At 43.1% G+C, this 72,089-nt stretch overlaps 3 protein-coding genes across 4 annotated transcripts; 2 read left to right on the forward strand and 1 right to left on the reverse strand.

Moving 5' to 3' along the window:
• The first annotated feature begins 23,992 nt into the window (after window positions 1–23,992).
• LOC122655038 lies at window positions 23,993–24,745 on the forward strand. The gene has a single exon (XM_043849290.1). The coding sequence runs from the start codon at window positions 23,993–23,995 to the stop codon at window positions 24,743–24,745; it is 753 nt and encodes a 250-aa protein (XP_043705225.1).
• Window positions 24,746–35,951: 11,206 nt separating this feature from the next.
• On the forward strand, window positions 35,952–53,052 carry LOC122656748 (linoleate 13S-lipoxygenase 3-1, chloroplastic-like). 2 transcript variants are annotated; one of them, XM_043851385.1, is made up of 7 exons: window positions 35,952–36,412; window positions 36,780–37,060; window positions 37,619–37,856; window positions 37,962–38,294; window positions 38,404–39,190; window positions 39,284–40,043; window positions 53,031–53,052. In XM_043851385.1, exons 1-6 carry the CDS (start codon window positions 36,025–36,027, stop codon window positions 40,038–40,040), a joined length of 2,784 nt encoding a protein of 927 aa, XP_043707320.1. In that variant the 5' UTR covers window positions 35,952–36,024; the 3' UTR covers window positions 40,041–40,043; window positions 53,031–53,052. The 2 variants fall into 2 exon arrangements, with proteins under 2 accessions (XP_043707320.1, XP_043707319.1); XM_043851384.1 differs by lacking the exon at window positions 53,031–53,052 and having other exon boundaries at window positions 39,284–40,160.
• Window positions 53,053–54,486: 1,434 nt separating this feature from the next.
• Window positions 54,487–59,053, reverse strand: LOC122655039 (serine/threonine-protein kinase RIPK-like). The gene is made up of 5 exons (XM_043849291.1): window positions 58,661–59,053; window positions 58,417–58,555; window positions 56,304–56,440; window positions 56,043–56,166; window positions 54,487–55,304 (listed from the first exon to the last, which is right to left on the reverse strand). The coding sequence occupies exons 1-5, from the start codon at window positions 59,045–59,047 to the stop codon at window positions 54,487–54,489; spliced, it is 1,605 nt and encodes a 534-aa protein (XP_043705226.1). The 5' UTR covers window positions 59,048–59,053.
• Between the last annotated feature and the right edge of the window lie 13,036 nt (window positions 59,054–72,089).

Consider the following 72,089-nt stretch of genomic DNA (forward strand, 5'->3'; position numbering starts at 1 on the left):
ATTATATATTATTTTATTAAGGCTCTCATTGGTATAATTCAAATTTATGTTTATTTGAAGTTAACCCTTCTATTTAATAAACTGTATGAATCGTAGACAGTTCCAACATCTGTGATTGGTACTAATCTTGGATCGAACAGAAATACAAAGGGAAAAAGAACCCTGAAAGGAAGTGTGGCCCCTACTCGGACACAAAGAGGAATCCTCTCCCAAATATAAATTTAGAAAGATTTAACAACATGTATTATGTGAATTGAGGTGTGGAGGCTCCAATCTTTTCCTTTAGCGGGTAGGAAATACAATTTAATAGATCACGTCAAATACTCGCAAACCATGTAAATCTCCATCGCAAAAGATCAATGCAATAAGGGGAGGGGTCCTCATGTATCTGAGGAAATGGATTTTCCTATTCACAATCAATGTAGGATTAGCAAAGGTGGGTTAAAACTACGAGTTCAGATCTGCTACCCACATGGGGACGGGTGGGGACAGATCTGAATCCTCCATGGGGGTGTGGGATCCGCCTCTAGGGTGTGGGAGCCATGCCCCATGGAGGGGTCAGATCTGTCCCCACACATCCCCATGTGGGCAGCTGATCCCGATTCCAAAACCACAGTACACGTAGACGGAAATAGAAAGAGGATGACTGAGCCACAAGAAGGCAAGACGTAACCTGTTCTGATCTTCATCAAAAGACCGATTTGATAGGGGGGGGGGGGCGCGGGTGGTTTCACACATGTATATGAGGAAAGAAATTTTACCACTCACAATCTATGCGTTGAAGTTAAAAAGGAAAATTTTAAATGTCTTTAGCAGAAAATGAACGCCCGAACCTCGTGCAGACCAAGATTTCAGCCATGGCTTAAAATCTATCATCTAATTAATTCTAGGGGGAGAAGTTTCCCCTAGAGAATAGTATGTCAATGGAATGTGGATTGAGTTCTTGACCAAAAGCTTTAATTTCTATTTCAAAATTTTTTTTATGGATGTTGGTATTAAATGAACTTAAAATAAAAAGAAAGTTATAAATATCTCCTCTTGTGTTTTATTTGTTTTATCTCTTTCGTTGAACTCAAGATTTTCTTAATGTTGCTGGCCGGGTGAGGCGAGGTGCTAATATGTACCGATGTCAGATGTCGTTTTTTTTTTACGTTGGAATTTGTTTATTGAACGTCGGGTAGAGCACATTCAAGTCAAGGTTTGTTGGGAACTTTACTTATATATCTTGAACTCTATCCAACATGTAGCAAGGTTTTATCGACATCGGTCATGTATCATCAGATACAATGACATTGACAATTGTACTTTGTATGTTGGGTATGATTCATTGGACGTTAGTAACAACTAGTTTTCTTTCTTCTATCTTTGAGAAACACATCTTTTGGACCCTAATACTGGACGTGTTTTGAAGTGATATCTTTCTTCTATAAATATTAAGGACGTCCTTACACTTTAGAAGTAAGTTTCTGAGTGTCATACTCTCCTCTCTCACTCTCTCCTCTTGTGTATGCACATCCAATCAACACATTGTTCTTCTTCTTTGAGCGTTCTTTGTTTAACTAATTCTCCTTTGAAAGTCCTCTCTGAATCTGAGTATAATTTTGTAGAACTCGATGAGGCATGGTAGAAGAGTACATTATTACTTACAGAAGCAAAGAATTATTTTATCTTGGAGAACAATTCGCATGTTCGGATTGTACCATTGAGGATGTCTATGGTCTTTAAGATAACATCAGGTGGCGTGACTTAGCTCACATAAACCATTGCCAAGAGTATTTATTATTTATAACAGTCGGTTATTGAAAGTCTCCTACCACGGAATAGATAGAACTTCTATTTTGGCTAGTGGTCACTGATAAGTTTTGGTTCTTTTTGCATGTCATCATTATTTTACAACAATTCCAAAAGACAATCAGACTTCCATACATTATCCAGAAATTTGGAAAGAATAAAAGATGGAAACATGGAAAACCATATAGCACTCTTCTTGATTGGGGGCATAACCACATTTTGAGAATAGGGTAAAGGTTGGGCATGCTCCTCGCTTTCCGCAAGCTAATGCCATGCACCAATGGGGATCGTAGGACGGGTTGGATAGGGGCATCATTTTACAGGGGTGAGGAGAGAGAAAAACACATGATTGGACAGCCCGATGACATGCCCAACTTTTATATATCCTTAAGAATAATCCCAGAGTTTGGGATCTTGGGTGTCTTTATGTATCAATTGGGCTCTCCATTTAATACTTCGAGTTTTGAATTGAAATATAATGTGGTATCATATCACAAAACACATCATTAATGATACATCCACAAATTGAGACAACATTACAAAAACAATTCTGAAAGAGAATCAAAATCTTACCTCAATACAAAAACAACACTAAAAGAGAATCGACATCTTTGAATATGTGGATATGCACAATCATGTAAACATAATTATTATTTGGGAGAGGGTTCCTTGAAAGTTAATGTGGTAATGTGACCCCTATGCTTGCGGGGCCAATGAAAGCACACACACAGAAGCATCAACACAGATGAGATTTCCTCCTTTCATGAGGGGGTACGACAGTCATTTTGCCCCCTCCTTTGTATCTAGGTGCAGGGGTCATGCTTCTTTTTCCCTTATTATTATTAGGGGAAATGTTCTTTGTCTTAGAGCATCGCTCCTGCGTGTGTGTGTGTGTGTGTGCATAGGGGGGCCAATGGGAAAATGCGTGGAGACATCAAATGGGACTTCATTTGTATATTTCATGGGGGACAAAGCGATCATTTCAACTCCCATGTGTCTGGGACTGGACATACACTCCTGGATATAGATCATTTTCCGTAATTATTATTTTCCATGCACTGTAAGATCATAGTTATAAAATATGGTATTGGCATAGATCGACATAATATTTTCTAGTAACGATAAATTTGTTCAAAAACCGAATATTTGATTAAAGTGAAGGGAGATGCCACAGATCCATCAGATACATCTTGATATTGACAAATATGTATCGGTATATCAGCCGAAACCAATGCCGATTTCAATACCGATATTTAAAAACCATGAGCGTAGATTGGAAGATGTGTTTAACTAGCTGTGTGGTGACTGGGGAAAGTTGAAAATTATTACCATGTCGTCTCGCCATCGTCTGTTCTGGTCACCCCTAAATTGGAGGGATATTCCAATGTTTTTTTGATGAAAGTGTAATCACACAAACCACACATCAATCCCAAAAGGTTAATCGACTTTTAGGACCGTGAAATGGCGGATATACACAACACACACCATACTCACACACCCGATATGAGACTAAACCCACACACCTTGAGCTGAAACGGCAAGTGGTACGTGTAACTCAAACTGGTGTTTTGTTTTACAACACAGATCGTCTACCCCATAGCGGCCTGTGCAGCACAGACTGGGCCGTGCGCGCAATGACCGCCTTACCTCCACTCGGGTAAGGCGTTTGAGCAGGGGTAAGGCGGTCTTTGCACGTGCGGCTCAATCTATGCCGCTCAGGCCACTATGGGCAACGTGCCATAGAGGATCTGGATACTTTGTTTTATGATAATATCAGACTTTTGACTGTGAGAGATCCTTCTGCATCGATATCCTCTATGGCCAGGCCATTGAGGGTCTTTTTGCATAGGGATCCCCTACGACCGGCCAGCCAGCCAAACAGTCTCACATAGGCAGGGTGCTCGGGAAGTGGGTGGAGCGGTCATATCGCCCCTCCTTATGTGAGGCCACATGCTGGCCGCTCGGCTGCCCGACCGTAGAAGATCCAAATCCGATCCCTTTCCTATGTCAGTAGTTTCCAGTCAATCCTCATTGAGAACGAGTCCGGATCATGTGCTTATACCAGTGGCTGTATGGCACCTGTCTAAGGAAAGACTCAGTTAAATTCCGTCAACTTCTCATCCATATCAATTTTTGTTCTTCCATTTACTAATTCTTTGTTTCTAAGCCACCAAAAAAGAAATTCTCTCTTTCTTATGCAAGCATTAATAATTTTCAAGGCGAGTCAAAAACAACTTTTCTCTTTCATTAATTAGTTCACAGATTACCAAAAAAATCTCCAAGACTTTCCTTTATCCACCCTTTCTGTCTCTCTCAACGCTGGATGAGGTGAGAACATTCTTCTTCTGTTTAGTTCATTTTTTCCTCTCACGGTGAGAATACATTACTTTAGATCGCCTTGGAATCTTGGTCGATTGCTACATTAGTTTAGATAGTCTTGGAATCTAGCTAGGTGGATTAATTGCAGACTATCTAGCTAGGTGGATTGCTACAGTTCTTGGTCAATCGCCATATTCCATCAACCCAAAAGAATAAGAGTAAATTACTCCCCCTCCCCCTCCCCTCGATGATTGACAAGCTCTTCATTGCATATTGAATAATTATTCTCCTTTCCTCTAAAATCAAAAAATTTTATTAATCATATCCATTCCGTGAGAAAAACACTGTTAAGTGATGACATCATCCTTAATAAATTCATCAAAATCCCAAAATACCTTTATGTATATAATATTCCAATATTACCCCTGAGCCAGGGGACAACAGTCACATCACCAACTTCGGCCCATTTTTTGATTCTTCTTCCATTTTCTTCGCTCAATTATCTTCAAAAAAATAAGTAAATAAATAAATAAATGAAGAAGAAGAACGAACCAAAGAGAGATAGAAACAAAGGGGTTTGACGGCAGAGCTGCGGAAGCTCCGTGTTCTTCTTGACGACAGTGGGTTCAAGGTCGTAGATATCGAAATTCAATAGATTGGCCACCAGTGCCAGGAGGACCGTATAGCAAGTAACCCCTCCTCCAAGCCTTGCCGATCTTCGCGTAGTAGTCCTTGCTTTTATTGAAGTTGATGAGGGCTTTAATGGTTTACTTCTCTAGTGACCTGTTATTCATAAAAAAAAAAATGCAACAGGGGCGGCAGAATCTCAGATTTAAGGGTTTTGGGTACTTGAATCAGCCATGAAAGAAGGGGTATAGGGTAACATGGCCAAGAAGAACATGATTGTGGCTACTATCGACCCCAATCCAGCCCATGTCTCCGATTCAACCCTTAGATCCTAGCCCCCAACCAGTCTTCTATTGTGAGATTGTTATGGAAAACTTCAGATCTGGTTCTAAACCTACCGCCAAATCTAATTTCAGGAATTTATCTCTCAAATAATGGTCTGGTGCTAGAATCCATAGGATTTGGAATTACCTAGTTAATCCATAGAGATGGTCTTATAGGTTTATTGTATTAAAGAAGAAGAAAAAGAAGCATAGGGGAAGAAGAGGGTTTAGTTGGCGACAGCCATGGAGTTTGAGTTTGGAGGTTTGAGCTGGGTTTGAAGAAGAAGAGTTGGAGATGAGGTATTATTGTCTTTTTCATTGTATTTCTAACTAGGGATGTAAATGGATAATCGAAATCCGAATCCGCATCCATATCCGTTTAGGGACATTCGTATTCATTTAGAGATATCTGAAAAATAATCTGAATACTCCGATTAAAATCCAAATACTTAATAATAAAAAATTAAGTAAATAATGATTCTATCAAGATTGAGAATATGATGAAAAAAGAATTATGATCTAAGAGATATGGATTGATAGTGAATTGTATCTGGTAGGGGGAGGAAGGTCCGGGTTAAACTAGGTAGAGATGTAAACGGATGATCAAAAATCCGAATCCGATCTGCATCCGAATCCGTTTAAAGGTATCCATATTCGGCCAGGGAATATCCGACTCCGATCACACCCGATCCGTATCCGATCCCTTTACATCCCTATTTCTAACACCATCAGGCAATATGAATACGGTTGATATAATCTTTTGATTTCAGGGGAGGGGAGAGCTATTACTCAATATGCAGGGGAAGTGCTTGTCATTCGGGCATAATTGAGGGGAGGGGGGAGTAATTCACTCAAAAATAAATATAGAACACCGGAAATTATGATGTGTTTATAGTGGTAATGTGGCCAAGCGACTGGATCAAGTAACCTGATTATTGAAGAAGCATCCCACTTATCCCCTTTCTCTCTTTAATACTGTTGCAGGTTAATATCAGTTAAAGTTGAAGAGCCAATTCAATTGTATGATTTGTTTACATGTTACTAGCAAAAAATGCCAAAAGAATACATGAAAGGGATGATGAAGTAGAGGATTCCAGGTATTTTTGGTCACACAAACGGACAAATTCTCTAGCATGGTTACCTTGAATGAGCATCTCCCCAACCCCAACACTAATAATGTACATTTATTCTGATTCAATGACCTAGGTACAGTTGGTGTAGTCAGCCATATAGTCGTAGATTCGTAAGGCCATATGCGATTAGTGACCAAACATAGGCCGATTTAATCCTGTATCAGTTGTAACTAATACTGATACGTATTGCTAGTATTGATTGAAAATTCTTTAATGAATTAACATTTTCTTGGCTTATTCGACCAATACCAGATTGATACAAATAGATAAGTATTGATCTTGTATCGATTTTGGAACTGACCGAAACCAATTGCGATACTGTAACCTATCTCACTATGAGAGAAATCAAAAGAAAAATATGGGGTGAGCACAAATGGCGTTGAGAGGAGAGAGAGAGAGAGAGAGAGAGAGGGGGGGGGACGGGGGAAGAAGGAAGGTCGTGTGGACTCAATCTTGAGAGTGATGAAAGCCTTTCTAAGCTCTTCAAAATTCCTTATAAACCTCGATCTCAAACTTGAGAACCAAGTCATTGCGGCTCTTTTCAATGACATTGGGAAGTCCGGGATGACACAATGTCCAACCCGTCATAGGGCATCATCACTGCATTGAAATAGTTTATATGATCGCTCAGGTCGGTCTTTCACTCTTTCCATCATACATGTCAAAACTAGGTAGCTTGAACCCAACAGGGAGAGGTGCTCCCATGATCTAAATCTCTCTCTTCAACTCGGCAGGGGAGATCATTAGCCTTTTTTCGTTGGGGGCTTAAGTCCGTCCTCTCCCCGTCTTCAGCTACAAATAGTGAGGGGACTATGGTCGCACCGACCCGATCCTCTGTGAGATTGTCTTGAGGTAGGTTTGGCAGGCACTGGTATACGGATTCTCCTCGACCCACTAGAAGCATGAGTCAGTGGTCCCTCTGGACTAGGGAGCAGAATTGGTTGTGCGGGGTGCTGCAGTTTCGGGGATATAGTGTGTTCCCTTGCATTGAACGGGCTGGCATGACTCTCCGACCTTCGAGCTGTCCGTCCATTCCTTTTTGAAGAGGAAGACACCACCGGATTGGGTTGTGGTTGATTTGCTGCTCCAACCTGTCTCAAATAGGCTCTAAACAAGGCGTTGGTCTCCAGAACCGGAAACTGGAAATTGTGGACTTGTGCATTCGTCGCTGGAGCGTTTGGATCGAAAACCAGTGCGCTCGCAACTGGGACAATGGGCTTTGCGACTTCTCCGACACCTTGAGTACTGTGCACTGGTAGTGGGGGTGGTGGAGGAATCTATTCATCAGGTTGTCCTACGTTTGGAAACTGACGTTCAGGCATCGGAACCAATGGTGGGAGAAGTGCTCTTATTGATAGACGGGTGTTTGGCCCATCGTTTTGGCCTGCCCCTCGATAGGGGTGTCAATACCCAATCCGAACCGATGAAACCAGCCCAAACCAGCCCGAACGAGCCCGGACCACACCGGACTGAACTCTTAATGGTTCAGGTTCGGTTTGTGGATCCAGAGAGGCAAACAGTTTGGTTTGGTTTGGGCTAGTCCGACGGTGCACCGGTAGCCCGAACTCAAACCAAACCGACCTAACCCGATAAATGAGTAAATCAGTAAATGCCTAATGCCCCATTGCCCCCTAATTGTGTTGTGATAGTTTCTCACTTTATCTCATTTCCTTTGTTAGTGATTACCCAACCAATTGTATCCATAGGCCATTGGATATAGGATACAAAGATACATTGTATTTGAAATATTTTATGTACTTAAAAGAGAAAGAGAAGAAAAATTAGCACTAACCGGACCTTACTAGTTATATAAAACCAGTACCAAACCGAATCCAAACCGATATCAACCCGTTATCATAAACCGAAATCGACACGAAACCAAACCGCACCGAAACCGAAACCGAAACCGAAACCGAACATTTCTTAATGGTTTGGTTTTGGTATCTATAAAAGTCACACTGAAACCGAAAAGCCCGAACCGAAACCGGCCCGAACCGGCCAGTTGACACCCTACCCCTCGACGAGAAATCCCTTCAGTTCGATTAGTTCCTCGCCGAGAAACCTCATAGCGCTCTGTCACCATTATTTTCATAACAAAGTGAATTGATGTGCCTCAAAACTCTGCTAGTGGTCAGCATAGAGTTGTTGCATCATCCCCAAACTTCGGGTTTGTTCAGCAAGATTGGAATTGTCTTTATAACGATCCTTCCAATAATCCATAATTTTCTTTAAATAAAGAAAATCATCATTAGGGTCAGGGTCTTCAGTAATAGTGCTTATACATAAGAACGTTGCCCTCGGAGGAATATCATTGTCTAGTTGTGTGTCAACCAACTCCGATAGCATTTTTTCGATATAATCTAATTTTTTTGTGATTTTTTCATTGTTTAAAATGTTTAAATCTATAAGAAAATTTAACGTACTGCTAAGGGTTGTATTAGAAGTAGCATGAATACTATGCATATACGGATGTTCTTTCTCGGCATAACAAGGGGTTGGATATGGATTCATAATTACTTTAAAAATCAGATAAATTACAAGATGATTTCCTAGGGGCTAAACCCGTTCTATAGTATAGGTTGACAATGGTCCAAATACCACTTTTGGCACTCTAGCCTTGAGGTTAACAGGACATCAAACCACTATAGAATATATGGCCATGGTAACCATAAATGAAAATAACTGAACTGATAGAAGATCCAGAGACTCCATTGACAAAAACGGGTTTGTCCATTTTTGTCCAGAAATGTTCAGGTATAGCATTGTGTTTGCATATACAACCTGTAGCTCCAGTATCCATAAGGACATCAAGGGTATAGGATCTAAATCCAGGAAAAACTAAGTGTCCTTTAACATAAGTATAATTACTTTCAGTTATTTTCATTTATGGTTTCCACGGCCATATATTCTGTTGTGGTTTGATGTCCTGTTAACCTCAAGGCTAGAGTACCAAAAGTGGTATTTGGACCATTGTCAACCTATACTATAGAATGGGTTTAGGCCCCAGGAAATCATCTTGAGATAAAACTTTTTGATGCCTTTTCTCACAGACGATGCCAATCTATTGTGATAAATTCTGACCTGGTGCTCTCCTACAGCCTAGTTGACCTGCACAAAAGAACAAATTCAAACAACAGAGGGCCAGTCTGAACCGGCTAGAATTCTCTGATGCCTAAATCAAATCTCTAGCAACAGATAATTCTCTAAGCTTAGAATTGAATGAAAATATGCCCTTTACCTAGGCTAGGCATTGCTATTTATAGGGTTGAGATGATAGATCAGTGTAGAGTCCTTACGATAGCAGACCATTGTGGAGTGTCCTTTATTCGGATAGGTAGTGCCTCTCGGGTTAGGCAAATGTTAACTAAGAGGTCACAAAGGAAGCATGTTTCCATTCGAGAATGTTCTTAACAGGGCAGGTTACTCATCGGGTTAGTTTACCTCTATAGTTTAGTTGTTTATTGGTCAAGTCAAAAGCTTAGCTGAGTTGGTTGCTGAGTAGCCGTGACGTGGAAGTTATGCGACAAGTGGCGTCTAGGTTAGATTAATATTTGAGTAAGATCGACAGGTCGGGTCGACTGCTACCGTACCCCGTGCTGAGCAATCCATGAGATGATTTCAGAGGTGTACCTGATCCATGTTTGAAGTTCGATCTCTGCGGTCAATTCGTATTTTGATTCATATTTTCTTAGGCGTATTTAGCGGTCCGACATAATGGTTCGGTTTGGTCACCTGGGACCTGATTGGTATCTTCCCCTTATCTTGCCACGTGCCACCATCTCATTGGTTAGTAGTAATTTGGTTCATCACCACCTGAAGGTCCTCCACGCCTAACAATCTCCACAAACCAATACGGGTCTCTTTTTTCAAACCTCCACAACCACTTCTCTAATGGATCATTTAAGAGGACAGACCCTTCCGATTCCCAACCTTTATTCCCAGCTTTTCAGGTTTGTAAATCATTTGTGAAATTTTTTTTTTTGCATCTCCTATTGAGGGCCCATAGGCTTAAGGGTGTTAATTTAGAACCAAAACTGAAACCATCTGTTTAAAATCGAAACGAAGTAAATCGGTTAGGTTTTGATTTCCTAAGCTAGAATCTTTTTTAGGAAGTGAATCTTTTAGCGGTCCATGCATAAATGGTTAATCGAGAGGTCAAATTACCTCCATGTGGTTTTGCATCTCCTATTAAGAAACAAATTGATGAGGCATAAAACACCCCACCTATCGAGGCTGCCACATTGATGACCTGACCTCAGTCCAAGAATCGAATTGGGCCGAGCAGGAAATCGGGCAGACCCCGTCTCCGATAAGTCACCTGATAGAGCCAGACTCGTGCAAGCTATCCGGTGTCTGAGGCCGAGCTCTGAGCCGAGCTCATACAGGCCAGCCATAAACTCTTGGCCGAGCTTACTGCCGAGACCAACCTCTCGGGCTGACCTCCCAGGCCGAGGTGACGGCCAAGGCCGACCTACCATGCCTCCCTCCTAAGCCAACCTCCATGGCCGAGCCCTCCTCCACTGAAGCCGCCATGGAGCCCCACCGGGGATCTCCGGGCCACGTCAGCGCATCCCGAGAATCACGGGATAAGGATCGAGCCACGATCCCATCGTAACACGGAATCACACCTTACATGGACTCTTACCTTAATAAGAGCCCGACCCCAGGAATAGCTCTCTACTTCTCTCTACGTAAGAGAACCTTCCGAAAGAAGGACTCCTACCATACTAGGACTCTCCCAACCGCCTCATCTCATCCTCACTCTATAAATACCCAGGTATGGAGCACCATTCCTGATCTTGCTTTCACTACGCAGTTACGCTGTTGCATTGGAGACCTAACTTGAGCGTCGGAGAGTCCTTGGCTGGAGCAACACCGGCTCTCTTGTGCTCATCGCTTGGTTTTTGCAGGCTCATTCGTGGGCGAATCGAGCATCGAAGGTTTTCACCCGCAACAGATTTGGCACCGTCTGTGGGAACGACATCAGCAAGCCATCGTTGTTTCTACCAACTTCAAGAGCAACAATAATGGTGCACACGAGATCAGGGCAGCATGGCTCGACTTCCCGCACGGACAAGCCACAACCCGTTGGGTAGACGAGGAGATCACCACCCCTCGAAGCCTCTCGGCAGGGGATAAATAGAAGACCCCCTCGGGCAGGGGGTGCGCAGCCCATCACGGGCACCGTGATCAGTCCCATTCCCCCACCGGAGGGTGGGAATGAGGGAGGTGTGCTAGCCGCAGCCGCGGCTGATCGGGTACAGGCCGAGCCCAACTTGGGTGGGCTGGGCCTACCAGTGTCGCTGCCCTTGTCGGAGAGTTTGGACCCCGAAGCCCCGGTAAATAATCGACAAGTTATGGACTTGCAGTTGCAGATGTTCCACACCAACGAGATGATGCGCACCTTCATGAACCAGATGGCCCGAGGCGGGTTGATGGGCCAACCACTGGTCGCGCCCCCTCCAGCCCCGGTCTGCGCAGAGAGAAACTTACAGTAAAATGGTGGTCGGCGTAGGGCCGAGCCTAGCCGAGCCGCGTCCTCACACCCTTCTCGTCAGAATACTCCACCTTCACGCCCTAGTAGAGGCACTCGACGGGATGAGCAAGAGCATCGTCGAAGCCCGGGAACAGGGCAGGAAATTGAACCAGCCGGCTCGGTAGTGAGGAGGTCGGTATTTTCTGGACGGCTCGGAGAGGACGGACAGCCGAGGAGAGTCTGAGAACAAGGGAAAGAGACGAATAAAAGGCACGCTGTGAGACAAGGAGAAGGATCTCGTTGTACCCCCCGGCGTCAAAGCTCGCCTCCCCGAGAAGAACAACAGGGGAGCCCCAGTGGGTCCAACTTCCAGGAGGAAAGAAGAACAAGGAAGGATGGTGCGGACCGAGCTGACCAGAATGGCCGACCACAGCAGGACGACCAAGCCTACCGACCTCGGGCTGAAGAGCCAGTTGGCCAAGCACTTGAAACCGAGCTGGAGAGGCGGCTACGAGACTTGGAGGAGCAAGTGGAGGGATTGAAGAAACAAGCGACCCCGGACGCCTATTCGTTGGTCGGGCATCACCCATATCCTCCTGAGATCATGACCGCGTCGCTATCGACCTGGTTCAAACCTCCCTCGTTCGACCGATATGACCGGACGACCGACCCGACGGATCACATCAACTACTTTAATGCGATGATGACCATGTGGAGGAACCGAGATCATTTCTTGTTGAGCCTTCCCTGCATCCCTCAAGGGCACGGCGACGTCATGGTTCTCCTGGTTGCCGCCGAACTCCATAACAAGCTTCGCTCAACTTTGTCGAGCCTTCGTCACGCGCTTCCAGAGTAGTATGAAACATAAGAAGACAACGGTCAACCTCCTCAGCGTGAAGCAAAGACCCGACGAGTCGATCCGAGCTTTCGTCTCCCGCTTCAACAAGGAATCATTAGACATCAAGGATTTGGATGAGGCCACGGCCCATACGACTATGAGCAACGGGCTTGTCGACATGGACCTCTTCAAGGACTTGGCCCGAAAGCCACCAGAAACCTGGCCGAGCTCTTGGAGAGATGGTAATGAATTTGCAAATATGGCCGAGGTCCTCCAGGCCCGGAAGGGAAACGAAGGCCGACCTGACAAGAAAAGGCCGACAATAGACAACCGTAGGGAAGACAAACGGCCCAGGATGGATCGCCGAGCCCCGATTACACCCCACTGAATACCTCGCGCAAGGAGATTTTAATGCAAATACAGGACGGTGGGTACATCCGCCGACCCCGACCGATGCAAGCGAGGTCATCTCGGAATCCCAACAAATATTATCAGTTCCACAAGGACACCGGTCACGACACCGAGGATTGTTATCAGCTGAAAAGAGAAATCAAAGAGCTGATAAAAGCGGGCCATTTGAAGCGATATGTCAAAGGAGGCCGAGAAGAGCGTGGGGGTCGGCGGCCTGAAGAGCGGGATCAAAGAAGAGCCGAGCCGAGGCCCAAAAATAGGCGAGTCGAACGAGATGAAGATAAAGTCCGAGCTGAGAAGAAAGAGGACGGGTCCAGGACGAGTAGTGACAAGGGAGCTCCCATATACACTATCCTAGGAGGGCCCGGGCAAGAGACTACTCGAAAGGCTAAAGCAAACGCACGGTTCATCGAAGTTGCCGAGATGCCCACCAAGAAGCTCAAGCCAGCGGCGATGATCTCCTTCACCGAGGCCGACCTCAAAGGTATAAGTTTACCTCATGATGATGCTTTAGTGGTGCAGGTAGAAATTGCGAAGAGACCCGTCCACCGTGTATTGGTTGATACCGACGCATTCGTGGACCTTATGTCACTAGACGCGTACCGATAATTTGGCTTCGGCGACGAAGCGCTCAAGCCGGAAAGCACCTCACTTCACGGGTTCTCGGGAGGTGCCGCGACCATCAAGGGCTCAATCGACCTGCTGGTCACGATTGGGCAAGCTCCATGCCAGGCGACGATCCAAGCCAAATTCATGGTAGTACGGTCGGTAGTGGCTTTCAACGCCATACTCTGCCATCCTTCATTGACCGCTCTCCAAGCCATCATCTCTCCGATGCACTTGAAGATGAAGTTCCCCACCGAGAACAGTGTCGACGAGGTTCGAGGCGACCAGAAGAAGGCTCGGGAGTGCTATGCTAATTTTGTCAAGCAAAACAAAGGCAATGTCCGAGGAATGGCAATGTGCGTCGAACACCTCCCCAAGGATCAGTGGGATGAGCTTATCGAGAGGAGAGGACGACCCGTGGAAGACCTGACCCCATTTCATCTCAGCGAAGATGACCCATCAAAGGTGGTCCAGCTCGGATCATTACTGAATGAAGATCAAAGGAATCAGCTAGGAGCTTTCTTAAGGGCGAACGCCGATGTCTTTGCCTGGTCGGCGCCAACATGACGGGCATACCCAGGCATATAGCTAAACACCAGCTCCACGTAGATCCAGGTCGAAAACCAACTCGACAGAAGAGAAGGAACTACGCACTTGATCGACAAACCGCGATCAAAGAAGAGGTGGAGAAGCTTCGCCGATCAGGGTTCATCCGAGAAGAAAAATTTTTGACCTGGTTGGCTAACGTCGTCATGGTCCCCAAATCGAACGGGAAGTGGAGAATGTGTGTCGACTACACCAACCTCAACAAGGCTTGTCCAAAAGATGAGTACCCGCTACCTCGAATCGACCTCCTGATCGACACCATGGCAGGTCACGAGATGCTGAGTTTCATGGACGCGTATTCCGGCTACAACCAAATCATGATGCATGAGGAGGACGAGTCATACACAGCATTCCGAACTGACCAAGAAAATTTTTGCTACAAGGTCATGCCGTTCGGATGGAAAAACGCCGGAGCGACATACCAGCGGCTCGTGAACTATATATTCCGCTAGTAGATCGGAAGAAACATGGAAGTCTACGTGGACAACATGTTAGTGAAGAGTTTGAAGGCCGAATACCACTTGGCTGACCTGGAAGAAGCCTTTGGCGTATTGAGGAAGAACCAAATGAAGCTGAACCCCGCCAAGTGTGCATTCGGCGTGACCTCGGGAAACATGAAGTACGTGGTAGTGGCGATCGATTACTTCACCAAATGGGTTGAGGCCGAGCCCCTTGCAACCATCATCTAGAAGAACATGGAGAAATTCTTTCGAGATAAGGTCATCTACCGGTTCGGACTACCGAAAGTGCTCATCACAGATAATGGCACGTAATTCAACAACCCGACCTTCTGAGAGTTCTACGAACACTTCTACATTGACTTCCGACCCGTCTCAGTAGCTCATTCGTAAGCAAATGGACAAGTAGAAGTGTACAACCGAATATTACTTGCCAACATTAAGAGAAGGTTAGATGAGGCCAAAGGAAGATGGGTGGAAGAGCTCTTAAGTGTCATATGGGCATATAGGATGACAGTAAGAACACCAACCGGGGAGAGTCCTTTTCGCCTTGCTTATGGGACCGAAGCCCTCGCCCCGGTCAAAATTATGGCATCGTAATTCCGAGTGCTCAACTTTAATGAGAAGACCTATGAAGATGGACTGAGAGCCAACCTTGACTTCCTCGACGAAGTTTAAGAAAATGCCCTACTCTGGAACACGACATACCAATAGAGGATGGCAAAGTACTATGACTCAAGAGTAAAAGAGCGACAGTTCCGTCAAGGGGACCTTGTCCTCAGAAAGCTTAGCGCATCCCAACCAAGGCAGCAAGGAAAGTTAGCACCAAACTGGGAAGGCCCGTACATAGTCTCCAAGCAAATTCGCCCCGAGACATATCGCTTGCAAACTCCGGGGAGCAAGAAGGTATCGAGACCTTGGAACTCGGAAAATTTGAAGAAGTTTTTTCAATAACTGAGCATGCTTGTATTCGGCTTCAGCCTCGACGTTTGATTCAATTAAATAAAGTCTTTCTCCACCATTTAACGTTTTTGCAAGCTCCTAAATCAAAGTCGTAAGGCCGGTCCTCATAGACCGGGTCGACCTCAAAGACTGGCCCTCATAGGTCGGTAGCAGAGTCGTAAATCCGGTCCTCATATACCTGGCCGACCTTGAAGACCGACCCTCATAGGTCGACAATCAAGTCGTAAGATCGGTCCTCATAGACATGGCCGACCTCAAAGACTGGCCCTCATAGGTCGGCAGCAGAGTCATAAGACCGGTCCTCATAGACCTTGCCGACCTCGAAGATCGACCCTCATAGGTCGGCAACCAAGTCGTAAGATCGTTCCTCATAGACCTGGCCGACCCCGAAGACCGACCCTCATAGGTCGGCAACAAAGTCATAAGACCGGTCCTCATAGACCTGGCCAACCTCAAAGACCGGCCCTCATAGGTCGACAACCGAGTCGTAAGACCGGTCCTCATAGACCTGACCGACCTCAAAGATCGGCCCTCATAGGTCAGCAATCAAGTCGCAAGATCGGTCCTCATAGACCTGGCCGACCTCTCAAGAGCAAACTCCCCCCTTGGCCGAGCCTAACAAAGTTTGAAACTAAGCTAAGGCATTACGCTCGGTCAGGAAGGCTGCTCGGCCACGCGTCTGCTTATATGATAGCCTGTCCAATCAGACCGATGGGAATGACGAATTAACTAACCAAAGAAAAAATCACATTGACCTCGGGCATGGTATGGCCGAGCCGCCGACCACGTGAAGCATGGGTGAAAAATAGACAAGTCCCTAAGCTCGGCTAGCAGAACGGCTCGGCAGTTTGGCCATAACCACAAATGGAACAACGTACGCAAAGAAGAGAAGGTTAAGAGTGCTGAGCTAAAACACTTGGACAAATTTTGACAAAAATAGATTTTTTCATTCATTATAAGCTGACTGCTCGGCATGGTTACAAGAGGGGCAGTTCGGCCAAAAAAAAACAACAAACAAAATCTTACATCTCAATCTCCTCAGCGTTGGACTTGGAGGCGACCTCGACGGTATCCACGGCGGTAGGCTCGGCAAGTGGGTCTTGGGGTTCAGCGTCAAGAGGGAAGACGTTGGCCTATGGAGGTTCCTCAAGGGGTAGAGCCTGGGTGACCTCGACTCCCTCCTCATCTCCCAACTCCCCAGCAAAGGTAGTCGCTTCATCATCAAAACGTGAGAGATTAAGCTCGAGATAAACCGCCTTGATCTCGGCCAAGAGATCAGCCCGACCTGCCTCAAAGCCTTCGGCTAAGGGAGGCTTCCTGATCTCGTGGCACACATCAGCGTACTCCTTCGATTGGAGATAGTCGCTGATCGCCTCGTCCCGAGCCATGGCCAGGTCTTCCTTGGCCTTCTCCCTTGCCTCGGCAAGCTGAGCCTGTAGAGCCCGGATCTTCTCTTTCTGCCTGATCACCTCGGCCTGAGAGCTCTCCACTTCGGCCTCGGTGGCAGCAAGCCTCTCTTGGGTCTCCCGACGCCTCTGAACGGCATCCTGGGCATCCTGGTAGGCCTTCTTGTACTAGACACCCAAGGAGTGGTTCTCGGTCAGGAGCCTCTCAAAGCAAAGCATGGTCTCCACTGCCTTGGCGAAGCCCTGCAAAAAAGTATGAGAACAAGAGTCAGGACAGACTACACAGGTCGGACCTAATCACAAGAGCCGACCAGGAAACTCATCAGGGTCAGACAGCGCCTCAAGCTTCTCCCTGTCAGTCGGCAGTCGACCTGCATCCAGCCATTCCTTCGCATGTACGGCCGACGTCAGTGCCGAGTCCCCTGGGAAGAGACGCCAGGTTGGCCTCACAGGAACGTTGCTGGCCGAGGCCCTCCCCAAGACATATCGAGAGATGTTGGGGGGGTGAAGCCATGGGCGGAAGGCCACCACTCGTCAGATTGACCGAGAGCTTCTGACGCTTGGTATCTTTCGGTGGGCTCCTCTCGCCTTTTCGGCCCTTCCCTTTCCTCGGAGACCCTGCTGGGCCCATACTCTTCTCGGCCTCAAGGTCGACCACAGCATCTGACAGGCCTGCCATCACGGCCTTTCCCTTGGGGGCCTTGGAGGACTAGCCCCGGGACTTCTTCTCAGCATTTTTCTTCCTTTGGTCCGCAAGGGTCACGGCCCTTAGCCGAGCTGTGTCCATAGGGGGGATATGGCCGACCACTGCAAGAGAAACCAAACGTCAAAAAATAAACAAAAAAAAAAAAAAAAAGGAAATGAAGACTAACTAAAGAGGTCAGCTCGAGAACGAAAATAGGCTTGGCTCGGGCTCCTACCAAGGGTCATGTGCCACCTTTGAAGAAACCCCTTGTCCTGAAGCCGAAGGACGTCAAAGGGTGGACGCTGGGGAATTAGATCAAGCGAGGTCAGCTCATTCTCGGTTAGGGGCAGTACCTTATTGACGTAGTTCAAGTTCATCTCCTTCCACTCGGTTTGGAGAGGGCTGTTTGGAATGGAAGCAAAGAAAAAGCGACACTTCCAATACTTATTGAAGGTCGGCGTGCCGACCAAAAATTTGTGGCTACCCCGGGCCACACTCTTCCCAAATCGGCGACTGAAGTAGTACCACCCCTTCTCTGGAGACATCTTCAAGAAGAAGAGCCAAGAGAAAAGTGCCACGCTTGAACCTCGGCCCATCTTGTAAAATAGGGCGTAGAAGCCGTACACGGCCAGCCAAGAGTTTGACACCAGTTGACCAGGGGACAGGTGGAAGTGGCCCAAGATCTGGTCCACCAAGCCGAGGACGGGGAGCCTGAACGCGTACTTGAAAGACGTCTCATACAAAGCCACCTCGCTGGGCCTAATGAAGCAGGCCATCTCCCCGGGGTTAGGAGCTCGGAGCTGAATATCCTCGGGGATGGCATAGGTCATCCTCAGATAGTCGAGGTCCGCATCCGTGATCGTGCTCGGAATGGTGCCGATACTCCCTTCTTCGAGCTCAGGGGCGTCAGCGGACGAGCGGACCGAGCCAACCCCCACTTCGGACGAATCTCCCTCACTTGACCCCTCATCAGATGAGGATGACCCAGAGTTCTCGACTCGGTCTGCGGTGATTGGTTGGGCCGCGTGGTCGAACTCCAGGAGTAACAGAGGCTCGGCCACCTCGGCCTGACGAAGCTCCACTACATCGGGCTCATCCGAGGTCGAGCCCAACAAGTCTATGGTGGGAGAACGAGTGGGAAGCTCTCGGCTCGGACTTGCGCCCTCTGCCACCCCGGTGAACAGCTCGCCCATGGGGCTACTACCAACTGACATACTGGGCGGAGAAGACTTACTAGTTGAAGAAGAGCTAAGGATGAGCTGAGCGCGAACGAAACAAATGCCGAACTGATCGCAAACCAGAAAGCACCGAGCACTTCAAAGCTGAAGAATCCGAGCTCGTCGAGAAGTCAATAACTTGGAGCAGTGAAGAATGAATAGTTAGGAGTCGCCTATTTATAATTCTTGGGTTGAACTAATCCAACGGTCGAGCAGAGCTTAGCATAATTCAACGGCCCAGATCAAAGGACGTTTTGAATTCCCGAGCCTGCCATAATGACTCTGCTGACGTGGCACTGACACCCAACCGTTAAACCGTGCAACGTCAAATCCACGGTAAAAAATAAGCTCGGCTTGACCGCAAAAATCTTTCAGACAAGCAGACCTGGAAACTTCACTCATCAGTGCCGAGCCGACCCCTGATGAGTGGGGGGGCCTGTGATGAGGCATAAAACACCCCACCTATCAGAGGCTGCCACATGGCCCACCTGACCTCAGTCCAAGAACCGAATTGGGCCGAGCAGGAAACCGGGCCGACCCCATCTTCGATAAGTCACCTGACAGAGCTAGACTCGTGCAAGCTATACGGTGTCTAAGGCCGAGCTCATACAGGCTAGCCATAAACTCTTGGCCGAGCTGACTGCCAAGACCAACCTCTCGGGCCGACCTCCCAGGCCGAGGTGACGGCCAAGGCCGACCTACCATGCCGCCCTCCTAAGCCGACCTCCGAGGCCGAGCTCTCCTCCACTGAAGCCGCCATGGCGCCCCACCGGGGATCTCCAGGCCACGTCAGCGCATCCCAAGAATCACGGGATAAGGATCGAGCCACGATCCCATCGCAACACGGAATCACACCTTACATGGACTCTTACCTTAATAAGAGCCCAACCCCGAGAATAGCTCTCCACTTCGCTCTACGCGAGAGAACAGAAAGAAGGACTCCTACCATACTAGGACTCTCCCAACCACCTCATCTCATCCTCACTCTATAAATACCCAGGTATGGAGCACCATTCCTGATCTTGCTTTCACTACACAGTTACGATGTTGCATTGGAGACCTAACTTGAGCGTCGGAGAGTCCTTGGCCGGAGCCACACCGGCTCTCTTGTGCTCATCGCTTGATTTTTACAGGCTCATCCATGGGCGAATCGAGCATCGAAGGTTTTCACCCGCAACACAAATAAAAGTATATTCTTTTTTATTCTAATCAATTGTCGATGATAAATTCTTTTCCATTTTAGTATTTGGGAAAAGTTTGGTCGACTATAATACTAACATATAAGGGTTTTTTATTGGTGAAAATGTAAAAAAGTTGGCCCAAACATTTAAAATAGGACCTAAACCGAAAAATGAAACCAAATTAAAACCAACTAAGAAGCTGAATACAAAACCAAACTGAACCAACCGAATTGATTCGGTTTTGAAAATATATTCTAATTCTCAGTTCGGTTCGATTTTGATTTCTACATTTTATTTCTTAAACTGAGTCAAAACCGAACCGATTGACACCGCGATGCGAGCCGTCAGATGTGCACTACACGCCCTATCGTGCTACAAAAGAGCCCCATGCACTAGTGGAAGGGGAGGAATAACAAGATATACACATCTGATGGGGGAAGAGTCAAACAAGCGACCTCCCCATGAATGTAGGTCAGTGCTCTACTACACTGGCAGCCACCACCTCGTCAAGCGACGCTTCCGGCTTCCCCATATGATATTTCCTCTCCTCCCAACCCTTGTGTGAATAGTGATGTGAAACTAGAGGCCAAACTGAAATGACCAATCAGATCAAACTGAGAAAACCAAAAAAAAGACTAGAATAGACTTTTTTTTTAGGGTTTTTTCCAAATGCCCTCCTCAAATTGCCCATTTGTACAGATGCACCCTTGAAACTTTCCTATTTCCAGTTGCATCCCTACTTTCCAAACTTTGTAAGACTTTAATCCATTCCGTTAGTCTGAGACGTTAGACGTTAGTTTCAGGGAATCTAATGATCAAAATGCCCTTAGGATAAAAACCCACCAAAATTAAAGAGTAAAGTGACAAATTGCCCTCATCTTCCCCAAATTGTTTAGGGTTTGAAACTGAAAATCAATTTGGGGAAGATTTTGGTTTGGACCGGGCTTTTAAAACCCAGGGCCAACCCTGAATCGCCTTAGCTAGGCACAAGTTCGGCTTGGCCCTAACTTAGGGCTTGAAAAGTCCAACCCTGACCCACCCTCAGGGTTGGACTGGGCCGGGCTGATCCTTATTGGCCCTAACAGTGAACAACCTTAGGCATGAGGAGAATTGATCTAGGCCTTTTGAATTGGCTAAGTCATCAGATTTGTTGGTTGATTAGAACTCACTAACTCAAGTAAAGGATTCAGCTATTACAAACAAAAAAATATTGGCACTCAAGCATCTATTAAAAATTTGCCAAAAAATTAAACATCTATTCAAACGATTTGCACACCTCATGCCCACCCTTGGGACTAGAAATACATATAGAACATTATAGGTTTTGAGATGTTATATCAAAAGTCAACAGGAATAGTTGAAAGTGAAATTAAGAGTTGAGAAGTGGACACCCATGATATAGCTTTGTCCATCTCAGTCTTCAACATTATCCATGGCATGGGTAGAAGATGAAATGAATTTTCAATCACACTCCATAGGTATGAGGAGAATCGATCTAGGCCTTTTGAATTGGCTAAGTCACCAGATTTGTTGGTTGATTAGAACTCGCTAACTCAAGTAAAGGATTCAGCTATTACAAACAAAAAATTATTGGCACTCATGCATCTATTAAAAATTTACCAAAAAAATTAAACATCTATTAAAAAGATTTGCACACCTCATGCCCACCCTTGGGACTAGAAATACATATAGAACATCATAGGTTTTGAGATATTATATTAAAAGTCAATAGAAATAGTTGAAATTGAAATTAAGTGTTGGACAGTGGACACCCATGATATAGCTTTGTACATCTCAATCTTCAACATTATGCATGGCATGGGTAGAAGATGAAATGAATTTTCAATCACACTCCTTTCAGGGAGTGGTAAGGGAGATGCAAGGGCTAGGCCAAGCCAGAGAGAAGAAGAAGAAGAAACAAGAAGACAAGGTCAGGCTGGTCCGGGCCGAGCTCAGCCCAAGGCCTTACTCCTAGCCTGGGTTGGGCTCAATCCAAGGTCTCAACCCTAGCCCGGCCTGGACTGACGGAAAAAACTTTCAGTCCTGACTTCCCCTCATGGCTAGGGTATCTCAGGCCAAGCCAAGGTGGGCTCGGGCCGACAGAGCCAAACTTGCACCCCTACCTTCAATGCTTTGTTTTGCCATGTGGTAAATTCAATTTGGTCAGAAATTTGACATGTGGTAAAGGATCTAGGGTATACTTATTGTTATGTGCCTAATGGGGCCCACTCTAGTGTATGAGCGCTAGATTGGGCCAGCCTAGTATGGGATAGGTTAAAGGGCTTGATTTAACGCATTTCATCAGCTCTGGAGCTTTTGGCGTATCGATGAAGTACCTGACATTTGATATCAGAGCCGGGCACCATGTCACGGGTTCGAGTCATAGAAATGGCTACATAGAATAGAGTGAAAGCCGTCAAGAAACGGCTACTTCCCACCAGGCAAAAAACTTGGAGCAAAGTGGAGCCGCTTGGAAAGGGCTACAACCGCAAGAGTGAAAGCTGGCTAGAGTGAGAGCCTCCGAGGATGATGGCTGCGGAAGCGTGGTGGCCTGTTATGTGCCTAATGGGGCCCACTCTAGTGTATGGGTGCTAGATTGGGCCAGCTTAGTATGAGATAGGTTAAAGGGCTTGATTTAACATGTTTCATTAGCTCTAGAGCTTTTGGCATATCGATCAAGTACCTAACACTTATCCACCAATCCTATCTGACTACTATGTGGGACACAACTGGATATAACATCCACATAATGAAATGTGGATGACCATGTACATATCCTTACTCCTTCAATTGGATATTTGGTTTCATTGAATGAATTATTTTCTTAGTACACATAAAGCATTGTGATAGAATATTACTAATGTCTTTTTCATATAAAAAAATATGGGAAAATGAATGCTACTTGATAGTGTGGCTCTTATGTTTAGACAAATTGAGGAGCGTGTGAAAGTACTGTCTTTCCCCCTATGAAATTAAAAATGGCATCTATGTTGATGTCCCTCCGTGTACTCTCATTGGCCTCCGAGCTGGTGTAGGTGCTACAAGGTCAACCATGATTTCTTACCCAAAAATATATATAGAAAGAATTTTAGTTATATAAAACATTATTACCATGTCAAATAAATTATAACGTACATGTCCAATTATAGTGATAAATGGATTCTTATCCAATTATTGAGCTAAATGATAGGTATAAACTATAATGAGAAGATATTTTTGCATACAAATAGAGGTCTCCATGAGACACTTAATTATCCATTGATATCCCCCAGAGGCTATACAGTATATTTTATCTAATAAATAGTATACTTCAATAATTTTTGAATTGATTTTGTCACTTCCACCATGTTTGTTATTGTCTATCACAAGTTAAATATATTAAAACTTATGTTACCAAAAAAAATTATATATTAAAACTTAAAACTAATTGTATATCTTGTCTATTTCATCATTTAGTCATGCATTAATTGATATTCCAATCCTATCCTACCACATCTCAATAATTAAATTAAAATGTAATTGTCATACTCTCCTAGATGGGATTGAGCATTAGATTGTTCAAGTCTAATGCAATTCCAAACGATCCCAACACCTTATTTGATGATTAGACCTTCAATCTTTATTGGAGTGGTGGTAATTGTAGACAAACTGATGAAGTTGAAGATGACCGGTAACCAAGGGTTGAAGAATGATCAGAATCTGGTTTTTGACATTGGAAGATTCCTTGGTTTCCCGAGCATGGTGCAACAGCCAACAGCCAAAGGATACTGAAGTTCCAGGCAGGAGTTATGCAATGGTGGCGCGGCCTAGGCTACCGGAGATTGAGAGTTTGTCGGCTCCAGTTTGAGATGGGACGCTTACTAGAATCAAGATTCCTCAGGCGGCTTATGTGGAGCAGTTGAACACGCTGAAATTTGCTCTGCTGGGTAGGCTTAACTTCAGATTCACCACGATGGATAGAGTTCGTGAAGCATCGAGGAATTGGGGTTTGAAAGAGGGGGTATCCATGAAGTCCCTAGGAAGAGGGTTTATTATCTTCCGTTTTCACAATTCGGAGGATATGATGTGCACTTGGAGGAGAAGCCCCATTCGAGTTGATGGACAAGCACTGAGGTTCCAGCAATGGAGAAAGGATTTTGTGGTGGATGATCAAGCCATAACCAATAGGCTAACATGGATTCAGCTTCCTGGCCTTCCGCAAGAATATTGGCACGAAGACATCATTCTGTCGATTACAAAGGCGGTAGGGAGACCCATTGCCATCGATAGAAGAACGAAGAATTCTTACTTTGGGCATTATGCTAGAGTTTGCGTGGATGTAGATGATGTTGTGCCTCGGGTTGACGAAGTGTATGTTGAACGGGAACAAGAGGGGACATTGGAGATGTATGTCTTCAAGCAAAAAGTTGAGTACGAGGAACTGCCAACGAGATGTCGTCGTTGTAGGCGCTATGGGCATCGAGACGATAATTGCAAGCAACGTCAGATGGAAGCAACTGACGATGTAGCTGCTGCCATGAACGAGGACAGACTTGTTCACGAACCTGCTCACCAGCAGGTATGGCATCCCAGGGAATCTCCGGCGGCGGCAAGTGCAAGCGCAGGGAGAGAGTCAGAGAAGGAGGAAGCTGAGTTGGAGATGGACTCTACCTGGAAGAAGCAAGCGAAACAGCTGGGATTTCCTACAATAGGGGAGCGAATTTAGGAGTTTGAAAGTAATACGCAAGCTGAAACGGTTTCTACTTCAAACACGGTGGAGTTGGCTGGTCTTTCATTATCGCATGTGGCAGAAACACCGTTATTGCATGTGGCCGAATCTCCTCTATTGTATGTGTCTGATTCGTTGAGAGAGGACCTTTCCTCACGGTCTGGGTCGTTAGAACAGCTGGTTCCTTGGAACCATTACAACCCTCTCCCATCCAGGTGGAGTGCCTTGATAATGGGAGGACAGCCGTGGTAATTCATTCGGAGCAGTCTCAAGAGAATTCGGCTGAAGGGTCTGATGAGCCTTTTATGCAAGCGCCACAAAAGCACCAGCAAAGGGAGAAGCATATTGAAAAAACAAACATCATTGCTGGTTCGAGAAGGAGAAGAAAGGGTGCGCTAGAATCAACCTCTGTTGCGCAAAGTCTCGATCAACAACGTGGTGCTGGAACTCAGTGCCAGGAGCTTTCAACTGAATTTTAGTTATGCGCTGCCTCTTTTGGAACATATGGGGGGTGGGAAATAGTAGAGCTCGAGCACATTTACGAGCTATTGTAAAGGAGCAGAATCTGGATATTTTATGTCTAGCAAAGCCTAAGATTGTAATTGATAAATTTCCTAGCAGATTTTTCTCTTCTCTGGGTATGTATGCAGATCTTATATCTAATGGGCGAGAAGAGGGACCTGATAATATTTGGTGCTTATGGAAGATGGGAGTGCGTCGTCCAGAGGTGGTGATGAAATCGGATCAACATATTTCCTTGAAGATAGACATAAATGGAGTGAGCAATATTATATCAGTGATTCATGCGAACTGTTTCAGAGCAACTAGAAGGCAGCTGTGGATGGATCTGATTTCTTTAGCAGGTATGGCTAGCCCTTGGCTAGTAATTGGTGAGTTTAATACTTACCTATATGCAGGATAAAAAAGAGGACCAGGGCGCTTTAACATAGGCTCGGCAGAGGACTTTACAGCAATGATAGAAGCAGCAAAACTGATGCCAGTTCACTCCATTGGTAAGAAATTTACTTGGACGAACAATAGGATGGTGGGGAATGTGCAAGCAGTCCTTGACCGAAGTTTCTGCAATGAGGTATGGTCCCATCACTATGCAGCCATGCAGGGACAGTCCAACGAGCCCTAGTCCGTGGTACGTTAGATCACACTCCGTTAGTTGTTTACTGTGAATCTGTGCCTCGGCCTACACATGTACCCTTTCGCATGCAAAGATTCTGGGCAGAGCATACGGACTTTAGAAAAGTAGTGCAAAACTCTTGAGGGGAACCGATCAGGGGCGCTCCAATTTTTATGGTGCAGGCCAAATTAAAAAGACTTAAAGGTCTATTGAGGGAGTGGGCTAGACAGACATTTCCACATGTAGACCATGAAATCAGTTGATCAAAAGATGAGCTTAATCAAGTGCAACAACTCTTAGATGATGAGGGTTTCTCTGAAGCATTATTTGAGAGAGAGGTACAAGCTCGACAAGGCTATACCAAAGCTCTTGAACTGCAGCAAAAATTATGGGGGGGGGAAATCAAGAGAAAAATGGAAGAAGTCTGGAGATTGGTGCTCAAAATATTTCCATCTGTCTACCAGAATGAGGCGAGCCAAAAATGCTATTAGAGATATAATTAAAGAAGATGGATCGACTTTGACTGCTCCGAACGAAATTGGAGATCACCCTGTAGCTCACTTTGAAAATTTCTTCAAGAGTGGAGGAAGGAGTAGCGATGATTCGCTTCTTTCGGTTATCCCATCCCTAATAACAGAGGAGGAGAATGCCATGCTGGCTGGTATACCATCACATGATGAAATTAAAGCACCTATCTTTGATCTAGACCCAGTCAGTGCCCCTGGTCCAGATGGTTACCCGGGCACCTTTTTCAGGGTATGTTGGGATATTATTAGCATGGACGTGTGTAGAGGAGTACGTTCAAAATTTTTTTAGAGAAGGAATTGTCACTAAGGGGGTAAACTGTAATTTTATGAGCCTGATTCCAAAGGTAAAGAATGCCAAAAGGGTGGGGCAGTTCCGACCTCTCTGCATGGGGAATTTTTTCTTTAAAATTATCCCTAAAATTATGGCGGTCAGGTTAGCCTCCATTCTCCACAAGATCATATCTCAGGAGCAAGGGGCATTCCAGAAAGGCAGGTTTATTTTTGAAAACATTGGTGTGGCTTTAGAGCTCACAAATTTGATGGATGTAAAGTGCAGACGAGGAGGGATGGCCTTGAAGCTAGACATCCAGAAGGCTTTCGATACGTTGGAGTGGAGCTTTTTGTTCGATGTCCTCAGAGCTTTTGGCTTCTCACAATTGTGGATTCATTGGATTCACCAAATTCTACAGTCAACTCGAATTTCAATTCTAATAAATGGGGGCCCAGTCGGCTTTTTTGGGATGGAACGTGGCTTACGTCAAGGAGATCCTCTATCCCTTCTTCTGTTTATCATTGCGGAGGAAGTTCTTTGCAGGGGTTTAACGGATCTGCGGCAGAAGGGATTGCTTAATGCTCTTCCTGGACCAAGACAGGTGATTTCCCCAACCCACCTCTTTTATGCTGATGACCTATTTATATTTATGAAGGCAGAGCTACCTAATGTAAGGCGAGTCAAGCACTTCCTGGAGGCCTATGGTGACTGCTCAGGTCAAGTAATAAACCTTTCGAAAAGCAAATTTTTTTTTGGAAGAGTCACAGCAACTAGAAGAAGAATAGTGCAATCAGTGCTTCAAATTCTAGCTTGTGCCTTCCCAACAAGGTATCTAGGAGTTCTGCTTATGAAGGGCAGAGTGAAACGTGATATGGTACAGCCGATGGTGGATCAATTCAAGAAAAGATTGGCGTCTTGGAAGGGGCGACTACTGTCTATGGCAGGGAGAATTGAACTGGTACGCACAGTTCTGAGTAGTGTGCCAGTTCATAACTTTTCAGTGTATCTTTGGCCGACAAATGCAATAGAAACTATGGAAAGATGGATGCGCAATTTTATCAGGTCAGGAGATGCAGACAGCTCTAGGGCTATTACTCTTAGTTGGGAAAAGCTGTGTAAGCCCAAGAAGGAAGGAGGTTTGGGAATTCGCCGTTTAAGGGAGTTAAACTTAGCCTTGATCGCTAAGCTCGCTTGGAATATTTACTCAGATAATTCAACTCTAACAACCTTTTTGAAAGGGCGACTAGTGAGTAAAGATGGCTCTCTCAAGAAAGCTGCTGGCACATCTATGCTCTTACCTGGGCTGAGGAGAGTTTGTGATTTTATTCGGTCTTCAAAACGATGGGTAATAGGAAGTGGAGACTCTGTAAATTTTTGGTATGACGGATGGGTAGATAACCAAAGTGTTGAAGATCTAATTCTCCCCCCGCACTTGCCTCAAAGTTTAATGGCTATGGTAGCAGATTTCTGGAAGGATGGAAATTGGGATCTACCAACAGTTCAAGATCCAGACCTTCAAAGAGTTTTCAGGAGGATTGAAGAAAGCAGAATACCATGCAATAATAGGCCTGATATGAGAGTTTGGGCGTACACCAACAATGGGCAATTCACGGTAAAGTCTGTTTGGGAGGCGCTGAGAAGAAAGGTACCCACATCGGGATGGACATTGAATGTCTAGAATGGAGACCTACATCCTAGAGCTGCAGTTTTTGGATGGAGATTGGCACAAGGAGTGTTACCAACTGATCACTTGGTTAGCAAGAAAACAGTCCCTTTAGCATCAAGTTGTAACCTTTGCTATAGTGACAGTGAAACGATAAATCACTTGTTTAGTAATTGTGCTTTTGCACATCAGATTTGGATGGAAGTACTGTATGCCTTTAATCAGACCTGAAGTGGTTTCCCAACCATTGAATTGCTATTTTCTTGGTGGCGCAGGAGGACAAAGATGGTCCCATTACCTAGAGTTTGGGATATAATCCTAATTATCTACTGCAAAAATATCTGGTGGGAGCGGAATAGAAGAAGATATGACAACTTGAGTAGAACTCCTTCAGAAGTAGTGAGGCTATGCTATAAGGAGGTAGGAGAAAGCCTCCAGGCGAAAGGTGGAGTGCATGTAAAAACGGTGAGTGACTTATCCATGGCACATTTCTTCAAGGTGAATATACAAAAGACACCAGCAAGAAGGATTTTAGAAGTTCGATGGAAGTAGCCCCCAAGAGGGTGGTGGAAGCTAAATATTGATGGCTCATCTTTAGGGAATCCGGGCTCAATTGGAGTAGGGGGTTTGATTCGTGATCACTTGGGAAAAGTGATAAGATGCTTCTCTGAATTCCAAGGTGAAGGAACAAATTACATAGCTGAGCTAGGAGCCTTCTTTTCAGGGGTTGAACACGCAAGAGAAATGGGTACGAAATTTATTTGGATTGAGTGTGACTCTGAAGCGGTTGTCTGCTCAATCCTTTCCAGCAATCTACCCTGGAGTCGATTAAACATGTGGTGCAAAGCAAGCAACTTTCTTAGCACCATAAAGTGGCGAATAACCCATTGCCATAGAGAAGCAAATTCAGCTGCGGATGCTCTTGCTAGACATGCGGCAAAAAGGAAGGAGAACAATTACTGGGTGACAGCACCACAGTTTATCAGACAAACCATTTATTGGGAAGTGCTAGATCGACCTTTCTATCGCTTCACTTAAATAGCATAAGTATGTAATCACCCAGACCAAATATGACCTAAAGGTTTTAAGCTCAAGGGTCATGTTTTCTGGGGAGATTAAGGTGTTTTTTCTCAGTTTTCTTTACCCTGTAAACATCCTTTTATTATAAATACACATTGCTGATCTTTAGCCAAAAAAAAAAAAAGACCTTCAATCTTTATTTGATTTGATGCCAGACCATCCAATTTTTCATATAAACTATTTAAAAAAAAAAAGAAAGGAATAGTCGAAAGGATTGGCTGTAGTCAAGTCTTGGGATCAAATCCTAATATTCATGTGGGAAGGGTGGGTTGAGAATAGAGGGTGTACTCTGCAAAAAAATATGAAAGGAGAAATTCTTGGTCAGTGGAGGGAAAAAAATAGAAGAGTTGAGATTTTTGGGAGCCCCCGCCAAGTAGAGAACTTTCTTCCAAAATTTAGTAAATATCTTTTGGGAGAATGTTCTCTGTGCCGCAGCCTAGCCTGTGCAGGGGGTAGGGTGGTCATTTCACTCACCCCATGTGCCTGGGCGCAGGCTACGCTACGGCACAAAGAACAGCATCCCATATCTTTTTTATTGAAAAAAAAAAACAAGGGTTTATGGTCAATGACCAGGTCGTTTGGTTTGTAATTGTGTCTTCAACAAGTTGTGGACCTACTATGGAAGGTTGAAAACATGCCTGTACACTTTTGATGCATGAACCTACGTAATCCTTTTGAGTTCTATGATTTTGGAGTAATTCTTTTAAATTTTTGTTAACAACAAGTAATGATACTTAAGCCTACGTAATCCTCCTGTATTTTGTGATTTTGGAGTAATTCTTTTCAATTATTTATCAATAACAAGTCTACGTAATTCTCCCGTGTTTTGTGATTTCGGAGTAAATCTCTTAAATTATTTATCATTAACAAGCATACATAATCCTCACATATTCTGTGATTTCAGAGTAAGTCTCTTAAATTATTTATAAAAAACAAGTAATAATACATGAGCCTATGTATCTTCCTGTGTTTTGTGATTTCGGAGTAATTTTTTAAATTATTTATCAATAACAAGCATACGTAATCCACACGTATTCTGTGATTTCGGAGAAATTCTCTTAAATTATTCATCAATAACAAGTAATGATACATGAGCCTATGTGTTTTCCTGTGTTTTGTGATTTCAGAGTAATTCTCTTAAATTATTTTATCAATAACAAGCCTACATAATCCTCACGTATTCTGTGATTTTGGAGTATTTCTCTTAAATTATTTATCAATAACATAACAATAATGAACCTACGTATCTTCCTTTGTTATGTGATTTCAGAGTAGTTCTCTTAAAATATTTATTAGTAACAAGTAATGATATATGAGCCTAAGTTAATGGAAGAGTTTTATTCAAACCTTCATTTGGAAAAATAATATACTTGATAGGCGTTTCTGATTTAACCGCATGAAGATGATGTGATAAATTTGACCATTGATATGTAAGGAATAATATAATTGAGAATATGTAAAATTTTGGCCTTAAATTCAATCAAATACTCCTTGTTTATTGACATTCACCCCATTTTTTGAGCATTCCATAAACACCTACTCCAAAAGGTATTAAATTTCTCTGGATCATTCATCCCAAAAAAATATAAAAAGGGGGAATGTTCTCTGTGCCACAGCGCAGGCTGCGCCCAGGCACATGGGCCTGCCACTCAGGGGGCAGGATGGTTATTGCGCCCACCCCCATGTGCCTGGGCGCAGCCTGCGCTGCGGCATAAAGAACAGCGCCCCATAAAGAAAATAATAAATCTCTTGTAACTTAACTTTGAAGGCTACCTTTTACAAAATTTCTGCCTCATCTTTAATGAAAAAGTAACTGTCTACTTATAAGTAAATGTGCTTAACACTATTAACTTGAACAAGGTAGTATTGCCATTTGGAGGGAAGCAAATGACATAGAGAGAACTTTAGGTTATGTTTGGGGAGTTGGACGGCTCACAGTCGTTCAAATGGAATCCACTCTCTTACCATATGAATTTTCATTTTTATCTTCTGACTAGGCTAATTGATTCCATTACTCAATCATAGGAAACTAATTGATTTCAATTCTAATCATAGGAGTAAATTAGGGGCTAATATTGGGTGATTGACCCTTGTAATATAGTAAGTATTCTTGTATAAATTAGACACTCTTTATCAATGGAAAGACACAAATTTCAAATCTCATATTTTTGGGTTGTTATGTTTATTATGGTATCAGCCTAACACGTTCTTGGATGATTCCATTTTCCACATGGGTGATCCAACCACATCCCCTTCTCCTTCCACCATTCCAACTCATTCACCATACTTCCTCCATTCATCTGATCAACTAGGAACTGCCCTTGTGACTCCCATTCTCGATGGAGATAACTTCCCTACATGGCATCGAGCCATGCTCATGGCGCTTGAAGCTAAGAACAAGCTCTAGTTTCTCGATGGGTCCTTGCCCAAGCCTGCTCCTACCTCAGCCGATCTCCCACATTGGATTCGCTGCAACAGCATGGTGAGATCATGGATCGTTCATTCCATCGATCCCACAATTGCCCATAGCATACTTTGGATCGATTCTGCCCGTGATGCATGGCTTGATTTGCATGATCGTTTCTCTCAGAAAAATGCTCCTCGGATCTTCGAAATTCGCAGCTCCCATTGTTTCTGAACCTCCAAGTGCAACTGATCCTACACCATCAGCCATCATTTTACCCAATCCAGATCCAGAACTGCATCCAGTTCTTCAGGATCCATCAACACGTACCCAACGCAATCGAGTATCACCAATCTTCGAAATTCGCAGCTCCCATTGTTTCTGAACCTCCAAGTGCAACTGATCCTACACCATCAGCCATCATTTTACCCAATCCAAATCCAGAACCGCATCCAGTTCTTCAGGATCCATCAACACGTATCCAATGCAATCGAGTATCACCAAGATATTTATGAGATTACCAATGTTCATTTACCCCTTCTCAATCAGCATCTTCAACGCTGGTACTTCCCACCCTTTGAATTGAAGAATTTGAATAAATTTCTTCAATATAATAAATTTTCACCCAACCATGTTGCTTTCCTTTCCTCTTTAGCAATCACAAGTGATACAACCTTTGCTGAGGCAATGAAATACCCATAGTGACGTGATGCAATGAAGGCTGAAATTGTGGCATTACATGAGAACCAAACATAGTCCGTTGTTCCTTTACCTAATGGAAAAAAGTCAGTTGGGTCAAAATGGGTGTTTAAGATAAAGCGGCGTTCGGATGGTTCAATAGAACGTTACAAGGCTAGTCTTGTAGCCAAGGGCCACAATCAGGTGGAAGGGATCGGTTATCATAACACTTTTGCACTAGTTGCAAAACTTGTCATAGTCCGCACTCTGATAGCCCTTGCCTCTGTCAAAGGATGGATATTACATCAAATGGACGTTCACAATTCGTTCTTACATGGGGATCTTGACGAAGATGTCTACATGACACCCCCTTCTGGATAGCGTCGCAGTGCAAGCTTGAAAAATCATTGTATGTTTAAAACAAGCATCACGTTAGTGGTTCTCAAAATTTTCACGTGCTCTCCTCCAATTTGGCTTCACCCAATCACAGGCCGATCATTCCTTATTCTCATTACAAAGGGAAGATGCAAGTGTTTATATAGTGCTCTATGTGGATGATATCATCATCATTGGCACCTCTCCTTCATTGATTGATATAGTCAAAGAATTCTTATCCAAAATTCTCATATCAAAGATCTTAGCCCATTAAAATATTTTCTGGGCTTCAAGGTTGCGCGATCTACTAAGAGGATTTATCTATCTCAACGCAAGTACATTTTGGATATTCTACAAGATTGCGGCCTCACTAGGACTAAGCCCGTAGATACACCAATGGAGCAAAACTTGCGTCTTACAAATTCAACAGGAGACTTACTTCATGATCCTTTGATTTACCGTTGTTTAATCGGCCGGCTAATTTATCTCACAGTTACTCGCCCTGATATTGCCCACACGGTAAACATCCTAATTCAATTTATGCATCAGCCCCGCCAACCCCATTTGGATGTTGCGCATCGTTTACTTAGATATTTAAAAGCTACACCAGGGCAAGGCATATTCCTTTCTTCTACATCATCCCTTGATCTACGCGAATACTATGATTCCGATTGGGCCACTTGTCCAACAACTAGGCGATCGATGACTGAGTACTGCATTTTACTTGGCTCCAGCCCCATTTCTTGGAAGACCAAGAAACAAACTACTATATCTCGGTCCTCTGTAGAGGCGGAATATAGGGTTATGGCCGTGGCCACTTGTGAATTGTCATGGTTATCATATCTGTTGAAAGATTTGGGAATCCCTCCAACATCTCCAGTCACATTATTTTACGACAATTAAGCGGCCACCCACATAGCATCAAATCTAGTTTTTCACGAATGCACCAAGCACATCGAAATTGACTGTCATGTGGTTCTTGAAAATTTTCAACAATGCCTCATTTGACCAGCAAAGATTCCCAGTTCTGATCAAATTGCAGATCTCTTCACCAAATCCCTTGGTCGGGAACTGTTCCAGTATCTCGATCAGTTCCAAATTGGGCGTTTGTAACCTGCACGCTTCAACTTAAGGGGGAGTCTTACCATATGAATTTTCATTCTTATCTTCTAACTAGGCTAATTGATTCCATTACTCAATCATAGGAAACTAATTGATTTCAATTCTAATCATATGAGTAAATAAGGGGTTAATATTGGGTGATTGACCCTTGTAATATAGTAAGTATTCTTGTATAAATTAGACACTCTTTATCAATGGAAAGACACAAATTTCAAATCCCATATTCTTGGGTCCTTATTTTTTGGGAAAATTTCTTAGATCTACGAGATTAAAAAAAGAATTACAAGATAAGTATATTTTAAATTTGTTTTACATCTATAAATTTACATTTTAAAAAGATTTACCTAATCCCCAAATTTATTAGTTTCCGTCCCACCCAACAAAAAAAATAAAGCTTTAATAGTGTAACCGTTTGTATGGGAAATATGTGTCTGGTGTCAGGTGTGTGGCGTGCTCTTCATGGACTCTTCTTCTTATCTCTAGTTGTCTATGACTCCATCCCTCTCCCCCCATTTTGAGTCTCTCGCTAGCCAGCCAAATATAAACTGCTCGCCATATAAAGTGTCTCTATCTCTCTCTCTCTCTTTCTGCGTTGGCTGCTTAAGCTTTCCTGATCCATAATCACACAACACGCTTTTCACTATTATCTACTGCTCTCTTTTTAATCTAAAACTTTGATTTGGTTTAAGCATTTAATGCACCTCAAAAAATGTGTGCTGTGTTAATTCTTGGATCATTAGGGGAGAAAAAAATTTGATATTCTAGAAGGAGAAAAAAAAAAAGAAAACCCTAACCTCTACCAGGAAGAAAAAAAAAAACTGCAACAGGGACAAAGAAAGTGAGAGAGATCCAATACTCATCGGGACTAATGAAGATGATTAACTAGTGGAAGAGGGATAACAAGATAGAGATAGAGGGAAGCACCTAGCCGACTTCTATTAGTCTTGCAAGTTTCTCGCCGAATAGATAGAAAAGGGAATTCAATAAGTTGTGCAAACGGTTACACTATTAAAGCTTTATCTTTAGCTTCTGTTTTTTTAGGGGAAAAAGTGAGTCAAAGGATGTATCAGGAAGTTTAGTTATATTTTTTTATTGGGCGGGACGAGGGATGTAAACGGATCGGATTCGGCTCGGATAGTGCTATATTCGCATCCACATCCGATTAGCTTTCGGACGGATTCAGATAGTGCTAAACGGATACAGACATGGTTACGGATCAGATATTTTATCCGTTTACATGTAAATATAGTTTTTCGGATAACTATAGCCTATCTGTATTCATATCCATTTAGTTTTCGGATGGATTCGGATAGTGTTAAACAGATACGGACACGGATACAGAAACGGATTTTGGCTATTCATTTACATCCCTAGGCGGGACGGAAACTAACTATTTGGGGATTAGGTAAATCCTTTTAAAATGTAAATTTACGGTTGTAAGACAAATTTAAAATATATTTATCTTGTAATTTTTTTTTAATCTCGTAGATCTAAGAAATTTTCTCTTATTTGTATTACACTTCATGTAGGTCCCACGGAATGGATTCCATTTCAACGACTGTGACGTGAATGTGAGCTTGTCTCATGTTTGGAAGCCGAGAAAAGAAGACAACAGAAAAGTAAAAAAGACCCGACCTTCTCCTGTGCTTCCGGTTTCCGCTTTCCTACTAGGAAGCTTAACAACTCGTTTTGACCGACTCTCTCTGTCTTCCTTCATTTCTTGCAAGTCTACAAGCTTTAGAAACGATACCTGTGATCAAAACAAATACTCAGAATAAAAAGAATTAAAACCGTGTGGACGGCGGCGAGAAGCATGTAGGTGCTGCTCCCTATTTGCTTTTTTTCTTTCAAAAAGTTCACTCTCCCTTTTACTATAAATACCCAACTCAGCAATCCCATAAAAACCGTCTTCTGTTTGTTCTTCCCTAGATTTCATTTCTCTCCCATCTGCTCTTAACACCCTAAGAATAATCTCAGATCTGAACAGGAAGAAAACTGCAAATCAAATCCAAGTTTGAAGATTCATGGCGGTGGCCAAGGAATTGTTGGGTTCGTCTTTGGTGGAGAGATCGTCTTTCCTTCCCGCTTCTGGATTTTTGCTTAATCATCGGCTAAACAAGCAACAAAACAAGCTTTCATTTTCTCCTGTTTTGATTCCTTCGGAGAAGAGAAGATTGCATTCAAGGAAAGCTGCATCGGCCCCTATTGCGGCTATTAGTGAGGATTTGTTTAAACCTGTTGCGCCTGTTGCGTCAGAGAAGCCTGTGAAGTTTAAGGTTAGAGCTGTGGTTACAGTCAGGAAGAAGAACAAGGAAGATTTCAAGGAGACAATCGCAAAGCATCTGGACGCTTTGACTGATAAGATTGGACGGAATGTTGTCTTACAGCTTGTTAGCACCGAAATCGATCCAAGTGAGTTCTTTTCCTCTTCCTCTGCTAAACCTTCACTCCCTCATGAGTAAAAATTCGAATTACCTGCTATCCCTTTCTGGGCTCATCCCTTGTATGCTGGGTTCTCTTTCTTTTCCTATAAAAATCTCTCCTTTTGGGCTTTTTGGGTTTGATAACTTTGATGGTTGATCCGAGGAAATTTGCTTTCTGGGTTCTTCTCATACTTAATCTGTTTCAGGGTCTTTGGATTTTCTGAGAGAAATAAATCAGGGGAAAGAAGCCGGCTTTGTATCAGATTATAAATCTCCCAAATTTGATCAGAGAGTTATATTCATCTACTATATAATTTTAATATCTACCAAATATTGACCTTTTGCCGATTCTGCAGAAACAAAGACACCAAAGAAAAGCACAGAAGCCGTTCTGAAGGACTGGTCGAAGAAATTGAATGTTCGAGCGGAAAGAGTCCATTACACAGCAGAACTCACAGTTGACTCGAATTTTGGGGAACCGGGTGCCATAACTGTGAGCAACAAACACCAGAACGAGTTCTTCTTGGAGACCATCACAATTGAAGGCTTCGCATGTGGTCCTGTCAATTTCGTCTGCAACTCCTGGGTTCAATCCAAGAAAGATCATCCAGGAAACAGAATTTTCTTCTCCAATAAGGTAATTTATTCATCACCGACTCTTTCTTTTGATTTTTCTCACCTTCCAACCTTCAAACTTTTCAAAAATTCGGTTACTTTTTCAACCTCATTTGTTTTCGTATCCACTCAAAGATTCAAAGGTCAAACCAGACTATGTGGACAAATCATCCACCATGTCTGACATCTTCTTTGTTGAAAAATTGAAACGTTATTTGCAAATTTACAATGCAGAAACCAATATTAAAAAATGGTGCTTTTTCTTTTTTTGGTAAAAGAGAATATATAAAAATGGTGCTTTTCAAAAGGAAATAAAACTTTCTATCCAATTATTAATATATCCTTCCCCCATTAGTACTTTCCATTTCATCAGTCTTTTCTCGTTGGAACTTGATATTTTGTCATTGTTGGTTTTTAGAGCCTTACGGCTTTACAAGTGGCCACCAGATTTCAAATTCTTATTCGAATATCCTTCAAGTTTGGTTATTTGCGTAGCAGAGCTACCCTACCTTGATTTAAATTGAACAATTCAAATATATATATTTTTTGTATAATTTGGGGTAATTTTTGTTCTGGGCAGCCATATTTGCCTTCTGATACACCTGCTGGACTGAAAGAGTTAAGAGAGAAAGAACTGAAAGAGCTAAGAGGTAATGGAAAGGGAACTAGAAAGGTATCCGATAGGATATACGACTATGATACCTACAATGACCTGGGAAATCCAGACAAGGGCATCGAGTTGGCCAGAGTTGTTCTTGGAGGTGAAAACATACCTTATCCAAGGCGATGCAGAACTGGTCGCTCTCCCACTGATACTGGTTAGTTAATTTGCAGATCTTTAAATTTTTCCCCCTCTTCAACTTCTTGTATTTCAGCCATTACTGTACTGTAATGAGTAATTTGTTTCATTGATATTGTTGCAGATATGAGGGCAGAGATCCGTATTGAGGATCAAATGCCGATATATGTGCCAAGGGACGAAGCGTTTGAGGAATCGAAGCTAGGCACACTTGCTGCTGGGAATCTAAGGGCGATTCTCCACAACTTGATACCATCTATAATTGCGAGTCTCTCTGCGGATAATCATGACTTCAAGGGTTTCTCACATGTTGATAGCCTCTACAAAGAAGGGTTACTTCTTAAAGAAGGTTTACAGGATCATCTCATAAAGAAGCTCCCTTTGCCCAAGGTTGTCCGCAGGATTCACGAGTCTAGCCAGGGACTTCTCAGATACGACACACCCAGGATTCTCACCAGTAAGTTCCGATACACCCATTAGAGTCATCGATCCACCTTCCACCTTCCACCTTAATTTGCTTGACTGATGACCTGAAATCACGCACTAACTGGAAAATATTGTTGCAGAGGACAAGTTTGCTTGGCTAAGGGATGATGAATTCGCTCGTCAAGCAATTGCAGGGATCAATCCTGTTAGCATCCAGAGGCTTGAGGTTTTCCCACCGGTAAGCAATCTGGATCCTGAGACTTACGGTCCACTGGAATCAGCAATCAAGGAAGAACATATAATGGGGCAGCTTGAGGGGATGTCTGTACAACAGGCATTGGAGGAGAAGAAGCTGTTTGTATTGGACTACCATGACATCTACCTGCCATTTCTGGAGAGGATCAATGCCCAAGACGGTCGTAAAGCATATGCAACTCGTACACTCTTCTTCCTGACGCGACTCGGAACTCTCAAGCCCATCGCCATTGAGCTAAGCCTACCCTACACAGGTGGTTCTTCTTCCTCTCCTTCTATTTCGTCGCCGTCGTGGAAGCGAGTTCTTACCCCACCGTTGGACGCCACCTCCAATTGGCTTTGGCAGCTTGCCAAAGCCCATGTCTGCTCCAATGATGCAGGGGTTCATCAGCTAGTGAACCACTGGCTGCGCACCCACGCCTGTCTGGAGCCCTTCATACTAGCGGCTCACAGGCATCTGAGCGCAATGCACCCCATCTTCAAGCTTCTGGATCCACACATGAGGTACACCATGGAGATCAACGGCTTGGCCCGCCAGATCCTCATTAATGGCGGCGGTGTCATTGAGTCCTGCTTCACCCCTGGCCAATACGGTATGGAGATCAGTGCCGCTGCTTACCGCAATTTCTGGCGATTCGACCTTGAAGGCCTCCCTGCCGATCTCGTCCGAAGGTCCCTTCCCTAGTTCCTCTTCTCATTATTAAAAAACCCTAACCCTTCTTCTGTTCTTCAAATGGAATGATTTTGAATGTGGTGGTGGTGCAGGGGAATGGCGGTCAAAGATCCCACGCAGCCGCATGGAATAAAGCTGGTCCTGGAAGATTACCCTTACGCCAACGATGGTCTGCTCATCTGGTCCGCTATCGAGTCGTGGGTTCGAACCTACGTGAACCGGTATTACCCGGACTCCAGCACCATCCGGTCCGACACAGAACTCCAATTCTGGTACAGCGAGGCAATCAACGTGGGTCACGCCGATCTTCGTCAAGAGAGCTGGTGGCCTAAACTCTCTAATCCAGAGGACCTCACCTCCGTCCTCACCACCCTCATCTGGCTCGCCTCCGCTCAGCATGCGGCGCTTAACTTTGGCCAGTACCCTTACGGTGGTTATGTTCCGAACCGGCCTCCATTGATGCGGCGTTTGATACCAGCGGAGGGCGACCCGGACTATGACTACTTCTTGGCTGACCCGCAAAGATTCTTTCTCTCTGCATTGCCCAGTTTATTACAGACGACTCAGTTCATGGCCGTCGTGGACACGCTGTCGACTCATTCGCCGGACGAGGAATATCTTGGGGAGCGACAACAGCCGTCAATCTGGTCGGGGGATGCCGAGATGGTCGAGGCATTCTATGGGTTTTCTGCAGAGATCAGAAGGGTAGAGGGGGAGATAGAGAAGAGGAATAAAGATCCAAGCCTCAAGAATAGGTGTGGGGCTGGGGTATTGCCCTATGAGCTGCTTGCTCCGAGTTCCGAACCAGGGATCACTTGTAGAGGTGTTCCTAATAGCGTATCTATATGATATACATAATATTTATCATAGATCATATTGCACTTGTGATGCATTCTTTCTCTAGGAAGTAGGTAGAAAGCTCCATGGTGGGGTTTGTAAATTTAATAATAGATTTGCTTTGCTACCCACAAGAATAAATTAAAAAAAAAAAAAAAAAAAGGGAGGGGTAATAAGAGGTTCAGATGAGATCATGGCCTCATCTTCTTACTATTATACTATTGGGGTTGGTCTCTACCAAAACAAAAAACATGCATCACATGTGTGAGTTTAGGTATGCAAAAGGGTCAGGCCTGACCGGGTTATGAAAAACCTCAGCCCAATCATAAATCCCCTTAACTCAGATCAGGCCCAGCCTAATTCAAAATCAGGCTGGAATATCTCAGTCCAGCCCAATCCTTTTGGGCTCACCACCCTAGCCCAGTCTAGTTTAATAAGACTCTGGATGGAACAAGTTGACCCTGACAACCCATGTTTTTTCTATTTCAGGTTAGGCTAGGGATGTAAACGGATATTCATAAACTTGAATTTGGTTCGCATCTGTATGAGGAATTGAGAATCATGAGACTATGACAAGTAAGAGACACGGCTTGAGAGAATCGTATTTTGTGGGGAAGAAGGTTTGGGTTACACAAGTCAGGGATTTAAACGGATAGTTGAAAATCCAAATTCAGTTTGCATCTGTATCTGTTTAGGGATATCCGTATTCGGTCATGAAATATCTGGATCCGATTACATTCGATTCGTATCCGATCTGTATTCGATCTGTTTACATCTCTAGGTTAGGCCAAGTTGAGTTGACCCTAGACGTTCCCTATGAAATGAGACATCACAAACACCAATCATTCTCCAAGAGTGGTTGACATCTATAAGAACTCTAAACAGTAGCAAGTAGCAGAAGAGAAGAAGGGAAGCGATGGTTCTCTTGCTTGTAAAGTTGGCGGAGATTTTCTTCCTTAACATCATCTTCTCCTCTGCAACGCATGTCTATGCAAGATTCAATTACTTCGAATCCTCATTTGGCAATTTAATTTTCCTAGTGAAGTTAGGCTAATCGAATAATCATTGTGTAGGCAAAGTACCTCATAGATTAACTCAAAATAGTACTTCTTTCGAACTTTTGGTCTTATCAAATATATTTGCATGCAATGGCAAGAGTTTTCAAAATGAAAATAGCTTCACAAGACTCTTACCAATCACTTCATTAAGTGTTCTCTCATATTACATGAGCTTCTAAACTGTAATGATCAGCCCCTCCCTTGGCATATATTGTCTACTTTGGCCCAATAGGCTTCACGGATTTAAAACGCAGCATACCAAGTAGAAGAGATTATTCTTTATTAATAGCTCAAGATCTCCCTCCCAAGTTGATGTGGGCTAAATTTACACTCTCTCACTGATCTCCAAACCCCCTGATACTAAGCCGTCTCTTGGTGAAGATCCCTCAACGATCTCCCAGGTCCATAAGTAAGGGTTCCATATCTAGCTACAACCAAGATTGGTTGTTAGCCTTGCCCAATTTGGTCACACTCTTTGTGAGGGGAAACCATTTTGTTGGTTACCTTTCAATGGCATTGTGTCAGATCAGATGCAACAATTACGTTATTTGGATCTTTCAAATTCCATTTCTATATGAAAACATACCTTCAACCTCAACAAAAATAATTTTGATTTTGAGGATATTTGTAGTACTTGAGGTGTTGTGCTTAAAGATAACATTTTTTTTTTCTGGACTTGAGGATATATAAAAGTTATAAATAGATTTTCTATATTTATGATATCTTCCTTTTTTTGCTTAGTTGTTTGGGTGAACCATTTATCCTTTCAAGTGAACTATTAAGCTCGAATCATTATTTATTTTCGAACATTTAAGTTGTATTTGGTATGCATTCTAGGTTGCTTTCGTATTCTTGGACAATAAAAACAACTATTATTATCATCCGAGAATTCAAAATTGACTTGGAATGCATTCCAAGAATTCATACCAAACGCTGCCTTAATTCAGATAATACCCGTGAGTGAAATGCCAGTAATCACCATTTAAAAAAGCCCATGAATTTGATCCAATATGGAGATAAATTAATGCGATGGTAAGGAGTGACAAGATGTAGATTATAGAAGCTAAATAAAATATACACGACGGTAAAATTCGGCCGGCGTATATTACTCTATCATGGCAGTTTGAAGTTACCACCGCTAAATAAAGTATACCTAGTAATATTCCTACTGTATTAGGTTTACTCAATGATGATGGTTTTTTTAAACCGTAGATAAATAATAGATATACGGTCGGATGTCTAAACCGTCGTGGTTCAAGTATGATAGTTGTTTCATCACGGATTATAGTAGGGGTGTCAAAAAAACCCAGCTAGCCCGAGCCCATCCTAACCCTTCCTGAGCCCAAACAGGGCCGGGCTTAGTGTTTTCCTGGCCCTGGCAGCGCCAACCCAACCCTGTATTATGTATATCTGTATGGGGTTTCATGGGCTTTATTTTTTTTTGGTAATAACTTTCATGGGCTTTGAATAGGCATAATAGTGTATCAAAATGGTGGACATAATAAGTGGGCTTAATAGTGAATCAAAATAAGTGGACTTCATAGTGTATGAAAGTGGGCTTTGATGGGCTTTGTTAATTCCACTACTCAATGGGCCATCAACCATGATATTGAAGGTCAATCAGGGCCAATCAAGGCCAGGCCGGGCTTGGGAAAACCCTTCCAAGTTCCAAGGTTGAGCCGGGTTGAAGGTATTCTTGGCCCTGGCAGGGTCGGGCTAGGGTTATGGCCAAGCCCGGCCAGTTGACACCCCCAGGTTATTGGTTTTTTTATAGTGGTTTTGGATATAATTTCCACGTTTAGCACTTTTTTTTTTTTTTTTTGTAGTGATACAAGTTGAAAACTACTTGGAAAGAAGAGTGAGAGAGGATATGAATAGCTTTGGTGGAGTTCGGTTCCTTTGCACGTATCAACAGGTGAACGTACATGTGAGAGCCAACCACCTGTCCTATTTTTGCCATTTACAAGGGGAGAAGGGGTTTTTATGGAAACAAAATTAAAATGTGATTGGCTCTAAGAGGTACGTTCACCTGTTGGTATGTGCAGCTGATCCATTCCCGCTTTGGTGACCACAAATTTGGCTTTAAAGATGGTGGAACCGAGAAACAGAATCTATATATCTGGCCCATTTAGTTGAGAAAAGATTTGTTGAGTTAAGTAGAGTTTACCTTTTAAATAAGCCCACCGGCCCACCAGCCCAGTCAGCCATCAGATGGCGAAAGGATCTTATGGTTATAAGTCTTTATATTCATGACTTTCCCTTTCCTTTAGGTGAGAAAAAAATCAGTTGCAAGGAACGCGGCTGTTGTTGCTTTGAAGAAGATTTGGATGGCGATTTTAGTTTTGATTCTTTACCAAAAATGGCTGGAATGCAATAAGAGAAAATTTGATATTCAAGTCTCAAAATAATCCACTCACTCTCTTGAATTCCATCAATGCAGCATCCAACACAACATACGAGAACCTGAACCAGCCTCAGACTACATAGGGATAAAAGCAAAGAATCCACTCCGCATGAGAAAATAATGTTAACATAGCCCAATAGTGAGCTACTTCAGAAGATACTACCTTAAGATGGGAGGACAGAAACAGGATCACAACCATTGCATAATGGTTCGTACACTTAGGCTGTGTTTGGTATGTATTCTCGAAATACATTCTGGGTCTAGAATGTGTTCTAAGGTGAGAAAATAGGGAATAAGTGGATTCAGAATGCTTTCTAGACCAAGCCAGACTATGCATGCCATTCTTCAAATCTCAACTATGGTCATTTTAGACCAACCCGTAGCTCTTTTGTCTCTTTCAATCGGAATCAGATAACTCCTCCCTACTAGGTCGTCCCCAGGCCTCCGTTGCACATGGACAAACCACCTCAGATGACATTCACAGAGCTTGTCGTTGATCGGAGAAACTCCCACATAAGCTCTAATACACTCGTTCCTCACTTTATCCATCCTAGTTTTCTCATACATCCATCTTAATATCTTCATCTCTGCAACATATAGCTTCAGTATATGACACTTTTTAACTGCCCAATAGTCGACCCCATACATCATAGCTGGTTGGACAACAGTCCTGTAGAACTTTCCTTTAAGCTTTAAAGGAATGTATTGGTCACACAGTACTCCGGTCGCATCTCTCCACTTCATCCATCTTTTTTAATTCTGTATGAAACATCATCATCTATGTCACATTCTGTGTGTATGATAATTTGAAATAATCACTTGGCAGTATCTCTCTTTGTCCAATTTCCACCATGTCATCATCCATTATAATATGGCTAAAATTACACATCATATACTCCATCTTTGATCTATTAATCATAAAGCCTCTTGATTGATCTCCACATCTCTAACTTAGCGGTACCCTACTTTTTAGACCTAGAATACATCCCACAAAATTTATGCATTTATAAAGGAAGGATAATTATGCCAGAAATGAGATTTTTGGCTATTATTTGGCTAATTGAAAAGTGGATGAAACTGGAAATAGGTCTGTTCTTCAAGTTAGTTATACCTAATCTACTGAAGATTTGAATAATCTAATTTTATTTTCATTCAAAATACAAAATAATAAATGGAACTGTATCAATCCAATGGTTGACCTTATGTCTCTTTCCAATTTCTAAAGGCCAAAGCTTCAAACTTCAAAGTTGAAACCCTTTTGATATAATTTTCTTGTGGGTGGGAGACTCTCTTGTACTTCTGGTTTCAATGTTTCGACAATCTGATGATACCATTTAGACCTAGAATACATCCCACAAAATTTCTGCATTTATAAAGGAAGGATAATTATGCCAGAAATGAGATTTTTGGTTATTATTTGGCTAACTGGAAAGTGGATGAAACTGGAAATAGGTCTGTTCTTCAAGTTAGTTATACCTAATCTACCGCAGATTTGAATATGTGGAGTCATAGTCTAATGTTATTTTCATTCAAAATACAAAATAATAAATGGAGCTGTATCAATCCAATGGTTGACCCTATGTCTCTTACCAATTTCTAAAGCCCAAAGCTTCAAACTTCCAAGTTGAAAACCCTATTGATATAATTTTCTTGTGGGTGAGAGACTCTCTTGTACTTCTGGTTTCGATGTTTCCACAATCTGATGATAGCATTTATAACAAACTTCAGGTTCAAGTCATTTTCTGTATATGACTTTTCCCAGAATTAATTTCAGAGTTTTTGCGGATGAGATTTGTTGAAAGACATCAGAGTAGATGAGATGGAAATTAACCCTGTTGTGGAACTTGTGATTGAAGTTTTTTTTAGCTCAAAAGGGAAAGAAAAGGAGGTGGGTAGGAATGAAAGACTTTGTTCATTAATCCCAAAATCAGATTTCTTCTAGATGATCTCGAAGATGAAGAAGAAATGGGTTATGAACCCGTTAAAGATTGAGGCAGTTAAGTAATAGAATTCGCCGCCAAACCAGACTCCAGAGGCAGCTGGTTGGTGAGCTACTGAAGAAGATGTATTGGTCCTTCTTAACTAATAAATCGTCCACTTTAGTTTTATAATGAAATTTGAACTTAGCTCTTCAGTGTGGTTGGTGCTTGTCTTATCCATCCATGCCTAACTAATCAAAGTAGATACAGGGTATGAGAGAAAACAATGGAACATGCAATTTCCAATCCACGTACGTACGTGGTTCAGCTAAAGGTTGAGAAAGCTCCACCATAGAAGATCGATGTCAAGAGTAGTATTGAGTAGAACCTTAATGCCTGTGGAAAAGGAGACAACCTTAGACCTCATCACGTTAAAATGGCGTCATGAGAAAAACCCTTATATGGTTACGTACCCCAAACTAATTGGGATTGGATTCATGACACCAATTCAACATGGGAGTAAAGGGTGACGATATACGATGCATCATGCATGGAACTTAGAGACATTAAGGGTCAAACAAGAAGAGCCAATCCTCTTGGGAAGAGTGTTCTCTGAGCAAGAGCACCATAGGGAGTGGAGTTGGGCTCACGTTCACGACTCACAGTCGTTTAGATGGAATCCACTCTATGTGGGTCTCACAGAGTGGATTCCATTCACGTTAAAATATCCTGAGAAAAACCCTTATGGTTACGTACCCCAAACTAATTGGGATCGGATTCATGACATCAATTCAACATGGGAGTAAAGGGTGACGATATACGATGCATCATGCATGGAACTTAGAGACATTAAGGGTCAAACAAGAAGAGCCAATCCTCTTGGGAAGAGTGTTCTCTGAGCAAGCGGCGCCATAGGGATTGGAGTTGGGCTCACAGTCGTTCAGATGGAATCCACTCTGTGTGGGTCTCACAGAGTGGATTCCATTCACATTAAAATATCCTGAGAAAAACCCTTATGGTTACGTACCCCAAACTAATTGGGATTGGATTCATGACACCAATTCAACATGGGAGTAAAGGGTGACGATATACGATGCATCATGCATGGAACTTAGAGATATTAAGGGTCAAACAAGAAGAGCCAATTCTCTTGGGAAGAGTGTTCTCTGAGCAAGCGGTGCCACAGGGAGTGGAGTTGGGTTCACAGTCGTTCATATGGAATCCACTCTATGTGGGTCTCACAGAGTGGATTCCATTCACGTTAAAATATCCTGAGAAAAACCCTTATGGTTACGTACCCCAAACTAATTGGGATTGGATTCATGACACCAATTCAACATGGGAGTAAAGGGTGACGATATACGATGCATCATGCATGGAACTTAGAGACATTAAGGGTCAAACAAGAAGAGCCATTCCTCTTGGGAAGAGTGTTCTCTGAGCAAGCGGCGCCATAGGGAGTGGAGTTGGGCTCACGTTCACGACTCACAGTCGTTCAGATGGAATCCACTCTATGTGGGTCTCACAGAGTGGATTCCATTCACGTTAAAATATCCTGAGAAAAACCCTTATGGTTACGTACCCCAATCTAATTGGGATTGGGTTCATGACACCAATTCAACATGGGAGTAAAGGGTGACGATATATGATGCATCATGCATGGAACTTAGAGACATTAAGGGTCAAACAAGAAGAGCCAATCCTTTTGGGAAGAGTGTTCTCTGAGCAAGCGGGGCCATAGGGAGTGGAGTTGGGCTCACGTTCACGACTCACAGTCGTTCAGATGGAATCCACTCTATGTGGGTCTCACAGAGTGGATTCCATTCTCGTATGTGAACTTGACCTGGGCTCATAGGGAGTGCATCAAGAGGAGCAATGTAACTGTTTCATACATATAAGGTAGAGAGGTCATTTCATTCAACGAGAAGAGAGAGGGTTCTAGTGTACCTTTTGAAGTTGGCTAAGGGTTTGCAACTTTGTATGATAACACTTTTGTTTCTAGACCATGTTTCTATACCAGAAATAACTTTTTTTATTTATTTTATTAGGCTAAATTTCTTGACAAAAAATGTGTTTGGTAACGTGTAGTAAATTCTAATTTTGGGATAGAAAAGAAAAAGAAACATGTTTGTTATGTATGATAATTTCTGTTTCTGGAACTTTGATAAATTTTCAAAAATGCCATCGGATACCCAAAATTTGGTGGAGGTGATGGTGGCGGCGATGATGGTGGTGGTGGAGGAGGTAGCGATTGTGGTGGCAGTGGTGGCAATGGTGATGATGGTGGAGGTGGTAGTGGAGGAGGTGGAGTTTTGAGGAGATAGGTCGAACACCCCCTTTTTTCTGTGTTCTATTTCTAAAATAGAGAAGTTCCAATTGGAGCTTTTTTTTTTTTCTAATTCTTAGCTACTTTCTTGGCCCCCCATTCATTCCCAAGAAAGAAAAAAAAGGTAAACCGGTGTTGACAACCAGATTTCTACTCTTTTTTGTTTCTAGCAACTAAAAAATAGAGAAACACAAGTGATATCATGCTAGTCCTAAGAGAAACCACCCCCTTCCAAAAAAAAAAAAAAAAAGAGAAAGAAGTGATGCCTGTTAGAATTCTATTTAGAATGGAATTAATAATCCTATTATGGACTAATATTAAATAACCTAAAACTCAGGTTAATCATAGTATTGGTCTAATTAAGGGGGTCATTGGTTTATATTAGGAATCCTATGCAGACTGGCTTTAGTGTGGGCAGATAGATTCCTATTGGGACTATGATGAGTGAGGCCCTATAGGAATTACTCTATAAAGAGAGCTAGGTCCCCCCCCCTTACCAATCACAACTAATTATTCTCAATCTCTGTTGAGGAGTGCATTCTAGAAAGAGAGGGAGCTATTCAGTGTTCATCATCCTTGTGCATTTGGTATTCTCATTAAGCCAGTTACTTTGGGAATAGAGGGGAAGCACCTAGATCATTGGTCTTTATTTTTCCGCTGCAATCATCATCACTATGGATGTAAAACAAGGTTAGTGGTTCTATCCCTGCTCTCTATTATTTATTTGATTGTGTTCTTGAACACCCTATGGAGATCCTGGCTTTTATGGTTTTGTCTCTATTCGGATCAAATTATTCTAACATGTGGTATCAAAGCCTCCATAGATCCGTTCTTAAACCTATATGAATTCAAAAATAATAAATCATGCTATGGGAATCGAATTTTTTCGTTTCGAATCAAGGTTTTAAGGGGTTTTTTTTTTCAATTTTGGGAAAATCTGTACGGACTTTTGCCCACTACCGTAATTTTTTGTCCGATGAAAGTTGAAATAAATTATACAAAGGTGTAGAGCTTAAAAAATCAGAGATTCTGGTGGGTGGATCGTCGTCAGCCACGCCCTCACACACTGTCAGCAGCGGCGGGTGATCTCACTCACCGATCAAGTTTATAAAAAAAAATTACGGTTTTGCTAACGTCCGCCGTCGGGTCGAGTCGACTCGTTTCCTGATCCACCGATCTAACCCGCTGATCCGTTTGGGGGTTGAACCGGACCGAACTGAACCGGTTTGAACGTACAGCCTGATTAGAACCAGAACCAGTCAACCATTTTTTTGCCTGAACTTTAACCTGCTCGTGTGGGCGCTAGGAGACTCCGTTTGGGGTCCCCTTTTTTGTGTTGGCTCTATTTTTCTATGCTCTACACAATGATACCCTCTGTTGTGATCAAATATGCATATTTTCAATACTTTTGGTGTTCTATTGATGCGTGCCCTTTTTGAAATTTATCGGTTCGACCATTGGGAACCGAACTAATTTTCTGATTTGCTGGAATACCTACCTTGATGAACAAAATTATTAATTTTTTGTATTAGTTTTAAGACATTTAAGCCCCTTGTCATAAATTATAAAATAGCACAAAATTGAAAGCGATGTAAGTAATTTTGGAAAATCCCAAGAGAGGTGATGAGCACATTTATGTGTGAAATCTTAGGACATAAAGCATACATTTTACCACATTGGACAGAGTTACTTTGGTGTTTTCTTGTGCTTTTCAGGTTTTGAACTATTTTGAGCTATTCTGGACTATCGGGAGCTGCATGTCCCAAGTTACACGTAAAATTGCCATTTTTCTTTTCATGGCTGTAAAGAGGACTAAATTTGGAGCAAGATGGACGTGACGGAACGCAAGTACGCATTCGTTTAGGCCTCCATGCAGTTGATTATTCTTTTCAGTCCAAAAAAGGATAATGGGTCAGAAAGGAGCTGTAGTGCAAGCCCATAGTCATTCTGCCACTGCCCAAGGACATTTTTTGACATTATAGAAGATACTTCTAAGCAATGGTGGAGATATACTGCAAGTACAAGACCGTTACGGTGATTTTTCATTCTTGAAGAGAGAGAAGGACTGCTACCCACATGGAGGGACCCACACTGCCACTAGATTCCATTATTTTTGAAGGCCCACTACTGTCCACGATTTTTATTGGGCTGCACCCAGTGCTCCACGATTTTGCTTGAGGACATGATGGGCATTGTGTTATTTGATTGAGTAGAGATCTTAGTCATCACCCTTGCTCTCTCTATCCTCCAACTTTTCAAGGGCACTTTTGGAATTCTACTTGAGATAGATTTCTTTTGAAAGATATTCTCTCATCTATGGAAGGTTGAAAAATCAAAGATGCCTTGATCTCATTGCTTGGAGAAGATATCTACAAAGAAAAAGAAGCACAAGTTAGAATTAGAAATTTACTTTTCTAGAAATAGAAGGTTTATGTAACTAGGATTCTCTTCTCTCCCTCTTTCTATTTTTTCTCTTTTTTCTTGGGAATCAAGCATTGTAAAGGAAGAAGGAGAAGGGAATATTCCCTTATTTTGGGTTTCCTCTCCCACTCTCTCTCCTCACCACGATTTTTAGAAGGAGAAGAGCTCCCAAATTCGTTGGAAGCTCCCCCCCCCCCCCCCCTCTTCTCCCTTCTCCCTACTTCCCCTATAAATACCCCATTATTTGGGTTGTAATTTGTTCAATTTTAGTTCAATTTTAATTCAGTTTTTAGTTCAATTTTTTAGTGAAATTTCTTCTTCTCTTCTTCTAGTTTTTGGCTTTCTAAGTTTTAGTTTGATTTCATGCTTTCAATTTCATGGTTGTAATGCTTTTGATTCATGCTTTAATTTTATGTCTTCAATATGGTTGTAATAATTCTAGTTTAGTGATCATGTATTGGTACTTAAAGGGGTACATATACAGTATGTATGTGAATATAGGCAAACCTTAGAAATTTGCACACCCAAAGGTGGTGGATTTTGAAAGTTGAGTTGTATTCCCATGGCCACTGGTATATAAGGATTTTTACAATTGCATGTTGAGAATTCAGCCCAAAGATGTTTTCACAACAATGTGTGTAAAATTCTCATTTGCTTATAAGGTTTTACGCTATACTTGCATCATGCTGATTATTGTACTGTTCATTGTTTCAATTTTCAGTTACCTTTTCTGTCAACAATAACATGGTCACTATTGAGATTCTTACTGGATCAAACTTTAAGAAGTGGAAAGAGGACATTATGTATGCCATGAAAATGGCAGATGTGCATACATCCCTTGTTATGGATACACCAATGGATCTAACTGCTGATAATACTGAGGCAAAAGAGTAATCGATTCAGTATACTGTCCATAAAGAGGTCAATACCAGAACACCTAAAAAGTGGTATGCCTAACCAATGTACTGCTAGGGAATTGCTAGATGCAATTTCTAATAGATATAAAGTTTCATCGAATGCTGAGATTGGGACACTTCTGCAAGCACTGTTTAATATGAAATATGATGGTTCTGGGGGTGTTAAAGATTACATTATTAAGATGGTTGATTACCAAACTGAACTCAAGGCCTTGAACATTCCTCTTTCTGATGCCCTAATTGTCCATCAAGCCCCAAATACCCTACCTTCTGAATTTGGCATCATTCAAACCAACTACATTTCCCAAGATGGAGTCTGGAGTATTAATGACCTCATTTTCTAGGGTTGTGTCTGAGGAAGAGAAACTAAAGAGAGACAAAAAGCATGCTGCCCTGTTTACTTCCAAAACCCGTAAGAGTAAAAAGTCTAAAAACATACTCATAAGTCTGCCAATAAACAATCCGATCAGACTAACAATTTGGGACCAAGAAAGACTCTTTGAAGAAAGAGAGTGATCGCTGCTTCTTTTGTAAGAAGAAGGGACACATAAAGAAGGATTGCGATAAATACAAGGCTTGGTTAATCAAGCCCAAGCAGCCATCAGGTAATGACTCTTTGGCTTTTGTTTGTGACACCAATTCAACATGGGAGTAAAGGGTGATGATATACGATGCATTATGCATGGAACTTAGAAACATTAAGGGTCAAACAAGAAGAGCCAATATATCCTCTTTGGAAGAGGGTTCTCTGTGCAAGCGGCATAGGGAGAGATCCAGATCCTCTGCTGCCAAGCTGCCCGGTAGGACCGTGCTACCAAGACACGAAGAGGCACGCTATGACCACCTTACCCCTACTCGAGTGCCTTGCTTGAGTGGGGGTAAGGTGGTCATTGTATGCCTCACCGTGTCTTGGCAGCATGGTCCTGTGGGGCAACTCGACAGTAGAGGATCCAAATTGCATAGGGAGTGCACCAACGAGGAGCAATGTAATTGTTTCATACATAGAGGACAAACAGGTCATTTCATTCAAGGAAAAGAGAGAGAACGCTAGTATACCCTTTGAAGTTGGCTAAGATCTGCATGATAACACGTCTGTTTTTGGACCATGTTTCTATTCTAGAAATAATTTTTGTATTTTTATTATTAGACTAATTTTCTTGACAAAAAAATGTGTTTGGTAATGCACTGTAAATTCTAATTTTGGGCTAGAAAAGTGTGAATACCGGATCGAATTGAGAGGGAGGGGTGAATCAGTTCCCTTAAATTTTGACGTTTTCTACAAACAACACAATCGTTTACAGTCTCATCTTACACCACCAGAATGTGGCCAGGTCTACCAAGATTGTAAACCCACTCTGCAAAATAGGGATTAGTCTCCAACAAATAACAGTAGACAACGAGACAAGATATACGTGGTTCATCTCACAGTGTGTGAAGGCTATGTCCACAAAGCAATACCCCTCAGGGTTTCGTATATGTCCAATACTCAACCCCAATACAATTAGCCGCCCCTACGGCCAGGATACCGCTTACCCTACATCAACCTCTCGCCTCAGTGAGGGCAAGGACCTCACTCCCAATACAAGAATGGCCTTAGCCTTACAATCAATCAACCCAATAAATAGATTCATTCACAAATTCAACCCATAATAGATTGCACTCTAGGTTCTACCCAATACATTCAAAAATAAAGAAATAAACCTAGAACAGAGAAGCAATGGTTTGTGATCACGTTTACCTTTTCAAAGGCAAACTCCCAACTCCAAACAAATGCTATGAGATCTTCAATGGAACGAATCAAGCACTCGAATCCATCGCCAACAACCAAACCGAAGTTTTTAGTCGATTTCCTTCGTGCCTCTGCTCTCGAACCACGCCGGAATGGTAGAAGATGACTTCTCCTTGATTTCCTTCTTCTCTAGGGCTCCAGAGATGCGTTTTCGGTCCTCCCAAGTGAATATATATATATATATATATATAATAGATACCCTTCGGACCAATAAGAAGGAAGTGAGGAAACGCTGCCCCTGAACCCCCGCACCTACGACAAGGATACACCCTGTTGACCAATTTAATACTGTCTTCACAACCACACCACTGCCAAATCCTTATTGCCAACAATGACAACACTGCCAAGAGCACCAACAAAAAGAAACAAAAATGAGTTTATTATGTGCAGTAATTTCTGTTTCTAGAACTTCGATAAATTTTCAAAAAAGCCATCGAATACCCTAAAATTTGGTGGAGGTGGTGGGCAATGATGGTGCGGTAGCAATGGTGGTGGCGATGATGGTGGCGGCGGCGGTGGTGGTGATGGTGGAGATGGAGGTGGTAGTGGAGGAGTGGAGTCTCGTGGAGATAGGTCGAACACCCCCACACCCTTATTTCTCCATTCTATTTATGAAATAGAGAACTTCCAATTGGAGCTTCTTTTTTTCTATTTCTCAACTATTTTCTTGGCTTAGTTCATTCCCAAAAATAAAAAAAAATAAACCAATGTTAACAAATAGATATATACTCAATTTTTGTTCCTAGAAACAAAAAAGCAGAGAAACAGAAGTGTTATCATGCACGTCCTAAGAGAGCCTTTTTCTTTTGTTCTCTCCTCAACCCTCCCCCACCCAAAAAACAAATAAAAAGAAAGAAGCGGTGCCTTGTTATTAGTATTGATTGATTAGAACTAAGTTTTCTTTCACTAACAGTGAAGAGAGAATCTCTTAATCCACAGGTTCTCAATGGTAAGATAGGAGCTCTAAAATGGTGCCAAGGGCATTTCAGACTTCGCACAATATCGGTAGAAGGAACAATAACACCTCCATGATTATATTCTTTTCATCGATTGTATTTTTTTGAAATTAAACAAAATTCCTTGCTTCGGAATTGTAACTACACACTCCCAAAGAAAACAAACAAAGAAAATATATAATCCAAACAACTAAAGGAAGAATCTTATTGTAACCAAGGGTTTTTTTTTTTTTTGTTTTTTCTTTGGTAGATTATTGTACAACAAGATTATGACTTTATTTTTTGCCTTTTAATACATCTTAGTAAAAAAAAACATTTTTTTTAAAACACTTTTCTAGCCTTGGATTAGATAATACATTAAATAATTTTTGGAATTTAACACAAGTTTTTTTTTTTTTAGGTAAAGAGAACTTAACACAAGTTACAATTAACAAAAGATTACAACTTCTTAATTCACCACTTTGATGATAACAAGTTGTTCCCAACCAACAAATACACCAAAAAACACCCCCAAAAAAAACCCGGAATTGAACATCCCGTGAATCAAACATTGTAGACCCACGATGCATCCAATCCTGAGTTCTTGATACAACTATTCATTTGTACAAGCTTTTGAAAAGAAAAGAAAATTCTATATGCACTACCCCACTCTAAATGTTCTTAAAACCCTACTGAACTACTACTTCCTCCTTGTCTTCTCTCTTACTACTCTTAGGTAATGAGTTCAAGCCCCCATTGCCGAAATACTTGGAGAGTGAGGGATCAGAATGAACCGAAGATATGGTGTACCGGTGGCCAACTCCTTCCTCTTTGCTTCCTCGGTTACTAAGCTTAGGTGAGCTCAAGCCACCATTGATGAAATACTTGTAGAGTGAAGTTTCGGAATTGACCGGAGATATGCTCGACCGGTGTCGATGGCCACGTCTGCTCTTGTGCCTCCGTTGCCGTTGTTTCTTTTCCTCCTCTTCATCATCCTCATCCTCGTCTTCCTTGTTATTATTATCATTCTTGTCATCATCATCATCATCATCCACCTTTGGTGCTTCAATTTCCTCTCTAATCTCTTTGTTATTATTCTTACCATTCTTGCTTTCCTCATCCTTTGCCGGTTCGTCTTCCGGTTTGACTTTGCTCGAAGATTGGACCACCGTGTATACAAACGGTCCAACCGGAATGTCATCAAAATTTTGCATAAGCTCCAGAGTCTTGACCACGGTGCTCATGGATGGTCTCGCCTTTGGGTTGTCCTTCAAGCATTGGTAAGCCAATTGGGCTGCTTTCTGGGCCCCCTTTAAGGAGTACTGCCCATCTAACCTAGGGTCCATCAGCCGGTCTAGCTTACGGACATCGTTTAGGTAAGGTTTGGCCCATTCCACAAGGTTCTTTTCTCTCATGGGGCGGTTTTTGTCCACAGACCGTCTCCCTGTAAGTATCTCTAGCAGGACAACTCCAAAGCTGTACACATCGCTCATTGCCGTCAAATGACCTGAAAAACAATATATATAATTGATCAAAATTTAGGGTTTTAAAACAAAAAAATGGGTATCTAAATGGGATCCAATTCCATTTCGAATCAGCCGGAATTGATTGGTAATCGGTTAGAATCGGCCAAATTCTGCCGGAATCGATCATGATTTTAGTGCACGATATCGGAACGGATATTGGTCAATTCGAAAACCGATATGATATCTGATTAGCATTGGCATGGATCGGCTGTATCGGACAAATTTACCTCCTAATTTTCCTTTTAAAAAGGGGTTTTAACCATTTTACCCTTTGTTCGTACCATGTCACTGATATGATAACAGGATCGGTCACTTGCAACTCAAACCATGGTCTGGAACTATCGTTCGAAACTAGAGGATTTAGGATGACTCTCTTAATCACATAAAAAAACTATAAAGGTTAAAGTTTATGAGAGAATTTCATTGACGGGATTTGATGTTATGATTGGATTTTTAGAACAGTAAGTCCCATCATTAACTCTCAATCTTATCGAAAAAGCTTCGGAAAACATTTTTTGGGATCAATTTTTTTGGGATCAATCAAAGGGTCAGATCCTTTGGCTAAAGAGATTCTCTCCTCACAATGGGCTGAAGGTACAATTGGTCTATTATGGCCGGACAAGGATTTAATTCACTGATGTCGGTTGCCATTTAACCTTTAATTAGAGAAAGAGAGAGAGAAGAGAAGGGGGGGGGGGAGGGAAGGGGGAGTACAGTACCGGTCATTATATATTCAGGAGCAGCGTAGCCTTGTGTGCCCAAAACCCGTGTGGAAACATGAGTGTTATCTCCTTCTGGACCGTCCTTTGCTAATCCAAAATCAGAGAGCTTTGCCGTGTAATCCTACACAAAGATAAAAAGATGAGAAAAAGAAAATTTAATCACAAAAGCCTTTTTAATTTCTATCCATGGAAGAGTTTTGATTAGAAAGTCAAGACAAATTAAGGTTAAAAAGAGAGAAGAAGAACAGAGAGACTTACAGAGTCCAGTAATATGTTTGATGCTTTAAAATCACGGTATATTACAGCAGGCTCTGCTTCATGGAGAAAGACTAGGCCCTCTGCAGCTCCTAGTGCGATTTTCATTCTTGTTGCCCATGGCAAGCAAGCACTATAGCCTGCAATTTTACCCACACCCTTGGTCATCAGATAATACTCACAATACTATAGGTATAAATGTAATCCTTCAAACTTGCTACAAGGAGCCTAACCCTAGAAAAAATAAATTCCTCTTCAATTCCCTAAAAGTATAGTACGCTGTAGTTCGGGGTTGAGAGTTCGACTCTTGACAGACGCAACATCCAATAATGTCGAGGTCAGAGGAAAAAAATTGACTCAATCGACCTCGGACTGTTGAGCACTTGCCAGGTGTCAACCTCTCATCCCCGAACGCACACCAAGATATGTGCCAGCTAGTCCAATCATCAGATGCCTCATTAGGCGGATTCCTCACTGGAGAGGAGCCGATGCTTTGTTCGGACCCATGTGGATCCATGTGAATGACATTATTCTTTATATTATCATTAGTGTGGCGTGCCCTATCTTTGTAAGGAAAATTTATCAACGATGAGTTGTTGCTTGTACAGGTGATGAAGAGCGCAGTACAGTTGAAACCCGGTCCATCGTACCAAATACCAACCCCCACTTCTTTTTCAGAACTTCTATTGGTTTTCACCCACTTAATTAATTAATTAGTCAAACAGGGATGTATATTTGCATCACCAAAGTGTCCTTCCCTTTGTCATCCACATGTCACATTTATATTGGTCAGAACAGAACCAACCGTTAAGACGAAAATAAACTATAATAAAATGTAATATATTTACAAGAAACTAATTTTTTTTTTTTTTGGGTAAAGAGACAAGAAACTAATTGAGAAAATGATTTATTAGGTAAACTAAAAGGAAACGCAACCTTGTATTAGGTGTTGAACTTAAACCATTTAGTAATTCAAACTCTCACCTATGATCAGAAATCTCATAATTTCGGAGGAAAAAAAAGGATTTTCCACATAAGACCAATGGGTAGCCCTTGTCAGCATCTACATGTCACATCTATGTATAAAGGGGGTCGGGACCTATCATTAAATGCCATAAAGGTCCTCTCACTCTCATGTATATGACTAAATAAAGTGAGAATAATCTATCATATCACATGTGCTAGAGAGGGAAATGTCATTTTTATGGATTTCAAATTGTATAATAGAGGATCAAAAGTCTGTATTAATGATGAGAGAAGATATTATGTAAAAGGTGCCATTCTTTGAAGCTGGTTCGACTCAGTTCACATACAAGAATACCTAGATGCCATTCAGATGGAATCCAAAAGAGAAGTAGATTTCATCTAGATGGCATCCAAGCGTATGAGAATGTTCTTGTACGTGAACATGAGCCGAGTCTCTACTCTCCCCTCCACCTCCACCCCCACCCCCTCCTAAATAAATTGAGAGAAAGTTCTTCCTTCTAAGCAAGATGACGAGGGTATGGTAGCACGCTCCTCTCTCTCTCTCTCTCTCTCTCTCTCTCTAGTTTGCTTAGTGAACCCTCTCCTTTAATAAATAATAATTAAAAAGAGTTTTAAACCACAAAATTGTTAAGAGAAAGTTTTCATACACGGCGATTTATGTTTGATAGAGATGATACATGTAATAGGGGTATTTTGGTCATTTTGACCAACTAATTGTCCCCATCTGACGGCCTTATGTGGGAGCGTGCAAGTGCACGGTCGTGCACAAAACCTTTTTGTCAATTTGTTATTAAGGAAATAGAACCTTATGCTAGAAGGTGCAGGGAAAGGAGATGTAAAAATAACATCTAGAGAGGTGACTTGCGAGCCAATATGCAGAATTGAAAATTGTCAAACAGAAAAAGTACACAAAACTCTGATATTTTGATTCTTCTCCAGTCTCCATCCCCACCCCCATGAATATTGCATGCATGAGTGTGTTTGAAGCTATCTTAATTAGTTTAGTTCTTAATTAATGGGTCTCAAATAGATCGATAAACCAGTTTGTTTAAAATGAATGTGACATGTAATTAAGGAGTATATGATCTCATAAAAGAGGAGAGGAAGATCTGATAAGAAGAAAACTTACGATTTCTAAAGAGTTGGTTCTCCAAGCTTCCTCGGATCATATATTCATAGACCAGAAGCCTGTGCTCCTCCTCGTAGCAGTACCCAATAAGCTTTACCAGATTTGGGTGCTTCAATTGTCCTAAAAATATAACTTCCGTCTGTAAAATTTCAAACCCAAAATCAACAATAAGAGATCGAACTAGAGAAGATCGAGAACACGAAAAAGAACAAAAAAAAAAAAAAAGAATTAATAGTGGCCTCACCAGCCACTCCTTATGGCCTTGTAAGCCATCTAAGTCCAAGTGCTTAACGGCCACGCGTTGGGGTTTTAGCCCAGAATGCTTCATATTTTCATCAATAAACCCTTTGTGAACAGGGCCGAACCCTCCTTCACCAAGGAAATTGTTTTGAGAGAAGTTCTGTGTGATGGTCCGTAGCTCCGCTAGTGTGAAGATGTGGAGATTATTGGAGATGGGAGAGTTGGAGAGGTCATCGAAGGAGAGGGGTGAGCCTGGGTGGCTGAGATCCGACATCGATAGCCTCACGGATGAGACTTGTTTCGTTATCAACCTTCTCTTGGGCTCCGATTGACTCCTGCCCTTGTAACAGCTCGGGATCAGGGACTTCCATGACAACTTCTTCCGAGCCATGTTCGATCTTGTCGTCGCCGGCCGGTGGGTGAAAAAAATCTCAGATTACTCCTCTTGGTGATGGTGGTTTGTTTGTGGGAATGGAGGAAGGTGTACTTGAAGACTTGGAAGAAGGGTTGAGTGAGACGAGACCAAGTAATTCAATTGCCAACTGCTCTATATATATACCAAAATGAAAGAGAGAGAGAGGTTGTTAGTCTCTCCTGATATTTTTCTCTTTCTGGCCATATATATACTTGTTATTCTGCTTCCCAAGTCGGCCTCTATGAACACAAAGACGTTTTTCCCCTTCCTTATATTTTTAAGTGAAAAAATAAATATTGGAGAAAAGAGGTAACTGGATACATGATTCTTGCTTGTAGACACAAAGCAATGCCTTTGTGCACAAAAAGACCGTGTCGCTCTCAATGAAATTGAAAATCACAATCAAACCAATGCCTCTATGCGTACTTTCATTGCCTATCACAGTAATGTTGGAGCTACACGACTAGTTAGTGTTCTCTTGCCCACTAAAAGGCACTAGACACTTAAACAAAGAGAAAAATAATAGGAATAAAAACATCAATTCTAGATTGTTGGAGAATCAAAACTGGATCATTCCAAAAAAAAAAGAGCAATAACAAGTTCACATTGCAATCTTTGAAGGGGCATTAAATATTTTAGGGAAGAAAATAAGGGGTGAGCTTAATACGATGACTCTTCCTCCTACGCCAAATAGAGACTTGAATATCTTCCTAATGAAGCTCATCCTCGTTTTGCTTCAAATGTGATGCTTCCTCTTTATTGTCAACATGTTGGATCACCTCTTCAATATGCTTCAACTCTGGATCTTCGACCCACTTAAGAGAAACCAAATAAAGAGGCTACATGCTACTATGCTAGTACGAAATATGACAGAATGGATTTTTCTCACCTAACTCCAAACTAACCGTACACTGAATGGGGTTGTCATCCACATGTGCAACCAGAGTCACATAATCAACCGGTTGATCTATGATATCAACCATCGAGATCCCAGTGTCGGGGTCATATATAATACTCCAGAGATTCATCTTGTCCATGGAGATGGGTCTAGTAAGACGGAGAAGGTTTCTTCTTGTTTTTATTGTTCTTGTTCTTTTTCTTGAGCTTATCATCATGTCCACTAATCAGCCTTGTCCCTATCTAAATGAGCCACCACAACAATTTCCTATTTCTCCATATCTGATTGTGCCACCCCAACAACCTCAATGGAATCTTCAAAGACCATAGAATTAGGAAATAACACACAATTGTCGTTCAAATCCAATTAAAGAATCATTCTCAATATTTTCTCCTACCCCCTTTAAAATATATATATATATATATATATTTCTCTCGCGCCTTAATTGGCATCAAAATTCCTTTTTTCCTCATGAAAATATCCCCTCGAATCTCCTCTGATATGGAATCCTTCTTTCCCTGATTTTCAGCAACCACCTTAAAGCCTTCGTAGTAATGTGATTCTTCAACTCATCTTCAGTGAAAACTTCAAGACACAAGCGAGCAAATGATAATGATCTTTGATTTTTATTTTGCTATCAGTGAACAGAGGCTTTCCAATGACTAATCTAATAATACTCAAACCCTCTTCAAAACAAAAATAAAAAGGCAAAACCAGTAATGAAATCCATGCCCCCCTACACAGGTTGCCATGTGCCTGGACGCAACCTGCACTGCGGCACAAAGAACATTCTCCCTAAAATCCATACTTGAAAAAATTGCGATCAATCCTCTACAATACTCTTCTTATTGTCGTTTAAGGATAATTAGACTACAACCAATGTACCAAGGCCCACCTTCTAGAATTGCATCTATCCTCTCACAATTTGGATCCTCTACTACCGAGCTGCCCGGTAGGACCGTGCTGCCTAGACATGGTGCTGCACGCAATGTCCGCCTTACCCTTGCCCAAACTCCTTGCCCGAGTGGGGGTAAGGCGGTCTGTGCACGCAGCACCGTGTCTGGGCAGCACGGTCCTATCGGGCAGCTTGACAATAGAGGATCTGGATCCTCTTCTCATCGGAATCCAGATCTCCTATGGCCCAGCTGCCCGTAGCAGCCTGTGCGACGTGACAGGGCCGCACATGCAATGACCGCCTTACCCCTGCTCGGGCAAGGTGCTGGGCAGGGGGTAAGGCGGTTTTGGGCGCGTGGCCCAATCTGCGCCGCACAGACTGCTACGGACAGCTGGGCCATAGACGATCTGTATTGCTTCTCATCGTTATCCAAAACTTGAAAAAAGAAAAAAATAAGTAAAAAGTGATGTTTTTTTTTTTACCCTTGTGAAATTTTGACTTTAAAGGCCAACAGACTTTAATTTAAAACCTGCTTCTGTACTAATTATTTTTTAAATAGTGATGCGCCTATCATCAATCACTCTTAAGTTCCTTTTTCTAAACTACATTATTCGATCAAGTAAGGACCATATAAATAATTAGATGGGACGAGTGTAGCGTGGCATCTATGCTCAGACATAGAGGGGTAAATGTCACCCATGTTGATGCTTCTATAGGCATTCCCATTAACCCCGTGCACAAACAGGGGCTATGTTCCCCCACAAAAAACACTTCCCAATTAGTTTAAACCGAAGTGAAATTATTACCAAAACTTGCATGCCAGTAGATATATGGGTGCCTATATAAAGTGTTTCTCGTCCAAGAAAAAAGGGAATTTTTCTTTTTTAATTCATAATTAATTCTTACCAAACTCCAATAATGTTTTCTAGTTACCCTGAATGATACGGTTTGGTGGGGAATGGAAATCGATTGATAGTTTTGTGAGCCAATAATGGACGATCGAATTGAAGAGCCGAAGACTTGGAAGTCTTTGCAGAATAGGACGTCTAGAAACTCTAGTAATTTTGCTTTGGAATATTATTAGTAGGGTCCGGGATCTTCTAGAACTCTTTATTTCCGAAATCCTGTCCTTTGTGGCCCATAGCCATAAGGTCCAAAACCAAACCATTGGTGACTTTGCCGAAACTGCAATCCCTCAATAAACTTCCAAGATCTAGAATGCATTCTGATTTTATTTTTTTATTCCATGATTTTTTAGAGTAAAATTGTCGCTTGGTAAACATTTCTGGAATTGATTCCGGAATGTATTGAAATTGTTTCCCTTCAAAAGATTTGTCCCAAATCTATTAGCTTAAGAGAGTTCAAATTAAACCTAACTGTAACCTAAATTCATCCCAACCGTGATCAATTTCACCTACCAGAGACTTAAAAATAAACCTAACCATGACCAATTTAACATAATAGCAACATATTTCGGGTTGGAAGGATTTTAGTGTTTTTTTTTTTGTTGTTTCGTTGTAATTTTGAAGCTACACTGTTGATTGTGGTGAAGAAGAAGAGGAGGTAGGTTTGGAAGATGATATACTGGTTGCAAAGTCGAAGTTCTTTCTTTCATGCAAGTTTCATTTGACGTTGATGACTTGAATGGTCTGGGTAGAAAACTATTGGACATTAGGACTTATTTTGTCCACACCTTTTGATTCGGAATTGTAAAATCATTAAAAACATGCTCCGTAAAACTTATTCTACGAGCATATTAATTTGAGGGTAATCTGATTTCTAGGAGCTTGAAATTAGACCGATCTAGTGGAGCAAAATTCCACTCCCAATCTACTCCTACGAGTGAAAAATCACTGGAATCAGGAATTGGAGTGTTATTAACCAGGGCATCAATCAGGGCCAAAGTCTATCCTTTTCCAAATGCATTCTTGGTTGCTTGACGTGGAGTGATTTTCCTTCTTGTCATAAAATTTGGATCCTGTTTCCATATGGGATGAGTGGGGCTAGATCCTAACCCTCCATGGGATGTGGGTCCTATGCGTAAAAAGCAGGTTCACACCACATGTAGGATATGACATTTGTCCCCCTATCCATGTGAGGACAGGATCCGGACTTCTATTCATAGCTCCGATGGTGTACAGCTAAGTCATTACACATACCCTGATGTGTGAATGGCCAATCGTCTGAGTTGTGACCCAACCCTGCACTACGAGAACACTTATATGATATGTATTCTTGAAATACATTCTAGGTACATAATGCATTTTAAAATACTAATCTGACCTAGAATGCATTATGAAATACAAATCTCTCTCTCTCTCTCTCTCAATACACACACCCACAAAACCTCCAATTCAATTTTTTTTTGATAACCTGCAGTTCAATAACACCATCCGTGTTTTCTCATGCGGACGGACAATATTCACCCAGAACCCCGTTACGATCACAATGCTATTCTTGAAGGAATAAATGGGCGAAAAGGAGACTAGAAAAGATACATACATATACAAACAAAGAAAAGACGAATTCCAATCACATCACCGACCAATCCTTACCAAAGGAGGAAATAGAATCGAATGCTTACAGCACGTACCTTATTTCCCTCCCGTTGATTCCCCCCCCCCCGGCAATCAAGCTGCACTTCCTTCTAACAAGTGGCTGAGAGTTAGCAAGCTACCTTGGCCTCTTGGCAGGAGGGTTGATATCCCCCTCCTTTCCGGTCCAGCCGCGGTACGGCACCTGAACCCGAAGCTACGATCAGATCCGATAAATCACAATCCTCTACTATGGAAATTTACCAAATACCATTATTTTCAAAATGTTTAAAATTCAAAAACTTAATAACACCAATTATATATGACATAGTTATTAATTACGTTTTGATTGCCTCCTTTGTACACTTCATAATCAATAATCAATGTTCTACCAAAAAAAATAATAAATCAATAATCAATCTTCACCCAAAATAATAATAATAATAAGGGAAATTTATGTCTATCATCTCTGTATTTTCAAACAATTACGTCTACCACCCTTGGAATTTTAAAAATTATGTCTATACCCCTGAGTGCTAACTTTGTTAGTTTTATTTTGAAAGGACAATTTTTTCCTTTCTTATTTGTTATTAGGGAAATTTATGTTTACCACCCCGTGGTTTCAAACAATTACGTCTACCACCCCTGAATTTTTTTTAAAAAAATTCACCCAAAAAAAGGTATTTTTACATATTTACCCCCCCATTTGTTTGAAACTCCATCGTCTCAAAAGAAAAAGTTGACACCCACACATCCTCTGCAAAATCAAGCGTAGCACTTCTGCCAGAGCAGCAGGTGATCGCAAAATGGAAGATTGTCGGCTCCCAAACCCTTGTTGCTTCAGATAGTAGGGTATGCAATGGTAACAAGGGTGGATAGGGTGAGTTTATTAATAACAAATAACAAAGAACAAAATTGTCTTTTCAAAATAAAACTAACAGAGTTAGCACTCAGGGGTGTATATGTAATTTTTAAAATTCCAAATGTGGTAGACGTAATTGTTTGAAAACACAGGAGTGGTAGACGTAAATTTTCCTAATATAATAGCAGCTTCATTAAGGGTATTATGGACATTTAGTTAATATTTGGGTGATAACATCATCACTTAACTGTTTCATCCAACAGTAGGGGTACGTTTGTAAGAATCTTTCAAAATTCAGGGGATGTTTATGAAATAAATGGAATTCCAAGGGTGGTAGGCGTAATTGATTGAAATCACAGGGGTGGTAAATATAAATTTCCCTAATAATAATAATAATAATAATAATAACAATAATCAATAATCAATAATCATGCGTTTTAATTCCCTAAAGTTATGATTCATGAACCATGGTGTTTTAATTAGTCCTCTCCTCCCTCGCCTCTTCCCCCTTTTTCTTAGTATTAGGCTGAGTTGAAGTCACCAAGAAAGCAAAGAAATTAACATATGAATCACATCCATAGCTGTACTTAATTTAAGTTTTTTAGTTACATCTTAGCAGTTAGCATCCTAATAAAGACCAAATCTATGCATCAAATTGAAACTAGCACTTGGACTACAGTCTACAGTTCAAAGGAGATGATAATTAATAATATTTATGAAATATATCTAATTAATTAAACTTGTCCAAAGTGCAAATCAAATTAATTAATACATATGTAGTGGCTTATGGTCGCTCTCAGGGCAGTCTTATATTTACATCATACCAAATAGAGTATTACCGGGGAAAAAAAGAAAGTTTTTATGGGAGAGTGTAACGTCAACGTTCAAGCATAGATGGGGTGCGAAATGACCAACTCACTCCTATGAAAGATGAAAACCTCACCTCTATGATATCAAGGTGTGCACTCTCATTGGCCATGTGCATGTGCAAAGGGCATGCTCCCTCATAAAGAACACCAACTCAAAACCAAGTAGAGTTTTTTTTATATATTTTTTTAAAAGGTCATGAGATTAGCAAGTATAGTTTTGCTTAAAAATTAATAAAATTTTGAGAGACAACTGGAGCGCCCATCAGGTATGACATTGAAGGCCAACCAGGAAGCAGCAAGTGTAGAAAATAAAGAAAAGAATAACAGTTTTATACGTATACGTAAATTACGTATTACTAACTTTCATGTCTTTCACATCAAAAAAATTCAATGAAAATCTGGAAATAGTCGTAGGAGAGAAGAGATTAAGAAAAGGTCTCCCAATTAAACCAAAAAAAAAAAGTTCCAGAAAATATCTCGCTTTGGAGTGTCACAACTCACTACTGTAAGGGTTTGGTTTGCATCGTTTTCGGGAATTAAGACAAAGAAAATTAATGGAACCTTGTTAAGCATATTCAATCTGAAATTCCAGAAATAAATGCTTGTTTGTCCACAACAATAACTGGAACCCTTGAAATAGTTCTTCAAAGAAATGCAGTCCCAAAACACAAAAACACACATTTCAGTGGCGCACTGTTGCAGGTGAAAACCTCTGATGCTCGGTTCGCCCACGGATGTGCCTGCAAAAACCAAGCGATGATCACAAGAGAGCCGATGTGGCTCCGGCCAAGGACTCTCCGATGCTCAAGTCAGGTCTCCAATGCAACAGCGTAATTGCGTAGTGAAAACAAGATCCGGAGTGGTGCTCCATACCTGGGTATTTATAGAGTGAGGATGAGACAAGGCGGTTGGGAGAGTCCTAGTATGGTAGGAGTCCTTCTTTTGGAAGGCTCTCTCGCGTAGAGTGGAGTAGAGAGCTATTTTCGGGGTCGGGCTCTTATTAAGGTAAGAGTCCATGTAAAGTGTGATTTCGTATTGCGCTAGGATCGGGGCTCGATCCTTATCCCATGATTCTCGGGATGTGCTGACGTGGCCCCGCGATCCCCGGTGGGGCATTATGGTAGCTTCTGTGGAGGAGGGCTCGGCCTCGGAGGTCGGCCTAGGAGGTTGGCCTTGACAATCACCTCGGCCTGGGAGGTCGGCCCGAGAGGTTGGTCTTGACCGTCAGCTCGGCCAGGGGTTTATGGCTGACCTGTGTGAGCTCGGCCTCAGCCACCGGCTAGCTTGAGCGAGTCTGGCTCTGTCAGGTGACTTATCGGAGATGGGGTCGGACCGATTTCCTGCTCAGCTCAATTCGCTTCTCGAACTGAGGTCAGGTCGGCCATGTGGCAGCCTCTGATAGGTGGGGTGTTTTATGCCTCATCACAGGCCCCCCCACTCATCAGGGGTCGGCTCGGCACTGATGAGTGAAGTTTCCAGGTCTGCTTGTCTGGAAGATTTTTGCGGTCGAGCCGAGCTTATTTTTTACCGTGGATTTGACATTGCACGGTCTGACGGTTGGGCGTCAGTGCCACGTCAGCAGAGTCATTATGGCAGGCTCGGGAACTCAAAACGTCCTTTGATCTGGGCCGTTGAATTATGCTGAGATCTGCTCAGTCGTTGGATCAGTTCAACCCAGGAGTTATAAATAGGCGACTCCTAACTATTCATTCTTCACTGCTCTAAGTTATTGACTTCTCGGCAAGCTCGGATTCTTCAGCTCTGTAGCGCTCGGTGCTTACTGGTTCGTGATCAGCTCGGCCTTTGCTTCGTCCGCACTCAGCTCACCCTCAGCTCTTCTTCAACCAGTAAGTCTTCTCCGCCCAGTATGTCAGTTGGTAGTAGTCTCATGGGCGAGCTGTTCGCCGGGGTGGCAGAGGGCGTGAGTCCGAGCCGAGAGCTCCCCGCTCGTTCTCCCACCATAGACTTGTTGGGCTCAACTTCGGATGAGCCCGATGTAGTAGAGCCTCATCAGGCCGAGGTGGCCGAGCCTCCGTTGCTCCTGGAGTTCTACCACGCGGCCCAGCCAATTGCCACGGACCGAGCCTAGAACTCTGGGTCCTCCTCATCCGATGAGGAGTCATGTGAGGGAGATTCTTCCGAAGTGGGGGTTGGTTCGGTCAGCTCATCCGTTGATACCCCTGAGCTCAAAGAAGGGAGTGTCGGTACCATTCCGAGCACGATCACGAATGCCGACCTCAACTATCTAAGGATGACCTATGCCATCCCCGACGACATTCAGCTCCGAGCTCCTAACCCAGGGGAGATGGCTTTGTACGAGCTGCCCTTCAAGTATGCGTTCAGGCTCCCCGTCCTCGGCCTGGTGGACCAGATCTTGGACCATTTCCATCTGTCCCTGGGTCAGCTGGTGCCGAACTCTTGGCTGGCCATGTACGGCTTCTATGCCTTATTTTACGAGATGGGCCGAGGGGCAAGCGTGGCACTTTTCTCTCAGCTCTTCTTCTTGAAGAAGTCTCCAGAAAATGGGTGGTATTATTTCAGCCGCCGATCTGGGAAGAGTGCGTCCCTGGGCGGCCACAAGTTTTTGGTCGGCACGCCGAGCTTCAACAAGCATTGGAAGCCCCGCTTTTTCTTTGCTTCGATCCCAAACAGCCCTCTCCGAGCCGAGTGGAAGGAGATCCATTTGAATTATGTCAACAGGGTACTACCCCTGACCGAGAATGAGCTGACCTCGCTTGACTTTATCCCCCAGCGTCCGTCCCTCAATGTCCTCCAGCTTCGGGATGAGGGGTTTCTTCAGAGGTGGCATATGACCCCTGGTAGGATCCCGAGCCGAGCCCGTCTCTGTTGCCCGAGCTGGCCCCTTGACTTAGTCTTCTTTTCTTTTTCGATTTATTTTTGATGTTTGGTTTCTCTTGCAGTGGTCGGCCATATTCCCCCTATGGACACCGCTCGACTAAGGGGCGAGACCCTTGCAGACCGAAAGAAGAAAAACGCTGAGAAGAAGTCCCGGGGCGAGTCCTCCAAGGCCCCCAAGGGCAAGGTCGTGATGCCGGGCCCGTTAGACGCCGTGGTCGGCCTTGAGGCCGAGAAGAGTACGGGCCCAGCGGGGTCTCCGAGGAAAGGGAAGGGCTGAAAAGGCGAGAGGAGCTCGCCGAAAGATACCATACGTCAGAAGCTTTCGGTCAATCTGACAAGTGGTGGCCTTCCCCCTGTGGCTTCACCCCCCAACATCTCCCGATATGTCTTGGGGAAGGCCTCGACCAGCAACATTCCTGTGAGGCCGACCTGGCGCCTCTTACCCGGGGACTCGGCATTGACCTCAACCGCCCATTCCAAGGAATGGCTAGACGTAGGTAGACTTCTGGCTGACAGTGAGAAGCTCGAGGTGTTGTCTGACCCTGAGCTCCTCTCCACCCTATTTCAGGATTTCAACATGGTAAGTTTCCTGGTCGACACTTGTGATTAGGTCCGACCTATGTCATCTGTCCTGACTTTTGTTCTCATGCTTTTTTGCAGGGCTTCGCCAAGGCAGTGGAGACCATGCTTCGTTTTGAGCGGCTCTTGACCGAGAACCACTCTTTGGGTGTCCAGTGCAAGAAAGCCTACCAGGATGCCCAGGATGCCATTTAGAGGCGTCGGGAGACCTAAGAGAAGCTTACTGCAGCCAAGGCCGAAGTGAAGAGCTCTCAGGCCGAGGTGATTAGGCAGAAAGAAAAGGTTCGGGCTCTGCAAGCTCAGCTCTCCGAGGCGAGGGAGAAGGCCAAGGAGGACCTGGCCATGGCTTGGGACGAGGCGATCAGCGACTATCTCCAATCGAAGGAGTACGCTGATGTGTGCCATGAGATCAGGAAGCCTCCCTACGCCGAAGGTTTTGAGGCAGGCCAGGCTGATCTCTTGGCCGAGATCAAGGCGGTCTATCCCGATCTCAATCTCTCAGGTTTTGATGACGACGCGACTACCTTTGTCGGGGAGTTGGGAGATGAGGAGGGAGCCGAGGTCACCCAGGCTCTGCCCCTTGAGGAACCTACGTAGGCCGACCTCTTCGCCCTTGACGTTGAACCCCAAGACCCCCTTGCCGAGCATGTCGCCGTGGATGTCGCCGAGGTCACCTCCAAGTCCACCGCCGAGGAGATTGAGATGTAAAAATTTGTTTTTTTCTGGTGACCGAACTTCCCTCATTGTAACCATGCCAAGCAGTCGGCCTGTACTGAATAAAAAATCTATTTTTTCCAGAATTTGTCCAAGTGTTTTAGCTCGGCATTCTTAGCCTTCTTTTCCTTGTGTATGTTGTTCCATTTGAGGTTGTGGCCTAACTGACGACTCGTTCCACTAGCCAAGCTTAGGGACTTGTCTATTTTTTACCCATGCTTCACGTGGTCGGTGGTTCGGCCATGCCATGCCCGAGGTTAAGGTGATTTTCGCTTTGGTTAGTTAATTCTCCATTCCCATCGGTCCGATTGGACCGGCTATCATATAAGCGGATGCGTGGCCGAGCAGCCTTCCTAGTCGAGCGTAATGCCTTAGCTTAGTTTCAAACTTTGTTAGGCTCGGCCAAGGGGGGAGTTTGCTCTTGAGAGGTCGGCCAGGTCTATGAGGACCGGTCTTACGACTTGGTTGCCAACCTATGAGGGCCGGTCTTTGAGGTCGGCCAGGTCTATGAGGACTGATCTTACGACTTGGTTGCCAACCTATGAGGGTCGGTCTTTGAGGTCGGCCAGGTCTATGAGGACCGGTCTAACGACTTGGTTGCCGACCTATGAGGGCCAGTCTTTGAGGTCGGCCAGGTCTATGAGGACCGGTCTTACAACTTGGTTGCCGACCTATGAGGGTCGATCTTCGAGGTCGGCCAGGTCTATGAGGACTGATCTTACGACTTGGTTGCCGACCTATGAGGGCCGATCATTGAGGTCGGCCAGGTCTATGAGGACCGATCTTATGACTTGGTTGCCGACCTATGTGGGTTGGTCTTCGAGGTCGGCCAGGTCTATGAGGATTGGTCTTACGACTTGGTTGCCGACCTATGAGGGTCGGTCTTTGAGGTCGGCCAGGTCTATGAGGACCGGTCTTACGATTTTGATTTAGGAGCTTGCAAATACATTAAGTAGTGGAAAAAGACTTTATTTAATTGAATCAAACATTGGGGCTGAAACTGAATATAAGCATGCTCAGTTATTAAAAAAATTTCTTCAAATTTTCCGAGTTCCAAGGTCTCGGTACCTTCTTGCCCCCCGGAGTCTGCAAGCGATACGTCCCGGGGCAAATTTGCTTGGAGACTATGTACGGGCCTTCCCAGTTTGGTGCTAACTTTCCTTACTGCCTTGGCTGGGATGCGCTAAGCTTTCTGAGGACAAGGTCCCCTTGACGGAAGTGCCGCTCTTTTACTCTTGAGTCATAGTACTTTGCCGTCCTCTGTTGGTATGCCGTGTTCCAGAGTAGTGCATTTTCTCGAACTTCGTCGAGGAAGTCCAAGTTGGCTCTCAGTCCATCTTCATAGGTCTTCTCATCGAAGTTGAGCACTCGGTACGACGATGCCATAATTTTGACCGGGGCGAGGGCTTCGGTCCTATAAGCGAGGTGAAAAGGGCTCTCCCCGATTGGTGTTCTTACTGTCGTCCTATAAGCCCATAGGACACTTGGGAGCTCTTCCACCCATCTTCCTTTGGCCTCATCTAACCTTCTCTTAATGCCGGCGAGTAATGTTTGATTGGACACTTCTACTTGTCCATTTGCTTATGGATGAGCTACTGAGACGGGTCGAAAGTCGATGTAGAAGTGTTCGCAGAACTCTAGGAAGGTCAGGTTATTGAATTGCGTGCCATTATCTGTGATGAGCACTTTCGATAGCCCAAACCGGTAGATGACCTTATCTCGAAAGAATTTCTCCATGTTCTTCTCGGTGATGGTTGCAAGGGGCTCGGCCTCGACCCATTTGGTGAAGTAATCGATCGCCACTACCACGTACTTCCTGTTTTCCGTTGCCGGGGTGAAATCTCCGAGAATATCCATTCCCCATATAGCGAAAGGGATTGGGCTCAGCATTGAGGTCAGCTTTGTTACTGGTCGGCTCGGGATTGGTGCAAACAGCTGGCACTTCTCGCATGTCTTCACATACCTCATGGCCTCTTCTTACATTCTTGGCCAATAGAATCCTTACCGAAGTATCTTGTATGCAAGAGCTCGGCCACCCATGTGACTCCTGCATATTCCCTCATGCACCTCGGCCAAGGCATACTCAGCTCCCTTCGGTCCAAGGTACTGAAGAAGAGGGGCCGAGATTGCTCTTTTGTAGAGCACTCCGTCAATCATGGTGTACTTGGCAGCTCGAATCTTGACCTTTCTTGCTTCGTCTCGGTTCTCCGGGAGTAGGTCATTCTCCAAGTAGTTGACAATGGGGTCCAACCAGGTCGGCCCGTCCTCTTCAATGTGCTTTACGCTTTCTTCTTGTAAGGAGGGCTTCTCCAAGATTTCTATGTACACTGATCGGCTCAGATATTGGAGGTCGGCCTAGGCCAACTTTGACAAGGAGTCAGCCACGGCATTCTCTTTTCTCGGTATTCTAGTCATCTCAAAGTGCTCGAGTTTGGAAATCAGATCTCGTGCTCGGCTCCGGTAAGCTATCATCCTTTCGTCTTTCGCCTCATAGTCTCCATTGACCTGGTTGACCACGAGTTGGGAGTCTCCTCGCACCTTCAACCTCTTTACGCCCATTGCTTTGCTGACTCAAGTCCGGCTAGGAGGGCTTCATACTCGGCCTCATTGTTCGAGGCGGGAAACTTGAACCTCAGGGCATATTGGATCAGAAACCCTTCGGGGCTCACCAGGATCAGGCCGGCCCCGCTCCCTTTGGAGTTGCTTAAGCTGTCGATATTCATGGTCCAAGTCGGGTCGGCCGTAGCCCCGACCTTTTCTACTATCTTTTCTTCCCCGACTTCGAGGTCGGGCCCTGTGCATTCGGCG

The sequence above is a fragment of the Telopea speciosissima genome, chromosome 3 (genome assembly GCF_018873765.1).
Source record: "Telopea speciosissima isolate NSW1024214 ecotype Mountain lineage chromosome 3, Tspe_v1, whole genome shotgun sequence".
Classification (NCBI taxonomy): Eukaryota; Viridiplantae; Streptophyta; class Magnoliopsida; order Proteales; family Proteaceae; genus Telopea; species Telopea speciosissima.

Bases quoted from the DNA above. Each gene is read 5' to 3' on its own strand.
- LOC122655039 (XM_043849291.1), bottom strand. From the start codon at position 59,047: ATGGCTCGGAAGAAGTTGTCATGGAAGTCCCTGATCCCGAGCTGTTAC. The intron at 56,167-56,303 runs GTAAGTCTCTCT...ATCTTTGTGTAG, and splicing joins CAAACATATTACTGGACTCT to GATTACACGGCAAAGCTCTC. The intron at 55,305-56,042 runs GTACTGTACTCC...ATTGTTTTTCAG, and splicing joins TCCTGAATATATAATGACCG to GTCATTTGACGGCAATGAGC.
- LOC122656748 (XM_043851385.1), top strand. From the start codon at position 36,025: ATGGCGGTGGCCAAGGAATTGTTGGGTTCGTCTTTGGTGGAGAGATCG. The intron at 36,413-36,779 runs GTGAGTTCTTTT...CCGATTCTGCAG, and splicing joins TAGCACCGAAATCGATCCAA to AAACAAAGACACCAAAGAAA. The intron at 37,061-37,618 runs GTAATTTATTCA...TGTTCTGGGCAG, and splicing joins GAATTTTCTTCTCCAATAAG to CCATATTTGCCTTCTGATAC.
- LOC122655038 (XM_043849290.1), top strand. From the start codon at position 23,993: ATGGATAGAGTTCGTGAAGCATCGAGGAATTGGGGTTTGAAAGAGGGG.